Source organism: Anabrus simplex, chromosome 2, assembly GCF_040414725.1.
Source record: "Anabrus simplex isolate iqAnaSimp1 chromosome 2, ASM4041472v1, whole genome shotgun sequence".
NCBI lineage: Eukaryota > Metazoa > Arthropoda > Insecta > Orthoptera > Tettigoniidae > Anabrus > Anabrus simplex.
Genome location: NC_090266.1, coordinates 34,588,788 through 34,660,876, shown reverse-complemented (window position 1 = coordinate 34,660,876; position 72,089 = coordinate 34,588,788). Strand labels below are relative to the sequence as shown.

At 39.7% G+C, this 72,089-nt stretch overlaps 1 protein-coding gene across 1 annotated transcript; it reads left to right on the top strand.

Moving 5' to 3' along the window:
* The first annotated feature begins 29,127 nt into the window (after nucleotides 1–29,127).
* On the top strand, nucleotides 29,128–40,542 carry LOC136864945 (protein charybde-like). Its single transcript, XM_067142354.2, has 4 exons — nucleotides 29,128–29,176; nucleotides 32,399–32,579; nucleotides 40,193–40,348; nucleotides 40,458–40,542. The coding sequence occupies exons 1-4, from the start codon at nucleotides 29,128–29,130 to the stop codon at nucleotides 40,540–40,542; spliced, it is 471 nt and encodes a 156-aa protein (XP_066998455.1).
* Nucleotides 40,543–72,089: the final 31,547 nt, after the last annotated feature.

The following is a 72,089-nucleotide window of genomic DNA, read 5'->3' as shown; positions in this document are numbered from 1 at the left end:
ACGATCCAAGAGCCTCCAGGCGGTAGCTACCCTACACCAGCTACTTCACTTCTTCCTTTGATGTTAGGCCCCTTAAAACAACAAGCATCATCATCATCACTTCACTTCTTATAATACAGTTGAATAAACATGGGTGTATTGCTTTGTATGAAGTGAAAACTCACATTTTACAATTTTTACTGTATTCTATTATTATCTTGCTAGATAAGTTGATAACAAGTAGGATGCCCTTCCCAATCATGCACTGTATGTGGTTAAGCCTGTTCGTGATTAGTCGCATTTCAGAGAACTCGGTGTCTACGTGCTAGCTGGAGTCTGGGACCCTCGGCTCTTGATAACGTTCGCATTCTTTTGTCATACGTTCATTTATGGGAAATGAGTTTATTTTTGGCTGACTATTGCTTAGAATGGTTTACAACCAGCTCCACCCAGAGTTCTTCAGCAGTCTGTTGTTATGGTCTGGGTACCTAGCAATATGGCTCATGTTTGCCCGCTTGCCCTCATCATCGGTGTGATGAAACTGAGGCTAAAATCTCTCTCTCTCTCTGCCATCCCAGAAGCGGTCTCCATTCATTATTATTTACTTCACCTCCAGGCAAACGCTGGAGTGGTATCAAGGTGGTCATAGTGGTGATGGTTATTATTGTTCCAAAATTAGCCAAGCTTAGCTCTAATCAGAAGTAAAATAAAGGAGTTCGATCTTTCGAAAAATGATGTTATCGGCGAGTGGAAGGGCAAAGTGTAAAAAAATGAAGTACTCTCTAAACTTCGCTAATCTAACACCATCAAGGTCGGAAAACAACAAGAGCTGATCGAGGGAGGTCGAATAGGAAGGAGAACGGTGGTTAACCTGGTGTAAGTACAGTAAGTATAAATGATGCCAGATTCAGCTAGAAGTCCCGTGGTTGCCAACCGACGCTCCTGAAGTTGAGAGTCCTCGGGGGTTCTCTAACGACGGACAGGGGATATCGAGAGTGACAGGGGGTGACTAGTATTAAAGATAAAAGGCACAGCCGTTTCCTTCCCTATTCTAACCACACTGAACTGTAGTAACAAGTTACCCAGTAGATTTATTTCACCTAGTGAATTGGTTGTGTGGTATAGGCCAGGTAGCTGTGAGCTTGCATTCGGAAGATGGTGCGTTCGAATCTTACCTCAGAAACCCGAATTCGCGTGTAATCCCCGCAATGCTATGACCCATGCGCCGTGCACGTTCAAAGTCGGTTAACTCGCGACGTGTTGCCATCTTAACGACCCTTGTGTCTGTGAGAGACAAGTCAGCTACGCCGCAACGCTCAGTTGTGCAATCATCATTTAGATAAGACTGATACAACATTAAATAAATAATGTGTACAGCTTGGTTCTTGAACTCAGTTAGTAGGTGTGACAATTATTAATTAGTCTCGACGGTAGAAAGTTCAAAACATCTTTCCTACTATAAATTTTTAGAATATAAAATTTATTTTAGGTCATTTTTAACGATTATTACGTCGTATTTCAAACTTACATATACAGATGAAGTGAACTAGATAGTTAGCTAAATAAGCGGACGTGAAGTCGGAAGCCATGATGGAAAGCTATATAATTCAGGGCAATCAAGTCCGTAATTGTCAGACAACGAAAATGCTGTTTGATGATATGTACACTAGACAAACACAGATAGGCCTACCTCCTCGGCAGCTTCATTACAACTTGTCAGCATTTGGACACCGCCTTCTGAATTCAGTGTTGCACCGTTATTTCATTGTTTCAAGAATAAATGTATAAGCAGCAGGCAATAATAATAATAATAATAATAATAATAATAATAATAATAATAATAATAATAATAATAATAATAATAATAATAATAATAATAATAATCTAACCATGAACACTTACAACAAGAAAAATATCTCTACCAATGCAAAACTCAGGCACTACCGTCCGGATTTATATGCAGCTGAAAGTTTGAACCTGATAAAAACAAGATTGGTCAAGAAGTTGGAACTAGTGGAGAGAAAGATTCTGAGGAAGATAATCGGACCCCAAAGAACAGAGGATGGATCATAGAGAAAGAAAGGAAACCAAGATTTATATCTCAGATACCATCCGGAAGAGGAGAGCCATGTTCTTCGTACGTATCCACAGAATGAACCAGGGGAGACTGACCAATCAGATAATAAGACTTTCTGAGATCAGGAAAAATACTGTGCGCTGGTACCAGGAGGTGAAGAAGGACCTGGAAGAAATGGGAATACAAGGAACGGAAATCAGCAAAAGAGATGCTTACAAGTGGAGGTTTCAAAGAAACGTTAGATCTCGAACCCAAACGCTACGGACAGAAGAAAGGAGGAGATTGCAAAGTGAAAGGGAAAATGGACGAGGATTAAAGCCCAATGAACTGAATTCGAATTGACGTGGTCCGTGGTTGGCCAATAATAATAATAATAATAATAATAATAATAATAATAATAATAATAATAATAATAATAATAATAATAATGATAATAATAAGGCTGGGGCAGGTCTTTCAAATTAATGCTTGTAGGTTGCCTGTAAGTCCTAATGCACACACACCCAGTCCTCGAGCCATTTAAATTTAAAGTCCCCGACCCCTTCGATCAAAGGACAGCACAAACCATTTAGCTATGGAGCCAGGCGCATGCTGCTAGCTAGTGTATAGTCAACTGGCAATCCTTCAAGGGAGGTCCGTGTGCTACCTGGCTGGGTGGGAAGAAGGGAGTAGGGGGTTTGGTTGTCATGGAAACATGAGCGGGCCCCTGGCACGTGTTGCTTGGAGTTGCCAAGCTTCTCACTTCTGAGCGGTCTGAACGAACAGGTGAGCCGGAAGCGAAGGGAAGGAGAGAGGAATGCAGGAATATGTCAACACGGTGCAATGCTTCTCCCTTCAGCTTTATCCGTCAAAATGCTTTTTCAATGTTATGGGTTTAATTGCTAGTCACTAGCATGTATTTATGATAACTTGATCTAAGGCCGCTATTAGCCGACGGCAACTAGTGGCGCAACTAGTTGCCAGAGGATTTGCGTACCGGGCGATCAGTGACGCAACTTGTGAATAATTGCCCAATTCACATCCGGGGAATAGTCACTAGAGAGAGAGAATGGTGTCCTATGATGAACTTCTCCTTGCTCTTCTATTAAAAATGAAAAACCGAAGGTTAGGAAAAGGCGAAAACATCCTATGTCTGATTCTCGACTGACTAGAGGATTACATTATACATTGGTTAACGAACTAACTGCGGGCTACAGTCAATTTTTCAGTTGACATCTCATGCCGAAATCATCATTTTACTAATTGCTTGACTACATAAAATAAGATATAACAGCAGAAGAAAAATTGATCAGCACACTGAGGTAAGTCATGCCATAGTCGTTACTTTCTCATAACAAATATTTTACAATTAACCGTAATTTTAAAAAATGTGGTTATTCGAATCCATCACGAATTATTTTAGTTAATCATTAGTAACTAACTCATTAACCCTTTGACGAGTTTGACGTCAGAAAGGGCACCCGGTCGTAAAAGCTGCGAAGGTTCATTTTACTTCATACCTGAACCGTAAAGAAACGGGACAAGGGGTGGACATACATATATACATACAAACTCCACCCATCATTTTGAGCCTCTTGGCAAATTAAATTAATAATTTTCAAAATTAGAGGTGAGATGTTCATACATTATATAATTATATAATTATGGTATATTCACGAGGCCTCCTTTAGAGAACAAGAAAATATATGAAGCCCACGTTTGTTTTCTATGATAAAAAGTTCTCTCTGCAAAGTAAGCTTGGAACACCCGGTTGATGACATCAGAATACGAGTAGGGGTACTACGCAGCAGCAGTGGAAAGTTCCACTGTGCTGAACAAGGATAGTTTCAGTGCAAGGGAGACAGAAGAACAAAGAAGATGATACCGGAAGCCCCTCGATTTGTGATGGACTCTTCCGTAAAAGTGACTAGCGAGTACCTCTCACCCAATCAGAATTCAGCATTCATATATTTTGAAAGAAGCGGGACAGAACATTTAATTTATCTGCGATCTCTGCAAATAATTAACAAGGATTCAAGAATATCAGAATACTTGAATTTATCAAATATATTTACGACCAAGTAATTACGTTAATTAAATAATAATAATTAATTACGCACTAAGCTATAAGTCAATACCAGGTATGGGTAGTTACCGCCACGACACAGTCAGGATCAACAGTGCGTAAGAAAAATTAGTGCGACCCACGCCGTCAGTGTTATAAAAACATCTTACGAACAATTCTATGATCACACCATATCATTCTTCTTACAGGCATTTTCCAAAATCAATCAAGTGGTACAATTAATCAACTGAACATATGTTTACGATTGAGAGACGCTCTCCAAATCGGGGGTTTCCCTATGCCAAGTGAAAATATTTCCGCTACAGCGCAACCAGGGCAAGACAGCGCACGATTCCCGCAAATGAGTTCGCAGTGAGAGTCAACATCGGGCAGACGTGAATTAATTATCGCTCCGTATAGTGGACACATACGGTATAACAAAGCGCATCCTTACAGGTTGAAGTACAGTATTAAATCATAATACGAAGTATTTAAGGCAGTGTTGTTTAGATTATCATGGAATTAAACGATATAAAAATTATTTATGGAACAGCAACAATTGTGTTAATAGGAAATAATAATCACGACAGTTTTGTTACGTTCAGTAGTAGCGACAGACATCTCAACAGGCGAGGAATAATTTTTGTTTAAAAGAACACTTTCCTTTCATGGGCGCCCATACCCGGGGGCAAGGTGGGGACGTGCCTCCTCCCCCCTAGCTCTCAGGGAAAGGAAAAAATCTAATATAGTCAGCTGTTTTTCTTTCAAGAAAATTGTTTAAAAATCGGTATTACGTGGAAGTGATAGGGGATACCGTGTGTGGTATTCTACCGTGGAATACAAGTCGGCATTCATCTTCCAAAATATTAAAAATACTACATACGCCCAGGTCTAGCCCCCCCCCACCTACAAACTATCCTATGGGTGCCCATGTTTCCTTTCCATGTTTGTAGCAGGGAATACGTGGGTCTTTGAAAGACAGTCTGTGTGGTCGGTCAAGGACGGACATAGCGGTATAGCTGAGACGGACAACGCGTACCCAGAGGCATTCAAAGAGTTCGGCAAACGTTTGATCTCCCTGGCCACTCACTTACCTAGCAGGGGGTGATTTATGACGGCAGTGGGCTTTAAAACGGAAGTTCGCATTCCCCTTCAGAAATCCTCACAGCTCTGTTGCCAATGCACCTCTTGTTAAATAGACGTCAGTCTCTTTTTTCAGCTCAGACAATTCACACTTGCTTTGTTCGCTGTTTGAAAGTTTTGGATTATTTCTTTGCTTCGTTAATTAACATTTGTGAAGTGTGTTGCTTTTCACTTCGCTTCATGCAGTAATGTGGAGACCGTGGGAATCACACCTAGAAATTATACAACCGGGGAGAATGACCAGTACCTCGCCCAGGCGGCCTCACCTGGTATGCTGAACAGGGGCCTTGGTGGGGGATGGGAAGATTGGAAGGGATAAGCAAGGAAGAGGGAAGGAAGCAGCCGTGGCCCTGTGTTAGGTACCATCCCCGCATTTTCCTGGAGGAGAAGAGGGAAAACACGGAAAACCACTTCCAGGATAGCTGAGGTGGGAATCGAACCCACCTCTACTCAGTTGACCTCCCGAGGCTGAGTGGACCCCGTTCCAGCCCTCGTACCACTTTTCAAATTTCGTGGCAGAGCCGGGAATCGAATGCTGGCCTCCGGGGGTGGCAACTAATCACACTAACCACTACACTATAGAGGCGGACAATTATTATTATTAGACCTATTATTATTATTATTATTACTATTATTATTATTATCATCATTATTATTATTATCCCAGCCGCTAGTTCGTGATTTTACTTTTCCTTTGCCGGGCGAGTTGGCCGTGCGGTTAGGGGCGCGCAGCTGTGAGCTTGCATCGGGGAGATAATGGGTTCAAGCCCCACTGTCGGCAGCTCTGAAGGTGGTTCTCCGTGGTTTCCCATTTTCACACCAGGCAAATGCTGGGGAAGTACCTTAATGAAGGCTACGGGCACTTCCTTCCCACTCCTAGGCCTTTCCTAGCCCATCGTCGCCATAACACCTATCTGTGACGGTGGCAAATTGTAAATAATTGTTATACTTTTCCTTTCTTTACTGAAAGCGAGACACTGATATTAGCAGCATAAAATGAATATTTTAATAGGCCTACTTTGGTATCAATTTAAGTTTAGTCTTTGTCGAGATTATTTGCCAATTACTTCTTCCTATTGTTTCTTTCTTTCTTTCATTCATTCATTCATTCTTTCTTTCTTTCTTTCTTTCTTTCTTTCTTTCTTTCTTTCTTTCTTTCTTTCAACATCTGCGACCACCGCACGTGTTAACCACGAAACAAATTATTCTGCGATATCGGTTTGTGCTGTGGTTCATGATCAAGTTTTTATATTTATATTTTGACTTTAGAATAAATTAAATGTTAACATTTTTAAATAGTCGACGCAAAATATGACAACCTTGCTTTTGACAGCGCTCACTTGCCTTATAAACGACACGCGCCCCTTGTGTCCAGAGGAAAGAAACCGACTAACAACCCTCATTATCACTAGGGCGGGCAGACTGACAACACTCATTATTACCAGGGTGGGCCAAGTTTTGAGGTCAGAGGATACCGCGTGGGTATGCGTTCAGCGTCAGGACTATAACAGCGGGAGACTCTTTGTCAAGGATTAGGGGAAAGTTCGGAACTGTAGGATTTGTTTGTGTGTGGAGAAAACCTACGTCTGAGATGAATAACTACTACCAGCAATCCTTCGCGATACAACACAAGATAGGGAGTGCGAATATACGCTGATCAATGCTCCAGCGTAAAATGCGTAATACTACAGGGTAAATACGTGTGTTAAGTGTCAATAATTAAGTGTTGTAATCCTGTATTAGATATAAGTTGTGTGTGAGCAATGATGGATACAGCAAGAAAAATGGAAAAGTGTAATTTGCTGAAGATGAAATTCTAAATTCACCTATGGCGGAAGCCATTGACCGTGGGCTGGATTTGATTGCACAATGTGTGTACATCTCATAATTTTTATAGAATCCAAAACATATCCTTACCGTAATGTAGTCTTAGTTACGCGATTCGTAGTGATAATGTATGAGAGCACAGTCAAATTATTTAGGGAGTTTTCTTTGTGTCATATAAGTATGTGTACAGCTGTTATTATTAGGAGTATGTTGTCAGTTCAGGTTATCAGCGTATTTCTTGACGATTACGTAAGTTTTAATTTTAGGTTAGTGTGGAGCCGAAAGCACATATTTTTTAAATTATGTGAGCGGAATCCTTGTTAATTATTTGCAGAGATCGCAGATAACTGAAATATTCTGTCCCGCTTCTTTCAAAATATATGAATGGTGAATTCTGATTGGGTGAGAGGTATTCGCTAGTCACTTTTACGGAAGAGTCCATCACAAATCGAGGGGCTTCTGGTATCATCTTCTTTGTTCTTCTGTCTCCCTTGCCCTGAAACTATCCTTGTTCAGCACAGTGGAACTTTCCACTGGTTACTGCTGCTGCGTAGTACCCTTACTCCTATTCTGATGTCATCGACCGGGCTCTCCCCACTCTTGATAATAGCTCAATACCAATTCTCTATATAACGAAGCATCTGATTCGTAGATCGCATTATCATCTCCCTCTTCTTTCTTCTTGACAAGACCAGTAGGCGTGGCGATGATGTAGTCTGCTGGTATGCAAGCCTCGCACGGGTCGCTGTTTACTACCTTGGCTCATGAGTTTAACCCAATGACTCATGTAATTTTCCCCCGCTATTAGAATAACCTTTAATGTATACACAAATATGAGATGAAATGACAACAACTATGTCTCAACATATTGCCCATATTTCCAGTACATAATGAATTCCAATCCTACCTAATATAATAATTTAAATAATAAATGATGTTATAATATATACAATATGATTGCAAAAGCCTTATTTACAAATGCTTGACGTTGAATAAATATGATATTACGAATAATTGCCGATGGCGGATAAACTTGATATCAAATGATATCGCGTAAAATGATAGTATATTAAATTAGTCTGGCTGGAGAAGCCTGGACGGTTACATACGCCCTCCCGTTATTTACAGATATAACATATATGAAAATAACACACTACGCCAATACGGCTGATATATACATCATTACATCTTACAAACACTTACTTAAAAAACATACATAATCAAAACTTTTGTCAGCTCATTCCTTGGATTGCTGCCAAAATGAACCTCTAATGGAGTGAATTTCGTACTATCATGCTGAACCATGTTAAACCATTTATCAATCAACGCTAAAGAACCAACCCACGCAGTGTGCTTGTCATGAACTAGAGATCTAAACATTCTACCTAATTCCTTCATCGTGCGTTCACACATATTCCCTTATGGGTTCCTAATTGAGGAAAAAACATGTGTGATACTTAACTCTGTCATCACAGCCTTCCACTTCTTCGATGTAAATTGAGATCCGCTATCCGATAATAACCATCTAGGCGTACCTAATTCCTGAACATACTTGTCACTAATAATCTTACTACAACTAAGACCTGTCGCTTTTTTCATCGGATACAATCTGACTAACTTGGAAAAAGCGTCAATCACCACAAAAACGTATTGATAGCCATATTTACCACGAACTACGAGTCCAAATAAGTCTACACAAACAAGATCACCGGTTTTCTCAGTAATGACCGCTTGCCTAGGTCCTTCGAGGTACCTATTGGGAGCTTTACTTCGTTGGCATAAATCACAAGAGGAAATAGTTTTCCTAATTTCCCTTCCCATCTTATCCCATACAAAACTTCTCTGAATCTCATACAACACTTTACTTGCACCAAAATGTCCCAACTCCTTATCAATGAACCAAATTAATTCCGTTCTCAAAGACTTAGGTACACATATAAGCCAACGATCGTCACCACAATTCTTCGTCAAAAATTGATCAACCATCCTATAAGTGTGCATACCTTTTTTCACACTTTCTTGATCTCCGTTCTCAAGTTCACTTATCACATCTTTATACTCATTATCCTGAGATTGTTCAAAACACATCTTCTTTAATCTATTCAAATCTTCCTTATTGTCTTTATGAAGACATGCATAGATTAAAATGCGTTCCTGAGTCTTAATGACACTACCTTCATTACACAAATCCCGGTCCCTGGATAGTAAATCGGCTAACACATTGTTCTTGCCCTTAATGTGTACCACTTTAAAATCGTACTCCTGTATTGCTAGAATCCATCTACTGACCCTGTTAGATGACAATTTGCAAGTAGAAATAAAAGATAGCGCATGATGGTCGGTCCAGATCTCAAATTTTGTACCCAACACGTACATCCTGAACTTACTTAGAGAATATATTTTATTTATTTCAAAAGAGGCACCTGAGCCAAGGCTCATAATGGTGCAGTACAAATAATTACATTTGGCAACAAAGATGAGATTTGAGAACATCAGCTTCTAGGACAAAAATATAATATACTGTACAATGAATAATGATAATATTAATTACATTTGGCAACAAAGATGAGATTTTAGAACATCAGCTTCTAGGACAAAAGTATAATATACTGTACAATGAATAATAATAATAATACTCATAATAATAATAAAAATAATAATATTAAGGTATCCTAGTGATAGAAACCAAATATGAACAGCAGTGATATAGTATACTAAATCAGTACTCTATAGGCTTGGCATTTTTACTTTTAGAAAATTTACAAGCTTGAAGTTGGGTAAGTTAGCGGCTTCTCGAATATGCTCAAGAAGGCTATTGAAAAACTTTACAGAGAAATGCCATAAAGAATTAGTGCCATACTTAGTAGAATTTGATGATTTACAGTGAATTTTAGTAGATCCTCTTGTACTGTATGAATGTATATCAGAATTCAAGTTGCAAAGTGTGTTCGAATGAGTTTGTCCATTTTTCAATTTATACAACATAATAGCTGAAGCTTTTTTACGAAGGCCATCTAGTGACAGCACATTACAATACTGGTAGACCTGTATGGTTGGTGTTAAGGTGGGTAAGTTGAAGAGTATTTTCAGTGCTCTTTTCTGTAAGATACTGATCTTTTCAAATTGTTCTTTACTGCAACAAGCCCAGATATGAATCATATAATTCAGGTGACTTTCAATTAGTGCATGATAAATACTCTTCAACAGCCCACAAGAAACTTTGTGTTTTTATCGGCTGAGTACACCAATAGCAGGAGTTATTCTATCTCACAGCATTGTGATGTGATTCTCCCTAGTTAACGACTCATCAATGCTAAGTCCTAGAAATTTGGTTGATTGAACACGAGGTACCACTTGGTCATAGAAACATAAGTTGATGTCCAGAGGAAATGTACATAATGTACATATCAATCAATACTGATCTGCATTTAGGGCAGTCGCCCAGGTGGCAGATTCCCTATCTGTTGCTTTCCTAGCCTTTTCCGAAATGATTTCAAAGAAATTGGAAATTTATTGAACATCTCCCTTGGTAAGTTATTCCAATCCCTAACTCCCCTTCCTATAAATGAATATTTGCCCCAGTTTGTCCTCTTGAATTCCAACTTTATCTTCATATTGTGATCTTTCCTACTTTTATAGACGCCATTCAAACCTATTCGTCTACTAATGTCATTCCACGCCATCTCTCCGCTGACAGCTCGGAACATACCACTTAGTCGAGCAGCTCTTCTTCTTTCTCTCAATTCTTCCAAACCCAAACATTGCAACATTTTTGTAACGCTACTCTTTTGTCGGAAATCACCCAGAACAAATCGAGCTGCTCTTCTTTGGATTTTTTCCAGTTCTTGAAACAGGTAATCCTGGTGAGGGTCCCATACACTGGAACCATACTCTAGTTGGGGTCTTACCAGAGACTTATATGCACTCTCCTTTACATCCTTACTACAACCCCTAAACACCCTCATAACCATGTGCAGAGATCGGTACCCTTTATTTACAATCCCATTTATGTGATTACCCCAGTGAAGATCTTTCCTTATATTAACACCTAGATACTTACAATGATCCCCAAAAGGAACTTTCACCCCATCAACGCAGTAATTAAAACTGAGAGGACTTTTCCTATTTGTAAAACTCACAACCTGACTTTTAGCCCCGTTTATCAACATACCACTCCCTGCTGTCCATCACACAATATTTTCGAGGTCACGTTGCAGTTGCTCACAATCTTGCAACTTATTTATCACTCTATAGAGAATAACATCATCCGCAAAAAGCCTTACCTCCGATTCTACTCCTTTACTCATATCATTTATATATATAAGAAAACATAAAGGTCCGATAACACTGCCCTGAGGAACTCCCCTCCCAACTATTACAGGGGCAGACAAAGCTTCACCTACTCTAACTCTCTGAGATCTATTTTCTAGAAATATAGCAACTCATTCAGTCACTCTTTTGTCTAGTCAAATTGCACTCATTTTTGCCAGTAGTCTCCCATGATCCACCCTATGAAATGCTTTAGACAGGTCAATCGCGATACAGTCCATTTGACCTCCAGAATCTAAGATATCTGCTATATCTTGCTGGAATCCTACAAGTTGAGCTTCAGTGGAATAACCTTTCCTAAAACCGAATTGCCTTCTATCGAACCAGTTATTAATTTCACAAACATGTCTAATATAATCAGAAAGAATGCCTTCCCAAAGCTTACATACAATGCATGTCAAACTTACTGGCCTGTAATTTTCAGCTTTATGTCTATCACCCTTTCCTTTATACACAGGGGACACTATAGCAACTCTCCATTCATCTGGTATAGCTCCTTCGGCCAAAAATTAATCAAATAAGCACTTCAGATATGATACTATATCCCAACCCATTGTCTTTAGTATATCCGGAGAAATCTAATCAATTCCAGCCGCTTTTCTAGTTTTCAACTTTTGTATCTTATTGTAAATGTCATTGTTATCATACGTAAATTTTATTACTTCTTTGGCCTTAGTCTCTTCCTCTATCTCGACATTATCCTTGTAACCAACAATCTTTACATACTGCTGACTGAATTCTTCTGCCTTTTGAAGATCCTCACATACACACTCCCCTTGTTCATTAATTATTCCTGGAATGTCCTTCTTGGTACCTGTTTCTGCCTTAAAATACCTATACATACTCTTCCATTTTTCACTAAAATTTGTATGACTGCCAATTATGCTTGCCATCATGTTATCCTTAGCTGCCTTCTTTGCTAGATTCAATTTTCTAGTAAGTTCCTTCAATTTCTCCTTACTTCCACAGCCATTTCTAACTCTATTTCTTTCCAGTCTGCACCTCCTTCTTAGTCTCATTATTTCTCTATTATAATAAGGTGGGTGTTTACCATTCCTTACCACCCTTAAAGGTACAAACCTGTTTTCGCATTCCTCAACAATTTCTTTAAACCCATCCCAGAGTCTGTTTACATTTTTATTTACCGTTTTCCACCGATCATAGTTACTTTTTAGAAACTGCCTCATACCTGCTTTATCAGCCATATGGTACTGCCTAACAGTCCTACTTTTAAGACCTTCCTTTCTATCACATTTATTTTTAACTACCACAAAAACAGCTTCATGATCACTAATACCATCTATTACTTCAGTTTCCCTATAGAGCTCATCTGGTTTTATCAGCACCACATCCAAAATATTTTTCCCTCTGGTTGGTTCCATCACTTTCTGAATCAGCTCTCCTTCCCATATTAACTTATTTGCCATTTGTTTGTCATGCTTCCTGTCATTCGCATTTCCTTCCCAATTGACATCTGGCAAATTCAGATCTCCCGCTACAATCACATTTCTTTCCATGTCGTTTCCCACATAGCTGACTATCCTATCAAATAATTCCGAATCCGCATCAGTGCTACCCTTTCCCGATCTGTACACTCCAAATATATCAAGTTGCCTATTATCTTTAGAAATGAGCCTTACACCTAGAATTTCATGTGTCTCATCTTTAACTTTTTCGTAGCTTACAAATTCTTCTTTCACCAGAATGAAAACTCCCCCTCCCACCTTTCCTATCCTATATCTACGATACACACTCCAGTGCCATGAAAAAATTTCTGCATCCATTATATCATTTCTCATCCATGATTCAACTCCTATTACAATATCTGGTAAATATATATCTATTAAATTACTTAATTCTATTAATTTCTTTACAATACTTCTACAGTTCAACACTAACAATTTTATGTCATCCCTACTTGATTTCCAGTTCCCTGTTCCCTTATCACCGCTCCCTAGGCCATCTCGCTAAGAACTCTAATTCAGTAATAGTACAGCGTTTCTCAGCAGCACAAAGCCCTCTCGAAGCCAACGAAACAATCCCTAAGTTGTTCTCATCATCCTCCTGACATAGAACTCCAACACTGCCACAATGTGATGCATCAGTCATCGTAACATACTTCTTATCTCCTCTAGGATATTTCAGAATCACAGCTTTCCTAAAACCATCTTTCAGCTCTTCAAATGCCTTTTCATGGTATTCTGCCCAATTCCACTTATTGCCAGCTTTCAGCAAATCTCTAAATGGCTCTAATAAGTAGGAATATCTGACTACGAATCTTCTAAAAAAAGTTACATACTCCAATGTATGATCTCAATTCTTTTATATTCCTGGACCTTTTTGCATTCAATATTTTCTCTATTTTCGTGCTTTCTGTAGTCACACCTACTGCAGATACACGGTGTCCTAAAAAGATGACTTCGGGCTGACAGAATGTGCATTTCTCCAGTTTAAGCGTGAAACCTGCCTGTTCTAACTTGGTAAATACCTTGTCGAGATGTTCTAAGTGCTCTTCAAGACTGCTAGACGAATTACTAAATCATCAATGTAAATAGTGGCATAGTGGTCGGCTTCGTTCCCCAGAGCAATATTCAAAGCACGAATTAAAGGAGAAGAACTAGTACGAGTACCATGTGGGACACGACAAAATTGATACAGATTACTCTTGTGACTGAAAGCTGTTAAAGGTCTATCTTCCTCCCTTAACGGAATCTGCCAGAAACTACCACGTAAATCTACAGTAGAAAACCAAACTTTCCCTTGAAAATCCTATATCAGCTCCTCTACAGTTAACTATTTCAATTGATCAGCAGCAATACGTCTATTCATCTCCCTCGCATCTATACATAAACGGACAGAACCGTCGTTCTTAGGATTGACACACTGACTACTCGAAACTTCAATAATACCATCCTCTAACATGGCTTCTATTTGATTGTCTACTGCATTAGCATACTTATGTGGTATCGGATATCTCGGTCCAGCGAATACACTTTGATCCAGCACTGAAAATGAGTGTTCATACACATGTGTTTTACCAGGTTTCAATGAAAATACTTCCTTGTGTTTTCTCAACACATATAACAATCGGTCCCTCTGACCTTATTCCAACTTGCTATCATTTACCCCTTCTCTCAAAGCATCATCTTGGTTCTCCTCTAACCACACTTCACACAACTTAAAATCCGCTCTCTCTTCTTCATCTTTTGAAACCTCATTAACACACCACATGTTACAAACCTCCACTTTCGTCTGAACTTCGGCATCCCACGTGACTTTAACATCCTCATTATCCCACCTTCAATATACTATCGCCTCATTGTAATCTAACCGAGCTGAGTATAAACTTAACCAGTCAGATCCCAAGATAACATCAAATATAAGATTCGGAATAACAAGACATATCTGAATTTTCGACTTCCCGTTAATACGAATAGGTATTGCAACTTGTTTACATATTTGCTTGGATCGTTTACCTACAGCAGTGACGATATATGTGGATTTCACAGGCATTTCTTCAATCTCCATATTCTCCTTTTTTCTGTCCTCATACCACTTCGAACTTACACATGATCTTTGACTGCCTGAATCCAATAAAGTCTGATACTGCGCCCTCCATACAACGATCGTAACAACGGGGTTATCACTTTTACTACCAACTTCGACTTGCCTTACTTCCCCCTCCCGTAATAACTCCTCTCTAACACCGAGATCATAAACCATGTGCGTCATTACACAATTTCTCGCAACATGTACTGAAGACTGATAATCTGATCTCTCATTACCGTCTACAATCAGTTTAAATTACTTTGTCTCCTTGTATCCTGATTTCGGCTTGTACCTTCCTCTACACTACGTTCCCTCTGAACATTCCTATTTTGCTGGTGTGACTGATTACCTAGATTTTGTTGTCTCGGTTGAAACTGACTACGGTGATTGTGTTCTTGTCTTCTGGGTGGTGTTTGATAGTTTGTGCGCTCTCGTGTACTACTACTATTTCCTAACGCATCGAAACTTGCTAGCAATCTTTCCATTCCCTGAATAGACTCTATCTGTTGCATACATCTAGCTTCATGGATTTTGTTGGGAAAATGTCTGAGTAATAATTTCACAATATCTCTCTCTGCTGACATCCCATCTACGTTTTTACAGATCATAACGTGGGCCAAAAAATATTCTGTCATAGAAACTCCTTCGTGTGGCCTAAATTTACCAAAGACAATGCGTTCTCTTTCCCTGCTTTGTATAGTTTCACTCCAAAATTTCTCCGTGAAATATTTCTGGAATTCCACCATACTGGTCATGCTGCTCTTATACACCGCAAACCATGATTTCGTTTCCCCAATAAAAGCTTTACCAATTATTTCTAACGCTTTTTCCCATTCAATGATTCCTTTTTCTATTCGCTTTTCAAACCGTTTCTTAACAGTGTTTAAAAAATTTAAGGGTCTGTCTGCCTCGCATTAAATTTAGGTAGTTATATTTCATATATGAAATTTGTACCATGGCACTGACTTCCTATATTACCCAGTTTTCTCTGATTTCTTTACGTATTAGTGCGTCCGACCTATCAATACGTTCATTTATTCTTTTCTCTCTAGTTTCTACGTCACTCGCAAACTTTTCATTACATATTTTGGCATTAATCTCTACCTTACCACACAGATCATTGTATTGTTGTTGTACTTGTTCTCTAACTTTACTAACTTCTCCTACTTGTTCCTGAATTTTACAATTAATTCCTGTGATCTGCTGGTCTACTTCGCTCCTAAGTTCAGTTAACTTACTATCTACGACTTTCTCATGTTGGCTACGTCTCATCTCCTGTTCCGCTAACTGATTCTCAAAAAGTTTCTGCTGCTCTAGTGCTTCATCTAATCTACGATTTAAAGCATCCGTCCTAGCATTAACTTCCCTGCTAATTTCGGTTTTAGTCTGTTCTATTTCTCTGCTAATTTCGGTTTTCGTTCTCTCTACTACCTTCTTAATTTCATCTATCCCTATCGTTTCCTTCCTAATTTCATCCGTTTCTTTCCTAATTACATTCGTTTGCTCTAATATCCCTTGCATCATCACAAACAGTTGTTCAATATTCTTATCACTATTCGTATTACCTTCTTTTTCGTCCTCCGTCCTAGCTACGTCAGATTCTGTGCTATTTTCCATGCTCCCATCACTCTCTACCGTTTTATCTACTTCAATGCTTTCATCTACAACATTCCTAGAATTCAGCGTCTCGCCTCTCTTTACTAAGTTTCCGCTACGTAATTTCATGTCCTTTTCACCTTGTGCAGCCATGATTCCCCCAAAATCCCACATACAAATTATATGGACACTCACTTAACCCCCACAAACACAAACTCTACTCTACGGCTTTCTTTCCACGAATACTTAATGGTTTTCGAGCTCCACGTTGGTGCAGCAAATGTAACTGTTGGACCCTAACCTTCTCACTAGAGGAGACGAAAGTTAATACCTTGGGACACATGAATATCAAATAAACTATATGTGACTTGCCCGAAAATTGCCACGCAAATAGAAACAATTAAGATTCCATGGTTTCCCATTTCTCTATGTGATGTTTGGGCGCCAGGGTTAAACCAAAATTTATATTTACTAGCATAGAGACTTATATTTAAATCACAGGGGTAGGAGTTTAAATAATTAACCATTAAGTATCGCTTAAGAAAGAAAATTAACGCAATATAAAATACAAATGAATTTATTATACAAAAATAATGAGATGAATCGGAAAAGTCCCTTAAAGCGTGGAGGGATTCAGAATTTACGTTACTCAAATTACTATTGCTTGCTTTGTTTAATTGAAGCTTACCAATTGCAGTTTCCGTTTAAGTCATCTGGTTACTTGTTCTCTTCTTCTCGATGTAGAATTGGCTCCATGGACATCCTTCCTTCTCTGATGTGGTACGGGCTATCTGGACTAGCACTCCCTAATTGCCTAGTCTTTAAATTAGACATTGCCCTTATACTTGTAAAACTGATCAGCGTTGATCGTATGAGGAGAAAAATCAGAGATATGAATTTTTCCATGTTAGTAGAAATCTCAATCCAACTGAGCTATACTATTTATACGGTACAGACTTGTACCAAATTCCATGGACTTGAACTAAATATAGTTCTTCGTCCAGAAGATTTACTGAATATAACACAAGCCATAAGCTTGTTTCGTCTCACGCAGATCCGATAACATGACCGCAACTAAGTACTGTATCGAAGCGACAACACACTGTACAAAAATAACTATGTCTCGGAGAGACCACACACTGTCTCAAAATCAATAACGTCGTTCAAAGTAGATGTTTACAGTAGAAGTAGCGATGTGAGTGAGTATCTGTGACTCCGTGAGTCCGTAACTCCGTATTGTATCTCGAGGGTTGCTTCGCACTTGATAATATACCCAGGCTCTCCCCACTCTTGATAATAGCTCAATACCAATTCTCTATATAACGAAGCATCTGATTCGTAGATCGCATTATCATCTCCCTCTTCTTTCTTCTTGACAAGACCAGTAGGCGTGGCGATGATGTAGTCTGCTGGTATGCAAGCCTCGCGCGCGGGTCGCTGTTTACTGCTTTGACTCATGAGTTTAACCCAATGACTCATGTAATTTTCCCCCGCTATTAGAATAACCTTATCCGTATACACAAATATGAGATGAAATGACAACAACTGTCTCAACATATTGCCCATATTTACAGTACATAATGAATTCCAATCCTACCTAATATAATAATTTAAATAATAAATGATGTTATAATATATACAATATGATTGCAAAAGCCTTATTTACAAATGCTTGACGTTGAATAAATATGATATTACGAATAATTGCCGATGGCGGATAAACTTGATATCAAATGATATCGCGTAAAATGATAGTATATTAAATTAGTCTGGCTGGAGAAGCCTGGACGGTTACAATGTTTCCATGTTCATTAAAAGAACTATCACAATATGATAATGCACATGAACTAGTAAAATATTCACTCTACCACCAACAAGCTAATGAAATATGTGGGTTGAGAGCACAAGCTCGAGTGATGTTCCGTATGCACGCGCAGTACAGCGGGCGACTAGTTGCGCCACTAGCCGCACACGGCTAAGAGTTTACATTTACTGCAATGCCCCGTCACGCATCTGAGCAAGTACGAGTCGACAGAACAGTTGCCGGCTCAGATTACGGCCGGCAACTAGTTGCTCAGTTGCGCCACTAGCCGTCCACGGCTAGTAGGTTACGTTGTGACTACTTCTACCACTACTATTACACCTTCACACAATATACATTACATTTGTTTGAGCGCCAGTTGCTTATAACAAAACAACAAATTTCGGTAGAGCATGCCTCTTATCTCCATTATCTCTAGGCGTGAGGTGATAAACTCACACATCTGGCAATATACAGGAATGTGGATCAGGACAATGGTAGATTACGGTTGCATTTCCACAATTGAGGATTGTACTTAGAAATATAATAAATTATTATGAAAAGAAAACAGAATTTATGACTATACTTTACGTCACAATGAACTCGCATTGGCGTACTTTAATTTAACAAAAAATATATTCAGTGAGACTTGTTGTTACAATCCAATGGATTTTTAATCTAAACAAAGAAAGCTATTGGCATGAACTTGAAGTGAAATATGATATCGCCGCTGATTACATTCTTCTTCATGTTATTAATGCTTAACATGTCTGATGCTGTGATTACCTGATGTCTGCACACACCGCTGTTGAACTTGAAATTCCTGGAAAAACCAATGAGCTGAAGTCGGGAGCCGTCTGCTGTTATCTTCTTATGTAACCTGGAGTTGACCTACATTCCCTGTACGAGTGTAGTAAGCTCTAATGTAGTTACGTCCACTCATTAGATTGTAAGAAATTGGAAAATATTATTGAAACATCTTGTGAAGTCCATCCTCACAAGTTGATGACGTTTCATTATCAGCACAGTACCAGTCTCTACTCGGATACAACCACCACTCGTAGACCTCTTCAATGATTCTAAGACCTCTTCAAACACACCTCTTAGCTCTGACCACCACTCTTAGACCACTGACCATCACTCTTCCTCCTTTCACCACTGTTGCATCGACTTTTATAACCTCGTGATGACCACTCATCTCCCTACTCTCTGGTTATCCTTTCCACCTAAATATACGGTAGCTGGCGAATACAGACACTTGGTCGAAATCACGTGCCCACGCACTGATGTCAACAGTCATGTGTCGTATTAGCTTGCCCACGCGAACTACCGATGACTACCTTGCATGTGTCAGCGGAAAATCTACTTGCTCAATACATTCTCGGCTAAACATAGCCTCGAATGCAAAATAATATGCCAGCTCATCTGGCCAGAGTTACAAGCCACAGCATGACTATTTGAAACCAGCAAATCTCACTTATTAATATACAGAACAATTACAAACAAAATTCCCTTATCCAATGATTAAATAATATATTATGCGTGATACCTAATTATTACACTCTAAATGATGAAAAACAGAATATAAAATCTAATGAATCGGGTTAATAATAATAATAATAATAATAATAATAATAATAAATACTGAATGGAATCTGTAACCCTGTTGTACGGTTACAACATTTACTGCAATACCCCGTCTCTCATCTGAGCAACTACGAGTCGACAGAGCAGTTGCCAGCTCAGATGACGGCCGGCAACTTGTTGCTCAGTTGCGCCAGTAATCACCCAAGGCTAATAGCGGCCTTTGGGACACGGCCTGATAACATCACTCTCTAGTTGTCCACACGTTACGAACCACATACGAGATATATAAGTACTCGATAATTGGTTTTCTCCTATAAAAATGCTGTCTTATTCTCTAAGGCGGAGGTCTCCAACCTACAGTCCACGCAACATTCTTCAACTGCCAACAATAACTATCACAGCTGTGGCATTTTATGCTGCATCTAAGAGGAAAATTAGCAAACTACTTTTAACTATGCCGTATAGACCAGGGCACAGAATTATTACTTTAAACCTGCAGCAAGAGGACGCACAACGTTGTTATTCAATAACGTTCTTAAATCAGCTCTCGTGTAGTGTTTCATAATCGTTCGTATGATCCAATGGATGATGAACTAGAAACTGTAGAATACCATTTGCTTCCTTGCCCTTTTTGTTGCACTGGCAATACTAAGCCTACACTGATTTGATATCCATGAACTGTCAGTGGTTGTAATATAAGGTTGAAAATTACTTGACATTCACCCTTTTTTAATGTGGCTCTGTCGCTCTTCCTGCCTAGCCAATGCGGCCCCTGACAGGAAGGGTTGGAGCCCCTGCTCTAGAGGTTGAACGCCGCTTTTACGTTTGATATTTCTAAACTCCTGCTACCTACCTTAGTTTGATCTTTATTATCTTGTTAGGACCAGGGACTATAAGGTTTCTGTTGCAAAAGGGATATGCTGATTTTGCTGAAGATGTTCAGATGTTTTATGTAGGTACTCTTTTGCAAAATCTTTAATCTTACAAATCATTATAAAGGTGTTATGTAGCGATCAAATTTCGGATATCGTCCCCATAATACCTATCTGTGTCGGTGCGACGTAAAGCCAATAGAAAAAAAACATTCGGATCTCTGTCTGATTTCTTTCCAGTAAGTAAAAATATACAAGTATAAATGGATGAAAACTTTATGTTGGAAAGACTTAGGAGTAAGGAGAAGAGTTGATGACTAAGCGATATGTGCAGAACTGTCAGTGGAGATATGGCATGGAATGACATTTCTAGACGAATAAGCATGAGTGGAGCTTTTCAATGAAGAAAAGATCATAATATGAATATAAACTTGGAATTAAAGAGGACACATTTTGGCAAACATTCATTTATGTGTGTATGTTCAGTCCTCAGCCCTAAGGCTGGTAGAATCCTCAACAGGTCTGCCATCAGTTGTCATAGATGGCCTAGGCATCACTGAAGAGGCGTATTAGGTAAATGAGGAGTGAGGTAGTTTCCCGTTGCTTTCATTTCCGAGCCAGAAGTTGCTATTACATATCAGTCTGCCAAGCCCACTGAAATGCATGCATCGACCGACCATATGAGCAACATTTTCAGGCCATTCATAGCAGGGACTGGCTGCATAAGGAATGTCATTATCAGCATCACTCATACCTCAGTCACTTTCACATTGTCAAAGCCAAGGATAAGACTGACACAGGTCAATGAAAGCAACAAAATTGCTCTAGCCTATAGCAGAAGACATAGTGCACTGTGAACACTAGGTCCCGCCAGCAAAGGCATATATTCACTTGTAGGGAAAGGAATTAGGGATTGGAATGATTTATTAAGGGAAATGTTTGATAAATTTACAAGTTCCTTGATTTCTATCACATAAGTGCAGATCAATTATGATTGATTGAAATTATTTCCTGTAACTCAAGTAAGACGATCCTCAATAGAAGTAGAATGATGGTGGTGGTGGTGGTGGTGGGATACATTCCATGAAATACATACCATGTCATGAAATACATCGACAGCTTACTTCTAAGACCTCGTAAGTCCCAATGCTCTTCCTACCCATTACATTCCTTAAGACCCGCCACGCCTGCCAGCCACATATTCATATGCAGTCCATCAGAATAATTTTCGTAGTGTTCATTTTCCTGTGTTCATGCGTAAAGGAAACTAGACCTTACCATACCGTATTGTAGGGACGCTGTTTGCAAGCGAATTTGCGTACTCCTACAGTATAATGTATTTAAGGTTAATTTTCCTTTACACACCACCATAGGAAAATGAACATAACCAACATCATTCTGATGGGCTGCATATCCACATCTGGCTGGGAGGCGTAACCACTCTTAAGGAATATAATGGGCAGGAAGAGCATTGGACATACGAGGTTTTAGAAGTAAGCCTTTGATATTAGGGTATCTCACTAATATTTGGGATAATATTCTGGTATTGGTACACCTCTCCGGCACTACAACGTGAACAAAACAAAAGAGTAAGGTTATATATTCCTCCACAGTTTCCCAGTGCCCATCGAGGTTCGACACTTTACTTAAAATTAATAAAGTATTGAACTAACATGGCCGCGAATTGATAGAAAAAACAAAATATAGTTTTGATATCCCCCGGAAAAATTTACAGCACGTTCTAGTGCGACACCATAGTGTCTTGTTATGCGCCTACAGTGGTAGCTACAGCTCGATATAGCGATAGCATGTTAATATTATTATCCCAATTATACTAACGTACAGTTTCTACTCCACTTGGTTGAGCTCCGTCCTGTGGTCCTTCTAACACAGACTTTTGACCACTTTTAAAATACGCCATATTAGTTGTCAGCTGCACTAAGAAGCAGGCATGTTAAAACAAAACAGTATCGTATTGCGAATAGTCATAGTCATGTGTCGCCGGAGGTCGTTTCAACTTTTGACTGATAAAAAGGTACGGGAGTTGCAGTACACCGAAACCCAAGTGTAGTCGTTGTAGAAGTTAAACTCAGAAAGGATGAGGACTTCTCATTTCCCCGTAGGCACCTTGAACACTAGATCTACCGTATTTTCATGATTTGCAGTAAATAAATTGTATAAATCGAGCTTCTGGAAGTATATTCTTATCCGTACAAGTTTAAATATGTTATTACATACATACATACATACATACATACATACATACATACATACATACATACATAATCATTATAGACTGTTATGCCTTTCAGCGTTTAGTCTGCAAGCCTCTGTGAATTAAAAATGTTCTGAGCTCGGTAAATTCATGAAGCAGGATGCTACCCTACTTGCACATAGTCCAAGTGAGGATCTCTCTTCTAACGGGTTATGGACCACCAGTGAATTGTATAGTCCTAGCCGCCTGAGCACAAGGAGGGCTATGACTCAGTATATGTCCGAGATGCCCACTTGCATTCCATAGCAACTGGTATCCCGACTCTCAGGACCACTTACTAGGCCACTCAGCCGTTGCCCATGGTTCACGGACTAGGACGAGACTACAGTAACCCACACCATAAACCATTAATATGTTTTATTTTTCTAAAGAGAGTTACTCGCATACAAACTCATTCCGATCAACATGTTGCTATGCGTTTTGAACCCTGTCAGTCAAGCGACCCAGTAGAGTAGGCTGTACCGGCCACTGTTATTGGTGGAGACCGCAGCCAATGGCTTACAGACATCATCAGCTGACTGCAAGCATTGTACAGGAGCGGTGCTTTATGAATAGGGATCGCACTTGAGTCGCTCTCGTAGCTGTCAAGTCGCTGTGCCAGTCGTTAAAGCCGGCTAAATCTTGAAATTAGAAGTCGCTGGATCTATGAACTCCATTGACAGCCTAATATGTTTATGAAATTGATGAATTTTATGAAATAAACATAATGATTACTTTTGTTTTCTATCTAAACGTCTCGTCGTTACGACAGGAAATAAGAAATTCACTGTTAAGACTTCCAGTGAAGTTTCCAGTAACGATGAAGAAGAGTCAAATGGAACATTCCTTAGAAGATTGTCCAAACCATGAATCTAGATTCCACGAAGTCTTCTCTAAAATTTCAGATATCTGGTACAAACAAAATTCTGTTTAGAGCCAGAAAATGTCTTCTGAAATCATCGAGTCTATTCTTCCAGAACGATTTAGTCTTCCCATTAGTGGATGAAAGTACGACAGAACTCTGAACTTCTGCATGTGCCTGCTGCCCTTCCTTCAGAGATGCTGTTCTCTCACTTGCCGTAGTTTCTATCTTACTGTGTGATAACTGAGAGTCACTTCAAAAGGTACTATTTCCACTTTACGAAAGTTGTGGGAAAAGCGCAAAGGCACACGGATCCTGGTGTGGATTGCTCACGGCAATCGATAATATTCTATTACAGTAATACAAGTGGACGAAGTGGTGATTTATTTTTGGACGTGGAAACAGCAACCCATGAACAGACAGTAATGAGCCTAAAAAATAAATCTGCAAATTAGTGAAATATCCATAACAGCAAAGTGATAAAAGTTCCATCGATTTTTTCTCGTAATAAATTATTCTTCTATCGGTATCTTTCTGTCATGAACTGTCCGGCTCAACGGCTAAATGGTTAGCCTGCTGGCCTTTGGTCACAGTGATCACGGGTCCGATTCCCAGCAGGTTTGGGAATTTTAACTATAATTGGTTAATTTCGCTGGCACGGGGGCTGGGTGCATGTGTCGACTTCATCATCATTTCATCCTCACCACGACGCGCAGGTCACCTACGGTAGTCAAATCAAAAGACCTGTACTTGGCGAGCCGAACTTGTCCTCGGACACTCCCGGTAATAAAAGCCATACGCCATTTCATTTCATTTCATTTTGTCATGAAATGTGTCAACTAGAGATGGAATTTTTCTTTGTTTCCGTGATTGTGTGAAAATCTCATATTCTGCAAGGTAGTAATCTGTATTAGAAACCAATGCTGAACCTTTAAATCTTTATTTTATTAGACTTATTTTTGTGAGATGTTTCATTGTTTATTTCATTCATTCATTATTTTCTGTAGTGGTGCCCTTTGTTATTGTTTTCTGTAATCAGCTCCTATGTGAGAGAAAATAATTTGCAAGAAAGATTGTTTTTCTATACATGTTAATTACTTTCAAAACACGAAGTCCAAATTTAAAGGACCCTCGCGTTCAAGAATTAAGTTTGAAGCATGTTAACTTGATAATATTTCTGGTGCAGATTAATTTTCTATTCCTATAGATATATTTCTCTGTAGTGTCGTGGTATAATCTTCTACTTTATTTATTGACAAGACTTATTTCGATCTCTACGTTGTATGAAGCGAACAATTTGATTCTTTGACTTCTCTGTAGTACAATAAGAAATGGGATGTAGTCAGTAGTGATCCGAAAGGAGAGTATTGATATTATGTGGTCCTTAAAAAAGAAGATAATTGCGCAACTCGGTTATAAATGTTTATAAAAAAGAGTAGATTGAGGAAGGTCACGAACACACACGGTGCCATTGTGCTGTGCAAGCAAAAGTAGACTCTATAGCATTCCCTATTCTCAGTGCTGTTCGAAATAGTCTGGGTATGGTAACACGCTGATTGCTTTACTTCTAAAATATTGATGAAAGAGTAAATACTTCATTGAAGATCTTGCAACACTAAAAGTAGCACTGGTAAACTGTCTTCTTTTCCTTCTCTATACTGCCTTACGCAAAGCCGGCCGGTACTGCATTGTGGTGATATCGCATCGGGAGCGAATATAATGTGTTATAATATTGGCGCACGGACTTTTCCTTGATATGATCGATTTTCAATGTGTGTGTGTGTGCGTTTGTGTGTGTGTGTGTGTGCGTGTGTGTGTGTGAATATTCTAGTTGGATATTCGCTACACTGGATCAATTATCCAGTTCGCTTCGTTTTTATTTTTCACATAGGAAGCGACAACGATATTAGGACCGTTAAAATATTTTTGTTTTATTACAGTATTAATCGGTGGTTTTAGTTACTGAAAGTAGCCTTCTCAGACGTGCAGACGTGAAGTGGAAGGATTTCATTCATTAGGCAAAAACCGAGGATATTCGCGATGCAGTATTAGTGAATTCCAAGAAGATTTAGAAGATATCTTTAGTTGAACAATTTCTGGTTACTGCTTGACATATTTTGCACTGTTATTATACCGTAACATCTTATTTTAAAACGCCACTAATAGATTTCATTATATTTTCCGGTGAATATCACCTTACTGGCATCTAACTTCTTGGATTGTTCCAGGTAGGTATTTATGTAAAATTTCCGTGCAGAATACATTATCAAAAACCTCTTTACTGTCCTGTACACCTAAACTAATATAAAATGTAGTGACTGTGCGATAGTTAAGAGTATTGTAGCGGAGAATTTCTTAACATTCTATTAAAAGCAGGAATAAAGAGCTTCATCCCATCTACCTATAACGTAAAAAGAATCCTGACGTTCACTTATGCCATGAAATCTAACTCGAAAAATGCATATCTTATGCAATAATCATTTTAAGTGACATCAAGACGAGTTTTTCGCGGATTTTTCGATGATGCAGACCACTCTCTGATCTGTAGTGAAATAAGTATCTCTAGGCCAAGGGTAGAAAGGTGAAATCTGTCTGCAAACGAATAAGGGTAGAAAATCTCCAGGACGAGGAAATTAGACAGAAGTACATGGATATGATTAGTGAGAAGTTTCGAACAGTAGACAGTAAGCAGGTTCAGGATGTAGAAAGTGAATGGGTGGCATACAGGGATGCTGTAGTAGAAACAGCAAGGGAATGCCTCGGAACAACTGTGTGTAAAGATGGGAAAAGGCGAACATCTTGGTGGAATGATGAAGTGAGAGCAGCTTGTAAAAACGTAAAAAAGAAGGCTTATCAGAAATGGCTACAAACAAGGACAGAGGCAGACAGGGATTTGTGCGTATATGAAAGAAACAGAGCGAAACAAATAGTTGTTGAATCCAAAAAGAAGTCATGGGAAGATTTTGGTAATAACCTGGAAAGGCTAGGTCAAGCAGCAGGGAAACCTTTCTGGACAGTACCAAAGAATCTTAGGAAGGGAGGGGAAAAATTAAATGAACAGTGTTTTGAGTAATTCAGGTGAACTCATAATAGATCCCCGGGAATCACTGGAGAGTTGGAACAATATTTTGAACATCTTCTCAATGTAAAAGGAAATCATCCTTGTGGTGTTGCAAACAGCCAAGCTCATGGGGAGGAGGAAAATGATGTTGGTGAAATTATGCTTGAGGAAGTGGAAAGGATGGTAAATAACCTCCATTGTCATAAGGCAGCAGGAATAGATGAAATTAGACCTGAAATGGTGAAGTATAGTGGGAAGGCAGGGATGAAATGGCTTCATAGAGTAGTAAAATTAGCGTTGAGCGTTGGTAAGGTACCTTCAGATTGGACAAAAGCAGTAATTGCACCTATCTATAAGCAAGGGAACAGGAAGGATTGCAACAACTATCGAGGTATCTCATTGATTAGTACACCAGGCAAAGTATTCACTGGCATCTTGGAAGGAAGGGTGAGATGAGTCGTTGAGAGGAAGCTGGATGAAAACCAGTGTGGTTTCAGACCTCAGAGAGGCTGTCAGGATCAGATTTTCAGTATGCGCCAGGTAACTGAAAAATGCTACGTGAGGAATAGGCAGTTGTGTTTATGTTTCGTAGATCTACAGAAAGCATTGACAGGGTACCGAGGGAAAAGATGTTCACTATACTGGGGGACTATGAAATTAAAGGTAGATTATTATAATCAATCAAAGGCATTTATGTTGACAATTGGGCTTCAGTGAGAATTGATGGTAGAATGAGTTCTTGGTTCAGGGTACTTACAGGGGTTAGACAATGCTGTAATCTTTCACCTTTGCTGTTCGTAGTTTACATGGATCATCTGCTGAAAGGTATAAAATGGCAGGGAGGGATTCAGTTAGGCGGAAATGTGGTAAGCAGTTTGGCCTATGCTGACGACTTGGTCTTAATGGCAGATTGTGTCGAAAGCCTGCAGTCTAATATCTTGGAACTTGAAAATAGGTGCAATGAGTATGGTATGAAAATTAGCCTCTCGAAGACTAAATTGATGGCAGTAGGTAAGAAATTCAACAGAATTGAATGTCGGATTGGTGATATAAAGCTAGAACAGGTTGATAATTTCAAGTATTTAGGTTGTGTGTTCTCCCAGGATGGTAATATAGTAAGTGAGATTGAATCAAGGTGTGGTAAAGCTAATGCAGTGAGCTCGCAGTTGCGATCAGCAGTATTCTGTAAGAAGGAAGTCAGCTCCCAGGCGAAACTATCCTTACATAGGTCTGTTTTCAGACCAACTTTGCTTTACGGGAGTGAAAGCTGGGCGTACTCAGGATATCTTATTTATAAGTTAGAAGTAACAGACATGAAAGTAGCAAGAATGATTGCTGGTACAAACAGGTGGGAACAATGGTAGGAGGGTACTCGGAATGAGGAGATAAAGGCTAATTTAGGAATGAACTCGATGGATGAAGCTGTACGCATAAACCGGCTTCGGTGGTTGTGTCATGTGAGGCGAATGGAGAAGGATAGGTTACCTAGGAGAATAATGGATTCTGCTGTGGAGGGTAAGAGAAGTAGTGGGAGACCAAGACGACGATGGTTAGACTCGGTTTCTAACGATTTATGTATAAGAGGTATAGAACAAAATGAGGCCACAGCACTAGTTGCAAATCGAGGATTGTGGCGACATTTAGTAAATTCACAGAGGCTTGCAGACTGAACGCTGAAAGGCATAAGAGTCTATAATGATAATGTATGTATGTATGTATGTATGAATCAAGACAATAGTTGTTGCCGAAGAATCAAAATGAGTAGTGGATATACAATGAAATATTTCCTAATCTATTTTCAAATTTGATCACTTTGACAACAAAGGTAACCGCCCCAGCTTGTAGGGAGCCCACCACGTTAAGTCACGATTCACGTCGTTGTCCCGAGTATATCCGAAGTAGAGCCGTCACGTTGGCATGGCCGGTTAGGAGGGGGAAGGAGAGCACTGCTTTGTTTGGATATGTAATGGCAATGTCGTGGGGAGGGGCCAGCTGGTTTACTAAATGCTAGAAACAGCTGAGCGCAGCTTCAGTTTCTACTTGAAGAGCTTAGAGAGAGGTAGTAGTGACTATATCGCGTCTGAGCCGGTGAGGACAGTTTGCCGCTACCGTTTTATACGCGAGTGTATACTCTTCGGAAAACAACATGGAAGTTCTTCCTTGTCCAATTAACGTGGATTTCAATAATTCTCGAGGTGCGTAGTATTCACTTAATGTCCATTTTTTACATACACACATCGTCATTATAGACCGTTATGCTTTTCAGCGTTCAGTCTGCAAGTCTCTGTGAATTTACTAAATGTTGCCACAATCCTCTATTTGCAACGAATGCTGTGGCCTCATTTAGTTATATACATCTCATCTTTTAAATCGTTGGAAACTGAGTCTAACCATCGTCGTCTTGGTCTCCCTCTACTTCTCTTACCCTCCATAACTGAGACCATTATTCTCCTAGGTAACCTATCCTCCTCCATTCGCCTCAAATGACTCCACCATCGAAGCCGGTTTATGCGTACAGCTTCATCCATTGAGTTGATTCCTAACTTAACTTTTATCTCCTAGTTCCAAATACCCTCCTTTAATTGCGCCCCCCCCCCCCCCCCACGCCATGTTTGTACCAGCAATTATTCTCACTACTTTCATGTCTGTTACTTCTAACTTATGAGTAAGGTATCATGAGCCCACCCAGCTTTTGCTCCCGGAAAGCAAAGTTGGTCTGAAAACAGACTGATATAAAGATAATTTGGTCCGGGAGCTGACTTCCTTCCTACAGAACACTGTTGATCGCCACTGCGAGCTCGCTGCGTTAGCTTTACTGCACATTGATTCAATCTCACTTATTAAATTACCATCCTGGGAGAACACACAACTTAAATACTTGAAATTATCTACCTGTTACAGCTTTGTATCGCCAATCTGAGATTCACTTCTGTTGAATTTCTTCCCTACTGACATTATTTTAGTTTTTAAAGGCTAATTTTCACACTATACTCATTCCACATATTTTAAAGTTGCAAGATATTAGGCTGCAGGCTTACGGCACAATCTGCCATTAAGACCAAGTCGTCAGCATAGGCCAGACTGCTTACTATATTTTCACCTAACTGAATCCTTCCCTGCCACTTTACACCTTTCGGCAGATGATCCATGTAAACTACGAACAACAAAGGTGAAAGATTAGCTAATTTCATTTTCCTCCTCATGAGCTCCGTTGTTCGCGACACGACTAGGAAGATTTCTTCTTACGTTGAGAAGATTTTCAAAATATGTCCTCCACCTGTTCAGTGATTCCCTGGGATCTATTATGAGTTCACCTGAATGACCCAAAACATCGTTCATTTCCTTTTTCCCTCCCTTCCTAAGATTCTTTATTACTGTCCAGAAAGGTTTCCCTGCTGCTTGACCTAGCCTTTCCAGGTTACTAACGAAATCTTCCCATGACTTCTTTTTAGATTCAGCAACTATCTGTTTCGCTCTGTTTCTTTCATCTATGTTCAATTCGCTGTCTGCATCAGCCCCCTTTTTAGCCATTTCTGATAAGCCTTCTTTTTACGTTTAAAAGCTGCTTCTCTTTTTCCCATCTTTACACACAGTTGTCCCTAGGCATTCCATTGCTGTTTCTACTACAGTATCCCTGGATGCTCCCCATTCTCTTCCTATATCCTGAACCTACTTACTGTCCACTGTTCGGAACTCTCTACTAATTATATCAATGTACTTCTGCTTAATTTCCTCGTCCTGGAGATTTTCGATCCTTATTCGTTTACTGACAGATTTCACTTTCTCTATCCTAGGCCTAGAGACTCTTAGTTCAATACCGATTACATAGTGGTCTGTTTCATGGAATAATCCCAAAGAAACTCGTACATTCCTAACAGATGTCCTGAATTCAAAGTCTGTTAACATAGAGTCTATTATGGATCTGGTACCCCTAGCCCCCCACGTGTAGTGGTGAATTCCCTTATGCTTGAATAATGTATTCGTAACTGCAAAACCGATACTAGCACAAAAGTCCAGCAAACGCTTCCCATTACCATTAACTTCTATAACTTCCCCATATTTACCAATCACCCTTTCGTATCCTTCAGTTCTATTTCCAACTCTCGCATTGAAATCGCCCATTAGCATTATCCTATCCTTGCTGTTGACCCTGACTACGATGTCTCCCAATGCTTCATAAAACTTGTCAACTTCATCCTCATCTGCACCCCCACATGGTGAATATACTGAGACAGTTCTCGTCCTAATTCCTTCAACTGCCAAATCTACCCACATCATTCACTCGTTTACGTGCCTAACAGAAACTATGTTGACTGTAATAGTATTCCTGATGAACAGCAACACCCCAGACTCTGCCCTTCCCTTTTTAACACCAGTCAAGTACGCTTTATAATCTCCTATCTCTTCCTCGTTATCTCCACTTACCCGAATATCACTTACTCCTAGCATATCCATATGCATCCTCTTTGCTGACTCAGCCAGTTCTACGTTCTTTCTTCCGTGAGCCCCATTAATATTGATAGCTCCCCATCGAATTCCATTTCGTTCGGCAAGTTGTTTCCAAGGAGTCCTTCGACTGTCAAATGGGAGTGGGACTCCGTTCTTCCCATAGGTCCGAGGTTTGCTTAACATGTTCTGAGCTCAGTAAATTCGTGAAGCAGGATGCTACCCTACTTACACATAGTCAATGTGAGGATCTCTCCTCTAACGGGTTAGGGACCACCGGTGGATTGTATAGCCCTAGCCGTGTGAGCAGAAGGAAATCCATGACTCAGAATATGTCCGAGATGTCCATTCCCATTCCGTAGCAACTGTTTTCCTGACTCTCAGGACCACTTACTAGACCACTCAGCCGTTGCCCATGGTTCACGAACCAGGACTTGACTACAGTAACCCACACCATGATTTTTTCCTGAGAAAATATATTATCTTGATATTAGCCAGATTGCAAATCTAAAGAATGAGGCTGAGTTTGGAGTTTTAATTTTTTAATGTCTGTTTTCTCCATTTGCAAGAAATGTCCATTTTTATCGGATTCTATTTTTAAAGGCTTTTAATATGAACTGTACATTTTCTCGATCGGTTTCAAATCGTTTATGATGTATGTAACTTAAAAGCTTTCCAGTGTGTCTTTGTTTAATCTTATTTTATTCTTTGGTTAATCAACTTAATTTCCACAGTTTTTTACATTATTCGTTTAATGGTGGGTATTGATTTATAGGTATATGATAGTGTTATAATTTATCTTGAAATTGTTTGACAGATTCTTTTTTAGTAGCGTGTATTTTTACGGGTAAGTTATGTTATAATGCTATAATATATATTGAAATTGTGTGTTTGACAGACCGGAAAGTTTTTAAGTAAAATTTAACTAAGTTAACAATGGAAAATACGGCTGTAGGATATGAATGTTGCAGGTGGCGATGATGGCGAGGACTGCGGTGCTTGTCAGGCACTAGCCCGGCGACTGGAAAACGAGCTCCGCGCTGCCAAATCTGGCCAGCTAGCTTGCGGTCAAGTGCTCTTACCTGCCGACCTCCTACCTCGTATAGCTCGAGATGTTCTACGAATGGCTGCAAATGAGCCATGCGGATTGAGGTAATTCTTGCTTTTATTCAGTTTTCATTAACGGTCTTTCCATTTGGTGGGGATGGAAAGAGCGGGGTCGGAAGGTTTTCGAAACCCTTACAGAATTTGTTGTTTTACTACCGGTGAAGTTTAACACTCTGTGTTCAAATTTTTTGGGATTGCTATTTTGTGTGATCCTGCCACTGTCAGTAACAGTGGTATTGCAGTAGGCTAGGAACGTGAACCTGAAGGGTTATATTAAACTCCCAGCGTGGTTAGCCAGTTCGAGTCCCGGTGGTCGAAACACATTTCACCATCTTAGTGTGGTGGTATCCAAAGGGTTCAGTTCCGAACAACTCTACAAATCGTATGGAGCGGGGGTATTTGTTGGGGAATCGTCCGTCGGATGGAGACGTTAAGCCTTGACAGACTCCTTGGTGCAGGCTATGTGCCGGCACCGGGTTTTATCCTCTCCCTACATACAATCATATATCATGTCACCCGTCTCAATAACCGAAATGAGATGGACGTCAGGAAGAGCACCCGTACGTAAAAACTCGTTCCGAAGATTATTCTCTCTCCACTCTTGACCCCTTTGTGAAACGGGACAAGGGTTGGTCTTACTTGCATATCAAATGGAATGTTAAAAAGTTCACTCCATAACGGTGAGTATGCTGAACTGAATTGCCCTTAGTTCTCTGAATCTAATTAGGGCTTTGTAAATTTGTTTTTGTTATGGGGAATCATAATAACTTCAGCTTTGCCCCTATTTTTATGTGCTTGTATTTCATGCTTCATTGTGTGGGTTACTGTAGACACGTCCTAGTTCGTGAACCATGGGCAACGGCTGAGTGGCCTAGTAAGTGGTCCTGAGAGTCGGGATACCAGTTGCTATGGAATGGGAGTGGGCATCTCGGACATAATCTGAGTCTTGGCCCTCCTTGTGCTCAGGCGCTTAAAGCTATACAGTCCACCGATTGTCCCTAACCCTTTAAAGGACAGATCCTCACTTTGACTATGTGTAAGTAGGGTAACATCCTGCTTCATGAATTTACCAAGCTCAGAACATTTTAAGCAAGCCTCGGATCTATGGGAGTAACGGAGTCTCACTCCCATCTGACAGGCGAGGCACTCCTTGGAAACAACTTGGCGAACGAAATGGAATTCGATGGGGAGCTGTCAATATTGATGGGGCTTATAGAAGAAAGAAAGTAGAGCTGGCTGTGTCAGAAGAGAGGATGCATCTGGATGTACTAGCAGTAAGTGATATTCGGGTAAGGGGAGATAACGATGAAGAGATAGGAGATTATAAAGTGTACTTGACTGGTGTTAAAAAGGGAAGGGCGGAGTATGGGGTAGGACTGTTCATCAGGAATACTATTGCACGGCAACATTCTTTCTGTTAGGCACGTAAATGAGCCAATGATGTGGGTAGATTTTTCAGTTGGAGGAATTAGGACTGATTGTGTCCATGTATTCACCATGTGAGGGTGCAGATGAGCATGAAGTCGACAAGGTTTATGAAGCATTGAGTGACATCGTAGTCAGGGTCAACAGCAAGGATAGGATAGTGCTAATGGGTGATTTCAATGCGAGAGTTCGAAATAGAACTGAAGGATTGGAAAGGGTGATTGGTAAATGTGGGGAAGATATGGAAGCAAATGGGAATGGTCAGCGTTTGCTGGACTTCTGTGCTGTATGGGTTTAGCAGTTACGAATACGTTCTTCAAACATAAGGCTATTAACCGCTACACATGGGAGGCTAGGGGGTACCAGATCCATAATAGACTATCTCCTAATCACATTTGAATTCAGAAAATCTGTTAGGAATATACAGGATTTCAGGAGATTTTCCGACGAAACTGAGCACTAACTGATCTGTAGTGAAATAAGTATCTCTAGGGCTAGGATAGAGAAAGTTAAATCTGTGAATAAGGGTAGAAAATCTCCAGGACAAGGAAATTAGACAGAGGTACGTGGATATTATTAGTGAGAAGTTTCGAACAATGGACAGTAAGCAGACTCAGGACATAGAAAGGGAATGGGTGACATACAGGGATGCTACAGTAGAAACAGGAAGGGAATGCCTAGGAACGACTGTGTGCATAGATCGGGAAAGGAGATTATTTTGGTGAAATGATGAAGTGAGAGCAGTTTGTAAACGTAAAAGGAAGGTTTATCAGAAGGGCCGATGAAGGCAGGGAATTGCATGTAGATGAAAAAAACCAATTAGTAGTTGAGTCCGAAAAGAAATCATGCGAAAATTTTGCTAATAACCTGGAAAGGCTAGGTCAAGCAGCAGGCAAACCTTTCTGGACAGTAATAAAAATCTTACGAAGGGGTGGAAAAAGGGAATGAACAGTGTTTTGGGTAATTCAGGTAAACTCATAATAGATCCCAGGGAGTCATTGGACAGGTGGAGGGAATATTTGGAAAATTTTCTCAACGTAAAAGGAAATATTCCCGGTGGCGTCACGAACAACCAAGCTGATGGGGAGGAAGAAAATATTAGTGAAATTACGCTTGAGGAAGTGGAAAGGATGGTAAATAAACTCCATTGTCATAAAGCAGCAGGAATAGATGAAATTAGACACGAAATCGTGACGTATAGTGGGAATGCAGGGATGAAATGGCTTCATAGAGTAGTAAGATTAGCATGGAGTGTTGGTAAGGTACCTTCAGATTGGGCAAAAGCAGTAACTGCATCCATCTATAAGCAAGCGAACAAGAATGATTGCAACAACTATCGAGCTATCCCATTGATTATTATACCAGGCAAATTATTCACTGGCATCTTGGAAGGGAGTGTGCGATCAGTGGTTGAGAGGAAGTTGGAAGAACACCAGTGTGGTTTCAGACCACAGAGAGGCTGTCAGGATCAGATTTTCAGTATGCGTCAGGTAATTGAAAAGTGCTACGAGAGGAATAGACAGTTGTGTTTATGTTTCGTAGAGAAAGCATATGACAGGGTACCAAGGCAAAAGATGTTCGCCATGCTGGGGGACTATGGAATTAAGTGTAGGTTATTAAAATCCACCAAAGGCATTTATGTTGACAATTGGGCTGCAGTGAGAATTGATGGTAGAATGCGTTCTTGATTCAGGGTACATACATGGGTTAGACAACGCTGTAATCTTTCACCTTTGTTGTTCGTAGTTTATATGGATCATCTGCTGAAAGGTATAAAGTGGCAGGGAGGGATTCAGTTAGGTGGAAATGTAGTAAGCAGTCTGGCCTATAATGACGACATGGTCTTAAAGGCAGATTGTGCCAAAAACCTGCAGTCTAATATCTTGGAACTTGAAAATAGGTCCATTGAGTGTGGTATGAAAGTTAGCCTCTCGAAGACTAATCTGATGTCAATAGGTGTGAAATTCAACCAATTGAATATCAGATTGGTGATACAAAGCTGGAATAGGTACATAATGTTAAGTATTTAGGTTGTGTGTTCTCCCAGGATGGTAATATAGTATGTGAGATTGAATCAAGTTGTAGTAATGCTAATGCAGTGAGCTCGCATTTGCGATCAACAGTGTTTTGTGAGAAGGAAATCAGCTCCCGGGCGAAACTATCTTTACATCGGTCTGTTTTCAGACCAACTTTGCTTTACGGGAGTGAAAGCTGTGTGGACTCATAAGGTAGAAGTAACAGACATGAAAGTAGTGAGAATAATTGCTGGCACAAACAGGGGGGGGTCAATGGCAGGAGGATATTCGGAACGAGGAGATAAAAGCTAAGTTAGGAATCAACTCAATGGATGAAGCTGTACGCATAAACCGGCTTCGGTGGTGGGGTCATGTGAGGCGAATGGAAGGGGACAGATTACTTAGAACAATAATAGACTCTGTTATGGAGGGTAAGAGGAGTAGAAGTAGAGGAAGACCAAGACGGCGATGGTTAGACTCAGTTTCTAACGATTTAAAGAGTTGTAGAACTAAATGAGGCAACAGCACTAGTTGCAAATAGGAGATTTTGGCGACGTTTGGCAAATTAGCAGAGGCTTGCAGACTGAACCCTGAAAAGTATGTATGTATGTATGTATGTATGTATGTATGTATGTATGTATGTATGTATGTATGTATGTATGTATGTATGTACTTATTGTTACCGTTCATCAACATGCCATAGGCATGTTAGGAGGTTTAGTCAATCATATATGCCGTTTTCGACATGTAATGTCGTAATTAGCAGTCTACATGCCGAACCGCGATGTGATTTGCGATAGGCCAGCCCGAAGGGAGCAGTTTCCTGCTCTGTATCGAGAAAAGGATAGCGCATTACTGCTGAACCTTGAAATCGCGCTCTCTTTTCGTGCGAGCGAGCGAGGAGGAGAGATGACGCTACGCGTGGAAATGTAGGTTGTCGGAGAGTGGACTGAATTAAGGTGTGTTAACCCCCAAGAAATGAATATCCTTTAACAATTCAACACGGCATTCATTGGTGCCACTTCACCATAATTAACTATGAAGAGGAAGAAGAACACCTTCATCTGAGATAATCCCTGGAAATTAATGAGTCAGGTCTCATTCGAACCGATGTATTTAATGCTAATTATTGATGCATATAAATGCAATACTTTAATAGTGGATCGGTAATGACGCCTGTCATATATTGGTACGCAGAAAAAAAGATGACTGCCGAAATCTGACAACATGAGGAAGATGTTGAGAGGTCTTGCGAGATGAACCATGACGCGTGAATTTCTAAAAGGATGCTTTTGAGATTGTGAATGAGCCGCTGATCATATTGGTTTTAAATGAGATCAGTAGAAAATAGGGGTCACGAGCTATAATTTGATTGCTTTCACGTCGCTGTAAGATTCCGTTTACCGAAGCTCATTTTCGACCAGGGGGTGGTCTACCTCCTCCCAGACCACTCAGCGCAGATATTATAAATAAGACCTGGACTTAGATGCAGTATCCCATTGTAATTTGTGTAGCCGCAGTACTCACACGTTAGTAGTGAACAATGGATATCAGTGTATGAAGTCGTGTGTCGAGGAAGAAAAATACATCAGTGCGATGTAAAATATCGTGAAATAAGCCGTGTGGTACAAGATAATGTACAGTGGTCATGAATAGAAGTCTTATCTCAACATTTAATCTTTTAAATATCAATGACAGTCAGTTGCGGCTCATGATTCAATCATTAATGAAGGGGCAAATGCATCAGATTGTTTAGAAGTAGTGAGAGAGCTAATTACGTTCAGTAATTAATAGTGACCGATCTAAAGTATTTTAAGAGTTAGTGATGTTCAGTAAAATTAAAGAACTATTCCTGTCAAAATTACCGTTTGCATACACCATGGACACTCGTGGTGGTAATTAGTTAGACTGTCAGATTAATGGGGAAAAGAATAGTGATTTATACAAACTTGCCACTATTTGCATTAATCTATTTAAATTTATTAGTAGATCTAATCACCAGTAGATTCTTTGAAAAGCACATAAACAGTGTTTATTAACTGATTTTCCCATTTTGCCTGTATGATCGTGAGTGATCATCGAACCCCGAGAACTGGAGCCTAGGGGAATCGCGCCTAAGTGCCTGCAGTCATTTCTACAGGGAATGCCTAGAGACTCCATTAAGAAGACCAGAGTTCGAGACATGGATCGTGTTAGCATGAAGAGGAACCAAGGACTATCAAAGAGAGGAGCAGTCTTCATGATGGTGTAAAATCTCAAGTGTACCTCGAGATGACAGCAAACCATACCCAGCATTCGATGAGTACATTTAATTTGAATATATTGAACCACGAGATTTGCATGCCAGTAGTAATTTTTTATTTTGTATATATTAAAGTGTTATAATTAATAATATTAAATGTAGGGAACACTATACGCGTGAGACTAGGAAAAGATTATTTATTATTTTAATTAGGGTTTCTTGATGATTCAAGAATAATCATTGATATTTATTGGGCTTATTTGCATGAATTAGTAAATGGATCCAATAAATTCTTAGTGCATATGAAGCACATATTTTGAGAAGAATAGTTGTTCAAACCGAGGTAATATGTGAATTATGTAGATACGCGTGTGAAATTGAATTAGTTAAATTACCTGTGAGAATGGAGTCTTCTCTGTAAATTAATAGAACGGATTTGAGATGCAGTGGTATGATGTGGGAAGATGAAGCTTGTGAGATGTTTGAGATGTTGGAACAATAAAGGATTATAATAATTATGGTTGTCATGATATATTGAATTAGGCTGAACGTATAGCCAGATAATAAATAATAAGAATTAATGGCTCTCAAATGAATGCGTACTTGAGAACAAGCCAATATGACAGAGAGAAAAGAAAGAAAGAAACAAACAAACAAACAAACAAACAAACAAACAAACAAAGAATATAATGTGTTTTGTAGCCGCAGAGCTGGGCACACAGCTATTGTCATAGAATGACGGATTTACGATGTAAGGATTTGCACGGTCTGAAGGAGATTGTGTTGTTTCCAACAAGTCTTAACGTCTACCAGCAAGCCTTCTTTGATTTGCCAGTGCAGTATCGATTCCATGCTAATGATACGTTATGAGTAACGTGGAACATTTTATGATTTTGCGAAGAATGGATTCCTCCCCATTTTTATGCATCAAATTAGCTCGTGATAGGAGTTTCAGATTTTTTTACCTCGGAAGCTGAAGTACTTAGGTTCGACTCATGTTGGAACCATGGATTTAACCTGATACTATGGCTTGATTAAGCCATATCTTCAAGATATATTGTGTGCTGCATGTTTGATATTTTTCTATGTAATGTGTTTACGTGTTTCATTATTCCCAAAGTGTTTTATGGTGATGGGTTCGATACCAGCGTTGGTTGTTTTTACTTTGAATATAATTTGTTAGGTAAACCCAGGATACGCGTATGTGTTCAGTGTAATATGTAATTGTCGTGGTCAAATTGATATACGGCGATGCAATCTCGTGTGTAAAAGACAATGTACTAGTGGAATGCATACATTCCACAACCATGATAGTTAATAAACGATATGATTCAACAAGGTGGTGCCATTTTTGATCAGCCTATTAAAGTAATAGATGCCATTTAGTATCACTGTTTTAGATAAATAAATCCACGTATCAGTGCGTATTAATCAAATGATTTAAGGTATGCCAAGCAACAACTACAACTGTGAATAAATTAAAAGGACGTTAAGGCATACTATGTATAATTATTGCTTCAGTCTTGATTATTTCTTTGTTTATGTGTTGTAATATGGCATCATCTCGTGTACTTACCGAATGATTTTATCAGTATAATAAAATATTTAGCAAATATTCTCAACAACGATTCTTCTCATTTAATAATAATAGTGTATTCTTCTCACATTATAGAGAACCCTACTTTCGTTATATTTTACGTAGTGCGTATTTTTTCTTACGAACAATCCATTGCCAATATGCTTCTGAGCTCTAGCCGTTGATGCAATGAAAGTAGGGAGGACGAGACTTCGAGCCCGGGAAATGACTTGCGAATGTTCTCATCCAACAATTCCATTTATAAATCTGGTTGTGAAACCGAATTATGTAATAGTTGCCCTGATATGCCCGGGATGCATATAGTATGTATGTATGTATGTATGTTGTATTTCATAAATTAAGCAAAAAATCTCATTAAATATGCGTTTGTTTGTTTCAGGGGCTGTACACTATACATAAACTTTGAAAATGGCCAGACGTGCAGGAGGATAGGGACAATCAAGTGTGATCCTAGCACTCTATCGACTTTTGAATTGTACCTAACCCTAAAGCAAGACAGCAGTTCCTGGCATTCACTGCTGCCACAGTTCCTTAAGTAAGTATTTCTTTTACCGCAGATACATAAGTTTTTGTCACAATTATTTTAATGCATTTGCTGATTCTTGAAATGGCCATATTTTCATTACTGCCCTATTTGTTTTCAGAAACCTGACGCGGGGTGGAACCATCATGATGAGCCAGGGGTTTGTGTTACAGAAGAAGAAACTGTACAGATCGTACCTAGAATAAGCAGAGCGATTCGGAAGCCAGAGAGCCAAGACTGACTCCGAAATTGATGGGAGCTGCCAAACCCCAGGACATTCTGGGAGGACCCACCAGAGATTGTACGGCTACCAACTCTCTACAAGCGAGTTAGGGGCGAAGGACTGAACTAGGATATACAAAAACTTCATTGTTAGAAAAAAATTAAATGTGAAAGCTCTAAAATACTTCTAAAAATAATGGAAAAGCAGTTTTTAAAATCTTTAATTAAGGAAAAATCGAAGCTTCTTGGGAATATGATGATCAGTTGGTTAATCGAAGCTTTTCACGTGATAGTGTAAACCTATAGATAGTTGGAAAAACATGACTTTAAGACTGGGGGGGGGGGGGAGATTTGAAATTAATTGTACTTAATTGGTGTTAAGACACTTCTTATAGTACATTACAGAATCGTATATTGAGGTGCGAAGCATGTAAACGAATGGACTGAGCCACTTTCATAACGGTTCGAGTAATATCAGTTTTGTGATCATAGTGTTGGCAGTTTTATGAAAAGTGTGTTAATTTGTATGTAGTGCAAGATGTTTAATTCATTTTAAAATGTTCACAAAATGAAAATGTTTCCATTACAGAATGGTCCTTATATTCTTATATTTTGATCATCAATTTGTCTTCCTTTAAAACTTGCGTCTTAACTATTTTTTCTTAAATCAGGAATTTATTTTGTTATGTAAATCTGAAATCTCAAGACTAGTGTGTATGTGCTTAAACAAAGTCTGGCTAAAGAGAAATGCTGTCAACAGTACCTTTTGTTACTGGGTTTTGTTTGAGAAAGGCAGGTTAATTTGTTCTTTCTCTCCCAACACCAAAGATTAGAATATTTTAGATGTTATGATCTCAAATTATGTTGAAGTAAGAAAGGCATTTTAAAATATGCTGCTCTTGTTCACCCTAAAAATCTGCACATTATTTTTTACTTTGTTTGAAACAAGGAAAGCTACTAAACTGACTTCTTCACTAAATATCTTCCAACTAGTCTTTGGATTCTTTTAAACTATGTATCGTCGTGCAGACTACTGAAATTCTTCAACATAATGTAAGCTACGTGAAGTTCAAAGTAAATTTTAAGAGAAGTCAGATCATCATGGTTTGAATCTTGTAACGTGTGTTAGTCAGTTAAGAGAAAAGAAGAAATGATACTCTATGAATATACGGTATATTTAAGTTTGTAAAATGTTTTTGTATATTATAATAAAGCAATGTGATATATACCCCATGGAGTTTTTTAAGCTGTAAGTTGTGAGATTATTTTGTGATGTATGAAATATTACCTCTGGAATAGATATAGACTTAAAAGGAGAAATTGGCCAATATAGTGCTTAATTATTCTGTAAGTCACAATTATACAGCACCGCCCTGGAATTAAAAATATTTCTAGTATTCACTTCAACTAATACTGTGGGCCTTCATTTTCATATTTTATTGCATTGCTCATATTCAGTCACTTCAACAATATCATTCTCTGAAACAGTATTGTGAATTATTTGTAACTTTTAAAATAATATTCTCATCTGTTTTATAATCATGAAATTGTCAGTATGTGTAGTCTTTCATGTACAGAAGAATTAATTATCCTGAAACGCAAATTATAGATACTTTATAAAGAGTGAAGAAAAATCAAAACAACATACAGTTATATCAATCGTATGTGGTGGTTTTGCATTTACAGTTGAAGCCCGTCCTATTTCCTTCATACTCCTATCAAGAGGAGTGGGGGAAGTTTTATTATTGGGCTTAATAGAATATTCACAGTCAAGAATGTCCAAAGACTTCGTAAATCTTAATGCAAGGAGGGTGCAGGGGAAAATGTTTAATGGAATATTTGTCATTCTTTAAGTAATCATTGTAACAGTTTAACTGGCCCATGATGAAACCCTTACCCCAATCTGCAAATTGTACGAGTACAAACATAGACTAGCTGATATGATTTTGATAAATGTTTTAGATCCTTTCCTTATCTCCTAATTATAATTTGACAAATGAAACAAGGATAGATGATTACAGGTAGGAACTCGTAGCTATTTCCGATCTTGTGACAATTTGTACTGTTAAGTGACAGAGGGATATTTATCGCACATTTAATTCATCATTGTAACAAAGATTTGATTGGCCTATATGCTCCCTCTAGCTGCTCTCCTAAAAAGTGTACTTGCATCGACTAGTCAATATCACTTCAGATCCTTTTCTCAGTCTCCTGATTATGTGTTATGGTAGATAGCCACTGTTCAACAAGTGCTTTAAGTTAGGAACCTGGAGCTTAGAATTTATCTACTGTTGAGTGATGACAGGAAAAAAGAATACGTATGAGGTTATCCACTTTTCAATACACAAGTGAAATAACAGAGATTTTTAGAGCATTTTACAAAATCTGTTTGATATTTACTTGTGTATTCATACTTATTCTCCTGAATATATGTAAATATGGATAAAACATAAAGTTCTTGACTTAAGATGCCAGGAAATGCCTGCAAATACCATGTGAAATATTAAAGCTTCGACCTTCGGCCGGTGAGGTTGAATATTGTCCAGGAATTCTCGCTCTTCATAATATGTCCCGTGGGTGAGTATTTCTACCAAAATATCACGTAGCGGTTTTTACAGGTAGAACAATGTTATTTTGATTGGCCTAAAATTCTTGATATAATTGTACTATGATAAAGGGAGGAAAGACATCTATTTTCTGTACCTCTGAATGTGCTGTTAGAATATAGACAGCGAAGAGTGTACAAAGACTCAGTAAATTTTAATGTAAGGAAACAGAAGGGAAAAATCGTCATACCTTCAAGTACTCTGTAATAGTTGAAGACTGTAACGATCGGATGAATATAAATCAGAGCTGATATTAGGCCAATTAAAAGTAAATTATCTACATTACCTTTTGTTGGGACTGGAATGGTTTGCACTCAGGTGAGGAGCAACTTGGCTTAAAATTCCACTCCCACAATCTTAAAGATGGATTTAATTTCCTCGCTTCAACTCTTGGAGAACACCGTAATGGCACTGCTCCCACAATAACAAATCTTGATGTCATTGGTTTATCAGACTTGAAATGCTCGGGTACATGAGGCTGTTGATCCCATCGTACTAAGCACAACCTCAATTGTTACTTAAGGAGCCATTGGCCCCATGCAATCAAGTGGTAAATTTATTTAAGACAGGTGGCCCAGGATTAGAAATATTGTACTGTCACATAATTTTGGTAGTCCCAGGTAGTGTGTGTGAATCTACTGCTAAACTGAGGTTTGCGCCTTGCATTTACTCGGCACTCGGAAATAAACTAGGGAGCGTCTCATCTGATCAAGAAAGTCTTAAACAAATCGAATAAGGATGTCGCCACACTGGCCCAAGTGACATTATAGATATCTTTAATTTCATCAGCACCAAGCTCGATATAGCTGCTGTCGCTTAAGAGCGCCCAGTACCCAGCATTCGGGTTCGAACCCTGCTCTCAGGAGCCCTGAAAACAGTTTTCACTGGTTTCCCATTTTCACACCAGGCAAATGCTGGGGGCTGTATCTTAGTATCCTTCCCACTCCTAGGCTTTTCCTGTACCATCGTCGCCATAAGACCCATCCTTGTCGTTGCGATGTAAAGCAATTTGTAAAAGACAAAATCATCAGCCACTTACGTGTATAACCTGCTTGTTCTAGGCGGCAGTTTTGGTTTGCGTAATAGATAAAGCCATATCAGTATCAAGCAGTACTGATTTGCATTTAGGGCAGTTGCCAAGGTGGCAGATTCCCTATTTGTTTTCCCAGCCCTTTCTTAAATCATTGCAAGAAATCGGGAATTTATTGAACATCTCCCTTGGTAAGTTATTCCAATCCCTGACTCCCCTACCTATAAACGAATATTTGCCCCATATTGTGATCGTTCTTACTTTTATAAACACCACTCAAAGTTATTCGTCTACTAACGTCATTGCACGCCATTTCTCCACTGAAAGCTCGGAACATACCACTTTGTCGAGCAGCTCGTCTCCTATCTCCCGAGTCTTCCCAGGCCAAACTTTGCCATGTAGTTGTAAGCTTCCATTTGGGAGATGGTGTGTCGACATTCACCTGTGGGTAGACGTGGTAGAATAACACCCCAGGTAAAACCTGCCTATCATAAGGCGCGACTAGAAGGGGCTGTTAACTTGGGAGTGTGGCTTGGCGACCACGGTGCCCTTAGCTGATTTTTGACATTCCTACTCACTTTCATCTATCCTATCCGACCTCACTTTGTCACCTCGTGTTCCCGGTATTATGTATGGAGGCCTAGGGGGTTTTTCATTTTAACACCATTCTTGGCCCTTGCCTTCCTTTGGCCAATACCTTCATTTTTCGAAGTGTCGGATCCCTTCCAATTTTTCTCTCTGATTAGTGTTAATAGAGGATGGTCTAGTAGTACTTCCCCTAAAATAGTAATCAGCTGGTGAGTCGACAGCCACACATAACTTAATATTTGTCTGGATGTAAATGTAACCCCACCCATCCGGAATTTTACCGAACATCGTGTGCTCCTCAAATAGGCTTCTTCTTCTTCTCCTTCTTGGTTTGAATGGGCCGCCTTTGGACCACGCTTGTTCAACTGTTGTGCTATGATCTTTGCTCAGTATTGTCAAATTTTTTGCCGGTGTAACTCCTTTCTTTCATCTGTCCTTTGTTCCGAGGCTTTTCCTCAAATCTATGGACTTCTTTCAAGCTATGTCGCACAGACCGTCTATTTTGAAGATGGCGTATCTTCTTTATTACGAAGGTTTCCCATAACAATACGTAATATGGATATGGATATGCGATGTGCCCAAAGAAATTAGTTATGGTAGCTTTGCCTAGTGCAGGGATGTTGATGGCGTTAGGTACGTACAAATTCAAATCAATGCTTATCAACGCTATAATTTTATGGTTATGGTTCCAATGAAAATGGTGCTAACAAGAGAGAGGTGAAATCAGGAGGTACCTGTAAAATAATAAATAAAATATACATGTAAAAACTAATCTTTGTGGTCCGCCTACGTTATGCAAGACTTGGGCCTATTATACCGTATGTTATATGATTCTGTATAGAAATATGTTTGGTTACGTCTCAAACCTCACGGACTAAAATTAGTAGAAAATAGGATCAGAACTCACGACTACAAACTACTATTTAAATTAACATTTTAATGAGTCTAGACTCTGCACAGCAGGTGGCTGAGGTGCGCAGTGACTCATTCTGCCCTTCAGCCGATGTTTGTCCACCCACTTTTAGAATGGGATATGCCATGTATTGTTACCCTACCACAGACCAAATTCTCCGAGTATAACACTGTTATGATCTTATTCTGCTTGGTGTCACCGAGCAGTGCACAATACACCAGGACAGCTGGGCAAAAACCAAAGAAAAGCAGCACGGTTTATTCCTGGTGATTTCCAACAAAGGAGTAGTGTTAGTGAAATGTTACAAGCTTTGAGCTGGGAAGGCTTAGAAGTAAGGAGACGAGCTGCTTGACTATGTGGTATGTTTGGAACTATCAGTGGAGAGATGGCGTGGAATGACATTGTAAGTAGATGAATAACCTTGAGTGGAGCTTTCAAAAGTATGAAGATAAAGTCGGAATTCAAGAGGACATTTATAGAACGAGGGGTTAGGGATTGGAATAAATTATCAAGGGAAATGTTCAATAAGTTTCCAAGTTCGTTGAAGATATAGTCTATTTAAGAAATATTAAGTAAACAATTATATACAAATGTAAATACGAGGTAAACAACATACTGTTAGGGAATCTGCCATCTGGGCGACCGCCCTAAATGCAGATCATTGATTGATTGATTGATTGAGTGCTAAATTGATTGACATGGAATTCGTTACTTCGCAAAGGCAAAGCCACCTCCGTACAGGCCATGAAGGCCCTTGGAGGAGTGGAAGGTAAAGGCTTCCACCATTGTTTACCGCGGCACGTGATGGGGTAGAGTTGTTAGCTCTACGCCCGGCAGCGTTTGCCCCAAGGAATTAACCTGGTACTCATTTTTGGTGTAGGCTGAGTGAACCTCAGGGTCATATGAACCTCCGGGAGTGGAAATCTCGTTTCTCACATTTTACGACTTCCTGACGGGGATTTGAACCCACGTCCTTCCGGGCGAACCGAGCACGCCCTTACCGCCTCGGCCAGGCAGCCCCTACTTCGCAAAGGGGTAAACTAAATTTAATGTACAATGGTTATAGGTTTTACTAGCAGAGAGAAAACTAGTCGGGCGAAACTACTGTTTTGTCATGAAAGACCGTCATCTGCGGGTGCCGGTAAAGGTGTAACTGCAAGTGACAATAGCGTTTTAATTGATGAGACGTGGCAATTATAAGAGGGCAAGCAGTTCCGGCTGACGCTAACAATGGACCTTCGCACAATTCCGATTACATTTTCAAGTATCTAGATTCGTTATGTGGGCACAAAGACGCAATGGCCCGGCTCGTGTGTTTTGAGGCTGGTCCATGTAAAGAAACATACTCTTACTAATTCGTGATACCCGTGAGTTCTTAGAAGGCACCTGTAAACCCACTAATTTATGTTTCCTAATTGAAAATGTGAAATTATCTCTATAGAGTCTCTTTTATCATACTGCATGTGTAAGAAAAGAATAAAAGATAATTGCTCTTTTAGGGGTGAGACACAGAACTCGTCAGTCCTAAAGGGAGATTTATTATGTTTTATGTAACGCGTTCAGTGGGTGGAGGTCCACCTCCGTAGCTTAACGGTTAGTGTTATTAGCTACCATCCTCGGGGGCTCGGGTTCGATTCCTGGTATTGCCAGAAATTTTAAAATGCAGGAGGGTTGGTAATGTGGTTGAAATGGCACATGCTGCACCACCTCGGGATGAGCACACGAGAAAAAACCGACGCAAGCTTGTAGTTTTACGTTACTGTTCATAGCCACGGGGCATTCAGTTTTATGAGGAACCCGAATCAGAGGGACGTGACTTTTCATTTTCAAAATCCCACATGCTTTGACCAGGATTCGAACCGCGGCCACCTTAATGACAAGACGGTGACAAAGACGCACTGCCAAGTTCTGCATCTGACCAACATCAACAACCCAGGTCGAAAACACGTGAATAACTCGGCATATTATTTCTTATAATGCATATGTCTTATAGGTTCCTGGGCATTCACCTGAATCGCGCTAATGAGCAGAAATTTTCCGTAGGTTCGCACAGGATACGTGTTTTACGTCTTGCAAACTACAGTCGGGCTGAAAGAGGGCCCCCCGAACAGCGGTTCTTTAACTGATTTTCAGATCTCACCTATGCTAATTCGATCGCTCAAGCTGGAATATCGAGCGTGCAACGCATTGGCTCTTGAGAATGTAATAATATGACAAGTGATAGAATTCGGTAGGATGAAGGAAATAAGCTTTCATTCCCCACCCAACAGGGGTAGAGCGCCCTTTCTGCCCAGATGTTGGTTTGATGGAGCGCGGAACCGTTATGACTGTAAACAAAGTTGAGAAAGTGCTCAATATTTGATGATATTTGACTAGTGTCAGAGTTTAGTGGCAAAGTAGTGTTAAATCTAGGTATATAAAATAACATGTCCTGACTGACAGATTCATCATTGCCGACCCAAAACTACTGAACGTAAAGAAATGAAATTCTGCGGATAAATTTAGATTACAGTGTACGTGCTCACAGTATACTCCTTCCCTAAGGGGGTGAAAAGTTGGAGTGAAATTTAAAATTGACTATATGTGTATCTCAAAAACTAAAACAGTTTAAAGACGTAAAATCTGGTACTTCGAATCATTGAAAATAAACATGTATTTTTGTTTCCCGAAAATCCACTTAAAGGGGGGGGGGGGGGCGGGAGTGGGTGAAAATAAGTGAAAAATGGGTTGAATGCTTTTTATGACGATGCATATATCTCAAAAACCGAGGATGTTACAGACGTGAAAATTGGTACATGAAATGTCCTTTATAAATAAAGGAACACGTATTTCTAATTTCCAGAAAATACAATTAAGGAGGGGTGGGAGAATTGAAAAAGCGGGTGAATTTTTAAAATGGGTATATATCATAAACTTAACATGTTACAGACGTAAAATTTGGTATTTGCAAATTTTTATAAATAAAGAAACACGCATTTTTTGTTTTTCGTAAAATCCACTTAATGGGGGATTAAAAGAAGTGGCAAATGGGTAAAAATGGGTAAAAATAAGTGAACGAGTAGAATTCATTTTATGAGGATACAAAAAGCTAAAGATGAATACACATGTGAAAATTGGTATTTGGAATCTCCTTTAAAAATAAACACGTGTATTTTTGTTTTCGGTAAATCCACTTAAGGGAACGAAAATAATTGAACAAGCGGGTGAATTTTTAAAATGTGTGTATCTCAGAAAGTTAACTTGTTATGGACATGACAATTAGTACTTGGAATGTCCTTTAAAAATAAAGAAACACATTTCTTTCTCGACTTGAGAGAGGTCTGTTCCTCACATGTAGGCTACAGTTCTATGTCGCATGGTCATCTTAGCCCCAAAAGGCAATACCACAAACGTGGTTTACAAAGAGGTTCTGACCGAGCTCAATAGCTGCAGTCGCTTAATTGCGGCCAGTATCCAGTATTCGGGAGATAGTGGGTTCGAATCCCACTGTCAGCAGCCCTGAAGATGGTTTTCCGTGGTTTAAAATTTTCACACCTGGCTGTACCTTAATTAAGTCCACTGCTTCCTTCCCACTCCTAGCCCTTTCCAGTCCCTCGTCGCCGTAAGACCTGTCTGTGTCGGTGAGACGTAAAGCAACTTGTAAAAAAAAATACAAGAGGTTCTGGGATAAATGAAACTCAGTTTTTCGGTGAGTTTCAACACTTAGGGATTTTCATATAACGTCCTAGTACAGTACCGAGGAACGATTAATTTTATCAAATTACGAAATTCACCCGAACGAAGCCGGGGGTAACAGCTAGTGACTTCATAGAAATGCTCGGATAAGCACGAAATTCGGGCGAGGAAGTCGCCACATTCATTGAGTGACGGACTTCATGATGCCCAACAGCACTGCCTTTCTTTATTTTATTATCAGTGGGACTGAGTGACAGACGCCCAATTTGGCGGGTTGAACGTGTATGGGGCCCTCGCCAGGACTGGAAAAAATGCGATGAAAAATAGCACGATTCGTTATGAGTGATTTCCGACAACGGAGTAATATTACCAAAATATTGCACACGTTGGGCTGGGGACACTTGGGAGAAAGGAGACGAGCTGCTTGACTAAGTGGTATATTCCGAGTTGTACGTGGAGAGATGGCGTGGAACGACATCAGTAGACGAATACGTTTGAGTGGTGCCTTTAAAAGTAGAAAAGATCACAATGTGAAGATAAAGTTGGAATTCAAGAGGACAAATTGGGGCAAATATTCATTTATAGGACAAAGAGCAAGGCATTGGAATACATTATCAAGGGAAATGTTCAATAAATTTCCAAGTTCCTTGAAAACATTTAAGAAAAAGCTAGGTAAACAATTTTTAACAAATGAAAATATGAATTAAAAATTCATAGGGAAACAGCCACCTGGGCGACAGTCCTAAATGCAGATGATTGATTGATTGATTGATTGATTGATTGATTGATTGATTGATTGATTGATTGATTGATTGATTGATTGATTGATTGATTGATTGATTGATTGATTGATTGATTGATTGATTGATTGATTGATTGATTGATTGATTGATTGATTGATTGATTGATTGATTGATTGATTCTGAAAGGCACAATAGTCTGTAATGAAGATGTATGTATTGAACCCGACAGGGGCATGATCCAAGGACCTTGGGTTGATATCGATCTCAGTAATTACGCACGCAATGCTATTAAAGGGAAAGAACGCTGAAAATGATTAATATTCATATCATTAATAGAGGTCATACCGAAACTAATTAATATTCATACCATTGAGATAGATAAATTGTGTATTTTAAAATTATTTTATGAGATTTCTTTGTCTGCGACCTATTGCGCAGTATTATCCTTTGTGTAGCGGGGGCCCCGCAGATGAAGCCAAGCCAACTTAGACCCGGGAGGGGTTATGAATGGGGATTCCCTGTGACATCACTCGAGAGAAGACATCCCTCCTCAAGGCTCACAGAATGAGGGGAAACTAACTTTTTCGAAACGGAATATAGGAGCCATCTTGGAATCGGACTGGCCAACTTAATTACCGACGAGGTAGAAAATTAATAAAACTCGAATTAGGGGCTCATCTCCCGATTTAAAAGGGATGAATGCTACTGGGACATTTATTTAGAATGTTTAATGTCCTCTTCCGTGATAACTTTCAGCAGGAGAAAGAATACGGTGTTGTTTCTGCGTGGAAAAGTACTGGGGCCATCTGGTTAGTGTCATGACAGCTCCTCGAGACCGGGACTTCACCCCGTGTGGTGGGGGAAGCAGAACATATTTTAATTAATTTAAAGAGATTCACCGAAGGATAATTGAGTGGTTATGTCTCAATCGCACCAACTAGATACTGGTCACCGACCAATCGTACTATTTTACCTCGAGTACGCCGGGAATAGGCGATACGCAAATTAGTGGAAGGGGTATCGCTCCCTAGTAAAAACTACTGCAGAAAGGAAGAAGAGTCAGTCGGGATTTGTGGCTTACAAGCGGCGGAGCTACGTGTCGTCGAGCTTCCAGTGATCTTTTGTTTGAGTGAATTTCAATTTAATTTACAAGTGAAATCGCGTACTGTGCGTAAATATTGCAGAGATTGGATAGACGTGATGCTAGGGTCTAAACTTTAAAGATCAGAGACGTGTCGCGAACATTAAATATAATTTGTAATAATATTATTATTATTATTACTACGGCGCTACTGTGTCGAGTAGTGACAAAGGTACGCGGAATCCGATACTGAATCGCGGATTGCGGAGTGAGGTCCGGTATCGTGGCTGGACGTTCACACCGAATGTAACTAAATAAATCTTGGAATAAATAGTGACGTGTTGTGTGCCTCAGGAATATTGCCAGCGGTTTCGTCAACCTAGAACAATGGACTCCCAGTTGGAAAGAAGAATGGTGCCTCCAGTAACTGCTGTGGTGCTTATGGGTCAGCACTAAACCCACAATGGACTCCCTGAGCTGACAACGGGTCATCGAGATGGAGATGAGTATAAATCATAATTAATATGACGTAATCAGATTGGGCGGGGAACAGTTATCATTACCTGACGCTATAATGTTAAAGATTGTAACTTCAGTAAGGTAGATGTGCTACCATGATACACGTAGCTTCTATTTACTTTATTTAATTAGTAACACGTCTGAGCAATCAATTGTAAATAAAGGGGTAACACGATAAGTGTGCATGCAGTAGTAGATTGACTTAATCATTTTATTTGGGAAAACTTGTAATTATTGATGCGTCAGGAGACTAATTTTTAGTAATTCAGAGTAATTCAAGTTAGGTTGTAGTTAGTCCAGCGAGGATATTGCATGGCTGGTAAATAGTGTAATTTTATTCCGTGAGCACCCAGAGCTACGAGATATGACTTCGGAACTGACATCCAAGGCCTCCACTGACATATATTTAGATAGGAAGTGTACGATTTTAATTGGCAGGCTTATCACAATTTAAGTGCAAATTGAGGAATATTTAATTCATAATTGTATTACCGTGTGACGATTTTATCAGAAATCACAATTTAGATATGGATTAATTACACCGTCATTACGAGGAAGTTAATTATGATCACGCAGTATGGTCTAATTTCCAGGTAAGTCGTGTAGGGAGATGGTGTAATGATGAACCCAATAATAATAATAATAATAATAATAATAATAATAATAATAATAATAAATTGTAGTTATGGTAATCAAACAAGTATTGGTATCATAGAAACCGGTGTCGCGTCGCGGGATCATGATGTTGTAAACGAATATGTGTGTTGAATTGAAGTGAAGTATTGAGAGCCGATGTGATTTTGTTTAAGGAACAATGAGGCTCAGTTTATTAGTGAACGATCCCCGAGATGGGGTGTTTTGTTAAGAAAGGGCGTTATGCCTGTGAAGGCCGAGGCCAATGACCACCCGCCGTGTGGGGGCTGGGGGCAGTTGACCTACTGAGGAGAAGTGTCGGTTTTTTTGTGTATTCTCGTCCGCTCGTGTAAGAGGGAGCCTTGAGTTGAAGTGAATGAGGGCGAAAGAATCGCTTAATAATGAAATATTCAACACGCCAGACTGATGTAGTCGCTAATAAATGACACGGCGATTGTTACCAGTACTTGTTAGTTTACTGCCATTACACACTTGAGTATAACGTAGTTTAGGGTTTTCAGAGTCCCACTTCCATCCCAACGGGTGTCAGTTCAGTTCCCGACAGCGGCATTGGTACCCCAATGCTCAACCGAAGGCTGGATGTCTCACGTGTTTACTGTATATAATTTGTGTTCTTTAAGGGTTTATGTATCTTGTTGTGAGTATAATTGAGTTGCCGATGGTGTTGACCATCGGGGTGGTGAATTGTATACAAGTGAGGGTCGGTTCAAACCCGGGCGTTTGTTCCACATTTTTATGAGTTCGTTCTTGGCATTTCGTTGGGGAATAGTTGTGTGTTTAGTATAGGGATTGCTCAGATTCGTTGCATGCATGTTAATCCTATTGGTCAATGATATCACATAGCCTCAGTGTCTATGATAAGTGTTTTCCGTTCGAATCTCGTCATAATGGATCGCTCTGCGATAGATAATACTCGGATCCATCACAAACGACTGAAAGTCGATAACAAACAACAACAATTGATAATAATCCATGTAATTCATTTGTATATAAATGCGTCATTACCATCATCATCATTAAGGCCTAATAAACCACGTGTATTAATCTAAACTTTAACCCGAATGTGTTCTCATTGTAATTAGGTATGACCCGTCTCCTACCCTGTATGCCCTTAAGCTTAGTCGTGTTAAGCGCCCATTTGTTTTATTCCAACCCGTTAACGCCCTGTAGACATCATGCCGGAGCCATTAGGTGTAGGGACGGGTACAGTATATAGGAGTTCAATCGGTACAATGCTGGTGTAGTTGAGCAAGTTCGGAATGAGCCGGGATCGAACCCGCCAACCTGGGCTCAGCCACTCAACCCGGCAGTGTATTAATGTTAATACTGTCTATCTTTAAACAAAATGAATATTTTAACATACTTTTCAGGAATATTTCGCTGTTCGAAACTCTTCTTTGTGTATTTTACGGTGGTTTTCTCTTCGGGAAAGCGAAGCATTTATTACTCTAAGTGTGACAGGAGCGGGTAAGTTGGATCCACTATTGGATCTCCCCTCCCGAAATCTTGAAGTTTAGAACTTGTGATTAACTGTGGCAACAATGTGAATGAAGAATATAGGTAGCTCAGTGTTTTTCTTTTAATTTGAACTACGTGTTTACCAACAGTGTATTGATGCTTCCATTAATAAATATAACTATAATAACTAATTTTTTTCTTCTAAAAGGAATCATCCTGAACCACTTAACATTTTGCCACAGTGATACATCGAGTACTGAAACTGTTTGCTGTCTTAGCAGTAATCACTGCCACACTAGAACGCTCCTCTTCATCCCTGAAATACTTAAAAAGGTTATTTGCAGAATACGACTGCACAGGAAATACTGAATGAGTTAGCTCTTCTGCATATACACAAAGGAGACATGTGACCGTAGAAAATATAATCCACGAGCTGGCCAAAAAAACAGGAGATGTCTGCTACTATAACCTTCACCATGAATACTGAACCCTTTAACGTCCTTCGTAGAATACCTACCTTCCTTACCTATTAGCACATCGGCATGAGACGTTTCTCTTGGGTCGTCAACGGGTTCTTCGTCACTTGCTTAGGTAAGAGGCGGGTTTCAGTAATTTAAACTATCTACTAAATGAGAGGAATCGAGTCAAAGAAATTGATGTTTAATTGATCATTGACGATGGAATCGAAGAAACACTATTTGGTCATCACTAAACAATGAACTCATTCCTGTTCGATAAAAAATAACTATAATACGATAATGACGGTTACTGGCTTTGGAGATCTTAACTGGCTGAGGTGCATCCTTACGAGAAGCCACTGTCTTAAGTTGAGAGTGAAATAAAGAAAATCTGGAGATCCCTAAGATCGGCTTCCATGTGAGACTGCTGGTACCTTCATGACGATTCGTGATGATCCAACCTTCGTAGCACGAGCTCTGGACTCTTCGTATAATTGAAGCAGTCCAATCTGTATGTGCCACACTGTGGTTGTACGGCATGAACCCTTAACTGAATCGATGTGACCTGCGACTCTGTCATGGACCGACATCTAACTTTGTGATTTACGTCAAAGTCACCGTGGATGATGACCGCAAGATAAATGATACTATAATGGCAGATGGCCCTAATCTAATTCGCTGTGGTTGATGACCCCATGACCATCCAAATTTCTACGCTGAAGGCTGAACACAATTAAGTTACAGTAGTTGATGACCAAGGTTTCCACATTAATAAATCCCCAGCACATCCGATGCTCAAGAAATCAAAAATAATAACAACAGCAACAAACGCTCAAGACACTTGTGGCAGTAAAGTGCCTTTGCCATCGGACATGTCCCCTTAATCGTTACTTTAATAAGTTGAGATTTCCCAGCAAATAAAACTAAGATTTCCAGAATACATTTTGAAGTTAGTCAGTTGGTTTGAAGCAAATTCTCGAGAGATGATTTCACTGAATTAAATAATTTAACAAATGAAGTAATCTCATAATCTTAACTAACAACAAATTTTATATACCCCGGACAAATGGTTTCTTTAAAATCCCTAATGATTTAATTGTATCATTGTTTTATTGCTCATACTTGTCTTCGTCGCTGCTGAAAACGGGATACATGTTTATAATTACCAGTACCATTTATTTATTTAATGACCTCACTCACAAGCCTACGTTATAACACTAACAATTTTTAAGAAACAATAAATCCTATAATCTGCATAAATTAACACACAACGCAAAATAACCAAATCCCTGTCACATCGCTTCGTGACATTCAAAATAAGACTTTGTACAACCCTCAAATAATATCGGACAACATCACTACCGATTCTCAAATTTTGACATGACTGAAAATGGTTATCTCCAACCTATCATATCATCGTCTGATTTCCGTCACTTCAAAAATGAATTCAAGTCTCTATTAAAACGAGTCTATTCTAAATAAATGAAATCTGATTCCAAACATTTTACTACAAATGACAAGTCTCAGTTACAGTTAATTTCTATCTAGCAGTAAGCTAGTTCGCTCATCAAACAGCTGGCTGGAGAAGCGGGACACAAGATCCCTACCCCCCACCCTCGCTATCGCTAGGCGCACATGTGCCAGTCGTCTCTGGCATCAAATGAAACAACAAAACTCGCCTCGCTGGCAATTCACATGAAATATAATTCTTGACTCACATATATTATGCGAAGAGATTTAATTTAAGACGTCACTCAAATATTCTTATCCATTATGGTCCTGCGGTTTCACGTGGAAACTTAACTATGGACTGACCCTATTCTCATCCGATAAATTACAAAAAAATAACTCTTCGGGTTTCCTACACTGAACATCCCGGCATCAATACTACAGGATTTCAACAACCTGATTCGCAGTCCCTCATTCCTCCCCATTTCGCAAGATTTGAAACACTCACTAACACAAATTCTCGACACGACAATAATATGGAATATCTCTTTTGGATTACCCACAATGCTGTTACAAAAGCACTCCGTGACAATTAACCATCTCTCTCCGCATATCTGAGCTAATGTTTCCAATCCGAAACTCACAACTTGACTTACGAAAATTTTTACCATCATTTTCTTCTCACCAATACCAAAGAGATTTCAACAGCAATCTCCGTAACTAATTTTATCGGTCTCGTCTCGTAACTTCCCTTGACAAAAATCGATGTTGCCGAACACAATGGTGTGCCTTCATGCCAGCGCTAACTGAATAACCACGGATTACGTTTACATGAATTTCAGCTTTACACCGAACATAATTATATGATAAATTTACATATTAAATTTGGCAATGCACAGTTATAGAAAATAAACGTACGGACATGATACTTTACTTTAGACATTATATTCCTTTCTCAGCCGTCAAATCTACTACTCTACAACACTTCACACGCTAGTTTCGCGACCTTCCCGATTGTTGTTGTTTGAGTCATCAGTCCATAGACTGGTTTGATGCAGCTCTCCATGCCACCCTATCCTGTGCTAACCTTTTCATTTCTACGTAACTATTGCATCCTACATCTGCTCTAATCTGCTTGTCATATTCATACCTTGGTCTACCCCTACCGTTCTTACCACCTACACTTCCTTCAAAAACTAACTGAACAAGTCCTGGGTGTCTTAAGGTGTGTCCTATCATTCTATCCCTTCTTCTCGTCAAATTTAGCCAAATCGATCTCCTCTCACCAATTCGATTCAGTATCTCTTCATTCGTGATTCGATCTATCCATCTCACCTTCAGCACTCTTCTGTAACACCACATTTCAAAAGCTTCTATTCTCTTTCTTTCTGAGCTAGTTATCGTCCATGTTTCACTTCCATACAATGCCACCTCCACACGAAAGTCTTCAAAAACATCTTTCTAATTCCGATATCAATGTTTGAAGTGAGCAAATTTCTTTTCTTAAGAAAGCTCTTCCTTGCTTGTGCTAGTCTGCATTTTATGTCCTCCTCACTTCTGCCATCGTTAGTTATTTTACTACCCAAGTAACAATATTCATCTACTTCCTTTAAGACTTCGTTTCCTAATCTAATATTTCCTACATCACCTGCCTTCGTTCGACTGCACTCCATTTCTTTGTTTTGGACTTATTTATTTTCATCTTGTACGCCTTACCCAAGACTTCGTCCATACCATTCAGCAACTTCTCGAGATCTTCTGCAGTCTCAGATAAAATAACAATATCATCGGCAAATCTCAAGGTTTTGATTTCCTCTCCTTGGACTGTGATTCCCTTTCCAAATTTCTCTTTGATTTCCCTTACTGCCTGTTCTAAGTAAACATCGAAAAGGAGAGGGGACAAACTGCAGCCTTGCCTCACTCCTTTCTGGATTGCTGCTTCTTTTTCAAAGCCCTCGATTCTTATCACTGCTGACTGATTTTTATACAGATTGTAGATAATTCTTCGTTCTCGGTATCTGATCCCTATCATCTTCAGAATCATAAAAAGCTTGGTCCAATCAACATTATCGAATGCCTTTTCTAGATCTATGAATGCCATGTACGTGGGCTTGTCCATCTTGATTTGATCCTCTAAGATCAGACGTAAAGTCAGGATTGCTTCACGTGTTCCTACATTTCTTCTGAAGCCAAATTGATCTTCTCCCAACTCAGCTTCAACTTGCTTTTCCATTCTTCTGTAAATAATACGTGTTAAAATTTTGCAGGCATGAGATACTAAACTAATGGTGCGGTAGTTTTCACACCTGTCAGCACCGGCTTTCTTGGGAATAGGTACAACAACATTCTGCCGAAAATCGGATGGGACTTCTCCTGTCTCATACATCTTGCACACTAAATGAAATAACCTTGCCATGCTGGTTTCTCCTAAGGCAGTCAGTAATTCAGAGGGAATATCATCAATTCCAGGTGCCTTATTCCTATTTAGGTCACTCACAGCTCTGTCAAACTCTGACCTCAAAATTGGGTCTCCCATTTCATCAGCATCAACAGCCTCTTCATGTTCCAGGACCAAATTATCTACATCTTTACCTTGATACAACTGTTGGATATGCTCCTGCCATCTTTCTGCTTTGTCTTCTTTCCCTAGAAGTGGCTTTCCATCTGAGCTCTTAATATTCATGCACCTAGATTTCCTTTCTCCAAAGGTTTCCTTAATTTTCCTGTATGCAGCATCTACCTTTCCCAGGACCATACAGCCTTCGACATCCTTGCACTTCTCCTTCAGCCATTCTTCCTTAGCTGCCTTGCACTTTCTATCCACTTGATTCTTTAGTCGCCTGTATTCTTTTCTGTCCTCTTCATTTCTAGCATTCTTGTATTTTCGTCGTTCATCAATCAGGTCCAGTATCTCCTGAGTTATCCACTGATTCTTAGTTGATCTTTTCTTCCTTCCTAACATTTCTTCAGCAGCCCTACTGACTTCATTTTCATGACTATCCACTCTTCCTCTATAGTGTTTCCTTCAGCCTTTTCACTTAGTCCTTGTGCAACATGTTCCTTGAAACAATCCCTCACACTCTTTTCTTTCAACTTGTCTAGATCCCATCTTTTCGCATTCATTCCTTTCTTCAATTTCTTCAACTTCAGATGGCATTTCATGACTAACAAGTTGTGGTCAGAGTTCACGTCTGCTCCTGGGAAAGTTTTGCAATCCAACATCTGGTTTCTGAATCTCTGCCTAATCATAATGAAGTCTATTTGATAACTTCCAGTGTCTCCAGGTCTCGTCCACGTATACAACCGTCGTTTGTGGTGTTTGAACCAAGTATTGGCAAGGACTAAATTATGATCAGTGCAGAATTCAACCAGCCGACTTCCTCTTTCGTTCCTTTGTCCCAATCCAAATTCTCCTACTGTACTACCTTCTCTTCCTTGGCCTACCACTGCATTCCAGTCTCCCATCATAATTAGATTCTCATCACCTTTTACATATTGTATTAAATCTTCTATCTCCTCATATATTCTTTCAATTTCTTCATCATCCGCTGAACTATTAGGCATATAGACCTGCACTATTGTGGTGGGCGTTGGTTTGGTGTCTATCTTGACGACAATAATTCTTTCACTATGCTGGTCGTAGTAGGTTACCCGCTGCCCTATTTTCTTATTCATTATTAAACCAACTCCTGCATTTCCCCTGTTTGATTTCGTGTTGATTATTCGATAGTCGCCTGACCAAAAATCCTGATCTTCCTGCCAACGTACTTCACTTATACCAACTACATCTAACTTTAGCCTATCCATCTCCCTTTTCAGATTCTGCAACCTACCACAACGATTCAAACTTCTAACATTCCACGCTCCGACTCTCAGAATGTCAGTATCCATCTTCCTGATGATCGCCCCCTCTCGTGTAGTCCCCACCCGGAGATCCGAATGGGGGACTAGTTTCCTTCCCGCTTATCCAAGAGAAATAAAACAGATGAGCTTTTGTCATATTCTTCTGACATTTTCACGAAACAAAATGGTGACCAAAATGCGTCACAGACACACACACACACACACACACACACACCAATAGTGACATCATGAAATAAATAAAAGCACTTTATAAAGGTGGTAATTCACATACCTGTAGCCGTACGTCGTCTCCCGTCATTACATGTCCACCAGTCTCTCAATCTTTTAATTTACCCCTCTCGACAGATAACGGCTTTACAAAACATGTTTCCTTTTGTTTTCATTCACCTGAAAATAACAACATAACCAAAAATATGCCCTACACACGTTCTCTTCCTTGCGGGGACTGAACACGTTTGTTGAACCACCGACCCGAACAAGCAATACTTTAGAATAAAACAACTATATTTACAGCCTCAATTGCCGGAATTGCAAGATCGCGGCATTAGAATGACCGTCTGTTGCCTGTCCCTGAAGTTACGTGATGATTCCACATTTGAATACCGTCGATTACTTTTATCGGAAGAACGCTTTGACTGATTGATTTATATTATGCAACATTCGGCAATTGCCGACCTCAACCCTACAACACAACAGTTTAAATTGTAGTTCGTATAATGTTTACGAATCCCTACTTTTAAAACCTATCTCCACTTGGAGATGATATTACACCCACCTTCGGCCAAAACTATCTTCACTTGGGACTTAGTCTTTCGAACGCTAGTTTGTAAAGGTACTCTCTGAAGTGCGTGGACCCGCCTTGAATTCACTGGACACAATGCGAGATTGCAAATGGTGCACCGATCTTTTATACCATTTACTCCCCACTCTCTTGTAGTCTGCACTTACCATAAAAGTTTTTACAGAAACTTATTCTACCCCATAAAAATGTATTGAAGGCACGTCGCGATGTAACACGAAGTTGTTTAGTTTAGTAGCGATGTTGGTGATAAGCATTTAAGGATTTCTCTTAACCAACTAAATTGTTAAATTACCTCATAAGATAGACACTATATTTGGTCAATGTAACAAAGTTCGAACGAACAGGCACGTTTTTCGAAATAAATCTTTTGGAGCTATGTAGCGGCCTTAAACCTTTATTATTAATGACAAAATTGTTTCACTTACAATTTCCTAACGTTTACAACGGCAGTTTCGTTGCCAATTCTTAAAGTGTACTTTTTATTGGAACAAATAATCCAACATATCCATGCTCCTTTTACACTTGCGGGTGACGTAATTTCCTTAGCGTGAGTATGAGGACTACCACCTGTTCCTCCACGTGCCGCCTGCGGTCAGAAATAAAAAATGAAGGTAAGAGCTCATGACTGGTCATTTATATGGGACCTCATGTAATGACTTTAGGACTCTGGTTTCTTATGACACAAAGGTCATGAGTTCAGTACAAATGTGTCTTAATTAAATAACTGTGATACCTTGAAAGTTTTAATTTAGTGTTTCTAATTTCATAATTTTCACCCAACATTATTTTATAGAAGTTCCCAAATTTTAATATTTAATATTGTAACCGTTCATCACCATCCATAGGCATGTTAGGAGGTTCTGTCAATAATATATGCCGTTTTCCGCAACATTCTGCGACATATATTGTCGTAATTAGCAATTTACGTCCCAAACCGGGACACGAGTTGCGCTACGCAAACTTGACGGGAGCAGGTCTCTGTGCTGTACCGAGAGAAGGATAGCGTATTACCGCGGAGCCTTCAAATTGCGCTTTCACTCGGTGCGAGAAAGAAGAAGAGATGACGCTACGCATAAAAGTGTATTTTGTTAGAGAGTGGGGTAAATTAAGGTGTGTTAACCCCCAAGAAATGAAAATCCTTACTGATTCAACTACGCATTTATTGGTGCCAATCCACCATATTTGACTAAGAAGAACAAGAATAAGAATACTTTTTTGAGATAACCTATGGAAAGTTATAAGTCAGGACTTATTCGAACCGGCGTATTTTCTGCAAATTGTTGATGCACATAAATGCAATACTTTAATAGTGGATCGGTAATGACGCACGTTATATAGCAGTTCGCAGATTGAGGTCAAGTGCTAGGATTTGGCAAGGTGGGGAAAAAGGTGGGAGTTGTTACGATATAAACCATGACGCGTGAATTTATAAGAGGACGCTTTTGAAATTGTGAACGAGCCACTGATCGGATAGACATAAAAGTAGGTCAGTATAAAACAGGGGTCAAGAGCCATAATTTGATTACTCTCACGTTGCTGAAAGATTACGTTTAGTGAAGCGGAATTTCGACTAGGGGCATGGTTTACCACCTCTCCGACCACTCAGCCAAAATACCATAAATGGCACCCGGACCTAGATGCAGGAACCCATTGTAATTTGGGAGGCCGCAGTACTTACGCGTCAGTGATGAACTATGTAAAAATGTGTAAAGTGCTGTGTTGAAGAAAAAATATCAGTGCGGTATAAATATCGCGAAATACGCCGTATGGTATGAGACAAACTACAGTAGTGATTAATAGAGGTGTTATTTCAACATTTCATCCTTTAAATATTTGTGACTTCGATGACGGCTTATGGTGCAATTATCAAAGAACGGGCAAAAGGATCAAGTTGCTTAGAATTACTGAGACAGCCGATTATATTCAGTAATTAATAGTGACCGATTTTAAGGCATTTAAACAGTGAGTGACGCTCAGTAAATTAAAAGAACGATGTTCGTGATAGGAAAACGTTTGCATACTCCATGGACACTCGTGGTAACAATTAGTCAGACTGTGTGAAAAAGGGGAAATGAATAGTGATTTATATAAACTTACCGCTATTCGGGTTAGTCCATTTGAATCAATAAGTGGATCTAATCACCAGTAGGATCTTTGAAAACACATAAACAGTTTTCATTAACCAATTTCCCATTTTTACCTGTATGCTCATGAGTGATCGCCGAACCCAGGATTGGAATAAACTAAAGTCGCGCCTAGTGCCAGCATTCATCTCTTCAGGGAACGTCCAGAGATTCCAACAGTAGAAGACCACATTTCGAGACATGGGCGGTATAATGAGGGAGAGGAACCAAGAATTATTTACGAGTGAAGCTGTCATAATGTAAGTCTAATAATCCCAGGTGTACCCTCCAGATGACAGCAAGCCACACACAGTATCGATAAGTACATTTTCTTAAATATATTAAGCATGAAATCTGCACGTTCGCATATTGATAAAATTTTAAATAAAAGTTTGGTTTATTTTATGTAATTAATAATATTAAATGTAGGGAACACTATACGCGTGTGACTGGGAAAAATTATTTTATTAATTCGATTAGGATTTCTTCTGTGATTATACTTAAATCACTAATATTTCAGTGGACTTATTTGCATGAATTAGTACATAAGATCCCATAAAATTCTAGTGCATGTGAAGCATAAATTTCAAGGGAGAATGGCACTCCAGTTGAATCTATAATTTCTTCCTAATTTTACTAACTGGTATGGATCTTCATAATAATTAGACTATAGATTAAGTATTTGCTTCGCATGGAAATGCATGTATTTTTATAAATCCTATAATAATTAAAAATATGGGCAATGAAGATTTTCAAGCCCGAGGTGCAATTCATGAATTATATAGATACGCGAGTGAGATGTTATTACTTAAATGACCTGTGGGAATAGAGTGAATAAGATAGATTTGTGATGCAGTAGCGTGACAATCAGGAAGGTGAGACTTGTGAAATGTCCGAGATGATAAAATGGTAAAGAATTAGAATAATGATGGTTATTGCGACGTATTGAATTAGGCTGTATATGGCCCGAACAATAACAAATAAGAATTGGCGGCTCTTGAGTAATTGTGGACTTGGAAACGAGCAAAATGAGAAGAAAGAGAGAAAGAAAGAAAATAGAAAGCATCTTTATGGCCAGTAGGTAGAACACTGACCACAATAAGACAGACAGATTAATGATATAAGGGATTTGTCCGGTCCGTGTGCGGACCGAGTTTTCTTTAAGAGCCCTCAGAACATTCGCCCTAGTAGTCACCTTTCACTCACCACTGCATTAACAATCCCATGCTAATGATATATTATGACTAGCGTTGAGAATTTCATGATTCTCTGAAGGACGTATTCCTCCCCATTTTATTTATTAAATTAGCTCGTGATAGGAGTTTCAGATTTTTGCACCTTGGAAGCCGGAGAACGTGGGTTCGACCCGCGTGAGGACGATGGATTTGAGCTGACGTCATATGGCTTGACTAGGCCATATCTTCAAGATATATTGTTTGCTAATGTGTTTAATATTTCTTTGTGTAATGTATTCATGTATTTATGTTGTTCTTAAATGTTTATGGAGATGGGTAGGAAACCAACGTTGTGTTGATCCGCATCGTATATAACAGGGTCAGGCAAACCAAGAAATACGTGTATGTGTTCAGTATAATATAAAATTGATGTGGTCAAATATATCATGTGTTCGGTATGCGGCGATGTTATCTCGTGGATGATGAAATCTACTAAATTATCTGCCTAAATTCCATAACGATGACGGCCAACTAATAGTATGGCTTAATGAGATAGTGTCATTAGACCTTATGCTCAATTCATTCAATGAATATATACCATCGAGTATCATTGCTCAGTGATAAATAAAACCTGCGTTTGTGTAAATAAAGTATTACACTCGCTAATAAGGTGATTCAACGTATGCCAAGCGATAACCAAAACAGTGTATGAACTGACAAAGACTTTGAGGCATACTCTATACAAATGATTTCATTTACTATTGTTTATTTTTTACGTGTAATAATATGGCATTATCTCGTGCATTTTATCGTGGTTCTATCAGCTGAATAAAATTTTAGTAAATACTGGGAACAAAACTCTTCTCATTTAATATATTAGTGCATTCCTCTTACATTATAGAGAAGCCTACCTTCGTTATAATTAATGTAGTGCCCATTTTTCTTTTCCGAAAATTCCATTACCCGTATGCTCTTGAGCTTCAGCCGCTGACACAATGAAAGTAGGAGGATGGGACTTCAAGCCCGGGAAATGATCCCCGAAGTTTCTCACCCAAGAACTCCATTTATATATTTATTTGTGAAGCCGAATTATTTTGATATGCCAGGGATGGGTACAATATCTCCCAAAACAGTAATTTCTGCATACGCCCCTGCAAATAGCAAATTATTCCCTACACTATATGATATAGGCTTATGTCGTGTCAAGAAAATAAGGTGAAATCCTTCACGTTTTCGAAGTCTTCCTCGTGAACACTCCAGATTTTCTTCTGAAGACGCAGAGAAAAATCTTCTTCGGGAGCAGTCGAGATTTTCTTCTGAAGACGCAAAGTTCTCTGTGAAACTTAAAGAATGTCTCCTTATTTTCTTGGCACGGCATAAGTCCAAAAAGCCTAGGTACGGGCCGTGAAAACATCGGTGGTAATACTATATAATTAATTAAAAATAGCAGCAACACAATATAATGAATGTGTGCGTTAATTGTATTGGTTTAAAGCACTTAATATTTGTGGCACTGGGCGCAGTTTTGTCACACACTGATAAAATAATATCATGCACCCGATAAACACTACAAATTCGGAAACGATCTTACCGTTCTTAATAACTCTATCCCAACCTTGCTTTTAGCAAGAAGTTTCTGAAGACTCCACTTTAAAAATACTGCATTTAATACGTGCTCATTTTTAAAAGACAATGCCCAGGGATTAAAATACTCTTAAGTTATACACTTTCTTCTTCTTCTTCTTCTTCTCCTTCTTCTCCCGGACCTTTGTCCCCAATTTATTGGACTAGGTATTTGGTATGAATTTGATCCAATTTTACGCCTGAACACAAAAACCCAATCCCCGAGCGAAATGAATGAACCACACGCAGTTAAAATCACGGATCCGGCCGGGAATCGAACTCAGGGACCTCTGCACCTAAGGACATTCACCCAAGGAGCTCCTTACTAACACAGCATTTATTACGGTATAATAAAAAATATATGAATGTGCACGGCTACTCCTCAATTCTAGAAAAGCACGGAATGCAACTTACGTACTCACGAATTAAAATAGAACGCCACTTATATTTCTTTCTTCTTTCCTTCTTAATCCGTTTACTCTCCAGGGTTTGTTTTTCCCTCTCACTCAACGAGGGATTCCACCTCTACCGCCTCAAGGGCAGTGTCCTGGAGCGTGAAACTTTGGGTTGAGGATACGACTGGGGTGGAGAACTAGTACCTCGCCTGATATGCTGAACATGGGCCTTGTGATTGGGGGAGGATGGGAAGATTGGAAGGGACAGACAAGGAAGAGAAAACAGCGGCCGTGCCCTTAAATTATGTACCATTCCGGCAAACCACTTCGAGGATGGCTGAGATGGGAATCGAACTCTCCTCTACTCAGTTGGCCTCCCGAGGCTGAGTGGACCCCGCTCCAGCCCTCGTACCACTTTACAAAATTTCGTGACAGAGTCGGGAATCGAACTGAGCCTCCGGGGGATGGCAGCTAATCACACTAACCACTACACCAAGGAGGCGGACGAGAACACAACTTAAGGGACATTTTTTACCTGGGAATGCAATTTACAGTCCCTGTAATCTCTTGTTGCTAACAGCACCTTTACCCTCTTTAAATTCTTCCTAAAATGTGTCTGCGGATCCATACTTCAGTATACAGTGTAACCGTACAACAGGGTTACAGACTCCATTCTGTATTTATTATTATTATTATTATCATTATTATTATTATTATTATTATTATTATTATTATTATTATTATTATTATTATTATTATTATTATTATTAACCCGATTCATTAGATTTTATATATTCTGTTTTCTCATCAATTAGACTGTAATAATTAGGTATCACGTATATTATTGTATTTAATCATAGGTTAAGTGAAATATGTTTGTTATTATTCTGTATTGTAGTAAGTGAGATTTGTTGGTTTCATATTGTCATGCTGTGGCTTGTAACTTTGGCTAGATGAGCTGGCATAGTATTTTGCAATCGAGGCTATGTTTAACTGTGCAAGGAGATTTCCCGGTGACGCATTCGGTACAGTCATTCTCGGACCGCTTGGGTACGCTTAGACGACACATGACTGATGACATCAGTGCGTGGACACGTGATTGCGACCAAGTGTCAGTATTCGCCAGCTACTGTATGTGGAAGTGGAAGGGATGAACAGGAGTAGGGAGAGGAGTCGTCATCGCGAGGTTATATAAAGTCAAGGCGACGGTGGGGAGAGGTATTCTGTTCTTACTCAGTTCATAAGCAGTTGATATCGTGCAGAGCATATGTAACAGTCAGATGTATCAAATGGAAGAAGTGGTCTTAGTGTGATGGTCAGAGCGAAGAGTTGTGTTTGAAGAGGTAATCATCGAGGAAGTCTACAAGTGGTGCTTGTATCCGAGCAGAGACGGGTACTATGCTGATAAAGAAACATCATCTTCTTGTGAGGATGGACTTCACAAGGTGCTTCAAGAATATTTTACAATTTCTTATAATATATTGAGTGGACGTAATTACATTGGAGCTCCCTACACGCGTACATGGTATGTAGGCCAACTCCTTGTGACATAAGAAGATTACAACAGACGGCTCCCGACTTCAGCTCACAGGTTTTCCCAAGAATTTCAAGTTCAACAGCGGTGTATGCAGACAACAGGTAATTAATGCATCAGACATGTTATGCATTCATAACATGAAGAAGAGTGTAATCAGCGGCGATATCACATCTCACTTCAAGTTCATGCCAATAGCTTTTTTTTTTTTAGATTAAATTTTCCTTTTATTTAGTACCGCAAATCTCACGATATATTTCTTTTGTTAAATTAAAAGACGTCAATGATTGTTCATTGTGACGTAAATTTAGTCATAAACTCAGTTTTATTTTTAATTATAATAAGTGATTCCAGTTCCATGTACAATCCTCAATTGTGGAAATGCAACAGTAATTTAATATTTTCCTGATCCATATCCCTGTATATTGCCAGATATGTGAGTTTATCACCTCACGCCTTGAGATAATTGATATAAGAGGTATGCTCTACCGAATTCTGTTGTTTTTCTTAAAAAAGCAACTGGCGCTCAAACAAATGTTATGTATATTGTGTGAAGGAGATGTAAGTATAAGAGTAGTGGTTGGTGTAGCCACAACAGTACTATAAAACAGAATACAGTAGAGTCTCGCTCATCCGACCTTCGCTTATCCGACATTCCATGTTATCCGACACTGTCAGACTTAATTTCAACTTTTGGTGGAGATTAAATTCAGGCACACCCGCTGTGGAGGGTGCGACCATGGGACAAGCACTGGCCTGGACGCTGGCGGTAGGACTGGGTTTTTCTCAAGGACAGGTGCAGTGAGTCTTCAGTCATTGTAGTATTGGTTGGGTGCGGATGTTATAGTTTTCATATCCTCTGTGAGTAGGCGAGTAAATGGAAGAAAGTGACTGTTTCTATGCAACACAAATTGAGTGCATTAAACAGACTGGACAAAGGGGAAATTCTTCAAAATGTGGCTTCAGATTATGGTGCTGGACGTGTTACAGTGGGAGACTGGAAAAAACAGAGGGAAGAAATTGAAAAGTTGTGCTCTACCAGAGCAGAGAAAAACAATGAAAAAATGTCAGTACGAAAAAGTAAGTGAAGCACTATTTCTTTGGTATCTCAACACCGGGAGAAGGGCCTGCCAATATCTGGCACCATTCTGTAGGAAAAGGCTGTGTATTTCCAGAAGGAGTTTAATGAAGAGGACCCTAATTTCCCTGCCAGTGCTGGGTGGCGTGATCGGTGGCAAAAACTGTACGGTATTAGGTAGCTTAATATCTGTGGAGAAAAGTTTCTTTTCGTAAGACATCTGGAATGTTTTCGTTTAATACTGCATGTACTGTAATTCAATAAGTAGAGCACCGTAAAACATGTCATTGTTTTAGCCTTCCTGTTTGTTTTAGTTCATTTTCAAAGTTATTCTGTCAGGGGCGTATTCTCCTTGAATGCAAGGCATTCATTGCATGCGTTATGATAACACAAAGAACTGTCTGATGTACGATTTTAGGTTGTTTCAAGTCGAATATTAACGATTTCATCTCTCAGAAGTTCAAAAGATCCGCGCAACTGTACTGGTTCCGTTGCTTGACTACGTGTGGTGCTGGAGTAGTCTCGCCGTCTACACCACTCTAGGAAGAAAGAGACAGCGAATGGACGAGTTCAGGAAGAAAGGCATTCAATCTTAAAATTGCATTCGGTGGCAGACGTAGTTCTGAAACCCTCCGAACGATGTCGCTGCAATTGAAACTTGGTCAGAATTTGTCACCCTATATCCGTGCTACCCTCTGCCATCTGTTAGCAACTTGGAGAAAGTCGGCATCTTTACAGCGAACGGGACCCACAGATTACCCCCCAGCGAGAACCCAACGTGACGAAACTGACCAATGCCACTGGGGTGACTTACCTCCAGTGCTTGAGTTGTGGCTAACTAGTGAGTTAATTCATTGTATTTTCGGTGTTTTATTATATCTTGCGCAGATGTGGTATTAACGATGGATGAGTCTAAAACGGATATAATTGTAAATCAGTTTGAAAAGCCATTTACTGGCCGTTCGTTTGATGAAAAGATTCAAATAGTTAAAGCCGGGAGACCTCAACCTTCCCTTGTAAACTTCTTCCTCTTCTTCCGCTTACCCTCCAGGGTTGGCTTTTCCCTCGGACTAAGTGAGGGATCCCTCCTCTACCTCCTCAAGGGCAGTGTGCTGGAGCTTCAGACTCTGGGTCGGGGATACAACTGGGAAGGATGACCAGTACCTCGCCTCACCTGCTATGCTGAACAGGGGCCTTGCGGGGGATGGGAAGATTGGAAGGGACAGACAAGGAAGAGGGAAGGAAGCGGCCGTGGCCTGAAGTTAGGTACCATCCCGGCATTTGCCTGAAGGAGAAGTGGGAAACCACGGAAAACCACTTCGAGAATGGCTGAGGTGGGAATCGAACTCACCTCTACTCAGTTGACCTCCCGAGGCTGAGTGGTCTCCGTTCCAGCCCTCGTACCACTTTTCAAATTTCGTGGCAGAGCCGGGAATCGAACCCGGGCCTCCGGGGGTAGCAGCTAATTACACTAACCACTACACCACAGAGGCGGACCCTCGTAAATTTAAAAACAGAAAACAAGAATTGTGTACGCACGTTCAATCCAGATATTTACAGTAAAACTGTTTGGCTCGAGTTCACCTACATGTGATTAGGGTGAGTAGAATTGAAATTTACTTAATACGTTGTGTTAACTGCATGGTTACTAGTTGCATGCCTCAGTGGAGATTCCAGGATACGCCACTGTATTCTGTATTATCCGACATTTTCGGTGATCCGACGCACTCCAGGTCCCGTTTACGTCGGATAATCGAGATTCTACTGTACTCTACTTTCCTCCACGAGCAGAAGATAGCAAGTCTTAACTTGAACAGCGAGCCTCCATATGTTTGGAAGAATACTTTCTTAAACAAGACTACAATCGACAGCGGCAAACACACGAAGCGCACACGTCCTGCAAAAAGGAAATGCCATGTCATGCAAACTGATCTGTTATATTCGAGAAAATCTCTATCTTGGTTTAAAGGCGACCCACCAAGATGAAGTTCTGTTCTTTAGTGCTCGTACAGTAGCATGGCCAGTGCAGTCGGGAGACAGCAAGATCGAGCTTTGCCGAAGCTATCGCTTCCAACTTCGTGACCAAAAATTATTAATTCATTCATTCTTTCTTTCTTAATCTATTTACCCTCCAAAATTGGTTTTTCCCTCGGAGTCAGCTAGGGACCCCACCTCTTCCGCCTTAAGGGCAGTGACCTAGAGCGTGGGACGTTTGGTCGGGGATACAAGTGGGAAGGAAGACCAGTTTCTCCTCAGGTGGCCTCACGTGCTATGTTGAACAGAGGCCTTGTTGCGGGGGGGGGGGGGAGGGGAGAAGATCGGAAGGAACTGACAAGGAAGATGGAAGGAAGCGGCCGTGGCCTTAAGTTAGGTACCTTTCCGGCATTTGCTTTGAGGATAAGTGAGAAACCACAGAAAAACACTTCGAGGATGGCTGAGGTCGAAATCGAACCCTGTTTTATTCAGTTGACCTCCCGAGACTTAGTAGACCCCGTTCCAGCCCTCGTACCATTTTTCAAATTTCGTGGCAGAGCTGGCAATGGAGACTAATCTCACTAACCACTACACCACAGAGGCGGGCACCAAAAATAATTGTGATACAGTTTAAAAATGGAAGGCGAAGGAGTGTCTCCATCTCGTTTATAAACTACAAGAGTGGTGTAATTAGATATTACAATTAGGCTACACTATTTGCACAGTAATGAAATATTTACAAACTACAATGTCTTTATCTCATTCGTACGTTCTCCTTCTTTCTCCCCCCCCCCCCCTCTCTCTCTCTCTCTCTCTCTCTCTCTCTCTCTCTCTCACCGAGTGAGTTGGCCGTGCGGATGAAGTCGGGCAGCTTTCAGCTTACATCCGGGAGATAGTGGGTTTGAACCCCACTGTCGGCAGTGTTGAAGATGGTATTCCGTGGTTTCCCATTTTTACAACAGGTAAATGCTGGGGCTGCACATTAATTAAGGCCACGGCCGCTTCCTTCCGACTCCTAGACCTTTCCTATCCCATCGTCGTCATAAGACCTGTCTGTGTCGGTGCGACCTCCCGACCCGGACCGCCTTTCATTTTCACACCTCCCTTTCCTTCATACTTGGAAAGATCGTAGTTTTTCTTTCGTTTCTTCCAGAATTTTTCAACAATTTCCTTTACGTCGCACCGACATAGAGAGGCACGGTGGGATAGGAGTGGGAAGGAAGCTGCCGTGGAGTTAATTAAGGTACAGCCCCAGCATTTGCCTGTGTGAAAATGGGAAACCACGGAAAACCATCTTCAGGGCTGCCAACAGTGGGGTTCGAACCCACCATCTCCCGAGTGCTAGCTCACATCTTCTGATTAGAGTTAATAAAAACTGGTAACTCAGTTGTACTTCTTAAACCAATAACTACCACTACCTAATGCGTTCTCTCTCTAATACACATGCTCTATTTCACTTCTTCACCCCACAGTCTTACGAATACCGTTGACCTCCCGAGACTGAGTGGACCCCATTCCAGCCCTCGTACCACTCCGGGGTGGCAGCTAATCACACCACAGAGGAGGACGAGTAAGACATACCACTATATGAAAATCAAATTGGAATTCAGGAGAACAAATTGGGACTTATATTCATTTGTAGATAGACTGGAAAAATTTATTAAGGGAAATATTCGATAAATTTCCTATTTCTTTGAAATAATTAAAAAAGGACTAGGTAAAGAAGTGATAGAGAATCTGCCACCTGGTGACTGCCCTAAACTCAAAGCAATGAAGCATTTTCAGTGGC

Excerpts from the sequence above, each read along its gene's own strand:
- LOC136864945 (XM_067142354.2), top strand. The coding sequence starts at position 29,128 with ATGGAAGTTCTTCCTTGTCCAATTAACGTGGATTTCAATAATTCTCGA. Across the intron at positions 29,177-32,398 it reads GGATTTCAATAATTCTCGAG|GTGGCGATGATGGCGAGGAC; the intron begins GTGCGTAGTATT and ends TGAATGTTGCAG. Across the intron at positions 40,349-40,457 it reads CTGCTGCCACAGTTCCTTAA|AAACCTGACGCGGGGTGGAA; the intron begins GTAAGTATTTCT and ends ATTTGTTTTCAG.